General features: G+C 37.9%; 2 protein-coding genes across 4 annotated transcripts; both read left to right on the top strand.

Moving 5' to 3' along the window:
- Positions 1-536: 536 nt before the first annotated feature.
- LOC122137971 (relaxin-3 receptor 1) lies at positions 537-5,762 on the top strand. Its single transcript, XM_042727739.1, has one exon. The coding sequence runs from the start codon at positions 883-885 to the stop codon at positions 1,900-1,902; it is 1,020 nt and encodes a 339-aa protein (XP_042583673.1). The 5' UTR covers positions 537-882; the 3' UTR covers positions 1,903-5,762.
- Positions 5,763-6,683: 921 nt separating this feature from the next.
- LOC109093775 (uveal autoantigen with coiled-coil domains and ankyrin repeats protein-like) lies at positions 6,684-46,290 on the top strand. Of its 3 annotated transcripts, XM_042727736.1 has the most exons (20): positions 6,684-6,723; positions 6,856-6,910; positions 26,620-26,750; positions 32,029-32,117; positions 32,636-32,700; positions 34,568-34,625; positions 35,051-35,121; positions 35,264-35,370; positions 35,810-35,991; positions 37,076-37,113; positions 38,064-38,102; positions 38,386-38,493; positions 38,717-38,749; positions 38,927-39,019; positions 39,140-39,170; positions 39,359-39,408; positions 40,773-43,451; positions 43,548-43,700; positions 44,182-44,247; positions 44,541-46,290. In XM_042727736.1, exons 2-20 carry the CDS (start codon positions 6,863-6,865, stop codon positions 44,610-44,612), a joined length of 4,113 nt encoding a protein of 1,370 aa, XP_042583670.1. In that variant the 5' UTR covers positions 6,684-6,723; positions 6,856-6,862; the 3' UTR covers positions 44,613-46,290. The 3 variants fall into 3 exon arrangements, with proteins under 3 accessions (XP_042583670.1, XP_042583672.1, XP_042583671.1); XM_042727737.1 differs by lacking the exons at positions 6,684-6,723; positions 6,856-6,910 and adding an exon at positions 25,127-25,842; XM_042727738.1 differs by lacking the exons at positions 6,684-6,723; positions 38,064-38,102 and having other exon boundaries at positions 6,730-6,910.
- Positions 46,291-60,948: the final 14,658 nt, after the last annotated feature.

The following is a 60,948-nucleotide window of genomic DNA, read 5'->3' as shown; positions in this document are numbered from 1 at the left end:
TAAGTGCATAGATTTCTGTGATTCCTCCAACTGTCTCATGCAATAATGCTCCTGCGACAGCTGTCAGTATCAGGCTGTACTCATATACTGTAATGTGACAGACAGTCAACTTGAGCAACTTGACAAAAGCCTTGAGAAAAACTGCTGTATATTTAAATGTGAACAGCAGATGGCAGTGAAAACTTACAGAGAGGTGGCAAGATCTTACAAATAACTTTACCTAGGCTATGTATTGACAGCTATTTAGTCATGATTCTTTTTCTGAGGTTATTACCATTTAATGCCTGTTGATTTATAAGAATATGCTATAGGTAAAATCGACTGTAAATCAAGTTTAGTAACTTTGACATATCTAATTTTTTTCTGGATAAATCTTATATATAATATTTACATAAGATATGAATAGGCTATTAACTGGACAGCTATTGAACTGTGTACAAACTGTTAAGTGGCCTATTTCTTTACTTTGTTACATATATAAAATAAAAATATAATAATAATGTAGCCTATGTTATTTCATAATGGTATACTATGAACCCAAAAACTACAGCAAACGCGAGCGACACACCAAGGTTTTGTATAGGCCTATGTTTCATTGGCGTCGTCCTGTCAATCAAACGGGAAGACGAATCGCTGCTCTCGATGGGCGGGGACATTTAAAAAGCGCCCGACATAAATTCTAGCGCGCGCCGCTTTGCGCTCAATAGTTTCAGAAGCTTGATCGTGTCTGCAGGATGATGGTTATGAAGGATGAGTGATGTTTTGCCAGTTATCAGTTAAAATGCCTAAAATTTAGTAATAAATCTGATTAAACAATAGGTTTACTAACTATAGAGGAGTACATATGAATCTGTAAGTGTATATGCTACATTATTTGTCGTTATGGGCAACGCTGAAGTAGTGAAATCGCTGGATATAATGGGAGACAGTAATCAGAGTGGTGTAATCAACAGATCAATCAGTGATCGCGAGCGCTTTAAAAGCCTGGAAGACATCGATGTGACCGCCGACGGGAGTCCGGTGTTGAGATGCTTGATCTCCATCACCTACTCGGTGGTTTGCGTCGTAGGTCTGATCGGGAACCTGTTGGTGTTCTTCTTCATTCGCGTGAGACAAGAGAGACGCACATCCAAAATAAACTTTTTCATCCTCAATTTGGCCGTCACGGATTTTCAGTTTGTGTTGACTTTGCCTTTCTGGGCCGTGGACACGGCGCTGGACTTCAGCTGGCCATTTGGAGACGCCATGTGTAAGATCATCCTGTCGGTGACCGTGATGAACATGTACGCGAGCGTCTTCTTCCTGACCGCGATGAGCATCACACGGTACTGGTCAGTGGCTTCGGCTCTGAAGGACCGCAGCAGAAAGACCAGCTGCTCCATCAGGTGGGTCAGCGTCGTCCTGTGGTCCCTGGCCACCGTGGCCACCGCGCCAACATCCATCTTCTCCACAGTCACCAACGTGGCCGGCGAAAAACTTTGCTTATTGCGGTTCCCCGACGGACAGTATTGGTTGGCAGTCTATCATCTCCAGAAAATACTGATCGCTTTTATTTTGCCCATGGCAATAGTGTCCATCAGTTACCTGCTGCTGCTGAGGCTCATCCGTCAGCGGAGCATGAAGAACAACTCAAAACGAAGAACGCAAGTCACAAAGTCCGTCACCATCGTGGTCTTGTCGTTCTTCCTCTGCTGGATGCCCAATCATGCCATAACGTTTTGGGGCGTGCTGGTGAAATTCAACGCTGTGTACTGGGATAAGTCGTACTATATCGTTCATACCTATGTGTTTCCGGTGACCGTGTGCCTGGCGCACGCGAACAGCTGTTTAAACCCACTTATTTACTGTCTTATGCGTAAAGAGTTCAGGAAAAAACTGAAGGACCTGTTTCTCCGAGTTTGATGTGCGTGCATGCCGCGCCACTCAGTCCTGGGGAACAAACGGTATTCCTTGTTGAAGGGGTTATTTTAACCAGAATGTAACTGTCAGTCATTATTTACTCAACCTCATGTTTGTCTGAGTCTGTATGACTTTATTCCTGCAGTGGAGCTCAAAGGGGATGTCAGTTCACAGGTTTGGGACAGCATGAGGGTGAGTAGCCAAAATAAGAAAACAAGTGGTATTTTTGGATGAACTGCCAGTACCTACAACAGTATAAGCATGATGTATTGCGTAAATGTCTTTGTCTTTGTTGTTCTTGTAAAACATTATTTTAAAATAGCCCAACTTTAGATATAAAATGTTACCTTTATTTTGCATTTAAAAAAACAACAAAAAACTCTGCATTCAGTGCACTTTAACAATTCCTCTTCCACGAAATGTTTAAAATAATAATACAGTATTGTGCACTTTATATCTCAATTCTAGGGGTATCCGTGTGTTGTTTCTGAGTGTTAAATTAAAATCTATTTAAATTAAAATCTGACTTTAATAAAGGCAGAATATATAAGAGACCATGCATGTTTCTGAGGATTATGTCTGAGCAAATATAAGGCTTTAGGTCAAATTTCACATTGTTTAAAACCCTCTCAAATCTTTGTGAATTTCATCCTCCGATATTAAATTCCAGTGCCATCATTTTGCTATTGCCGTTGGGTAACTAGGGAACATATTAAAACCACACGGAGCCTGTTAGATTTAAACCTTAAGGCTAAACTGTGTTTTCAGGAAAAGGGTATTTTGCATAAAAGTGAGGCCAGGGCAACTTAGAATATTTGTTGTTGGCAAAAACCTTTGTTTGATATTGTAGGATATTACCTTTGATGTTTTTGCTGTTTTCTAAATTATTTTGTATAGTTATTAGCTGAAAAGCATATAATAAGATGTTCAATGGCAAACTCCATTTTGACAACTTACCACACATGCTACTTGTCAATGAACAGTGAATTTGTTAAATGAACATTATTTATTTATTTATCTGTGCAATAAGACTTAGATTCAATAGCCTTTTGCAGGTAAGATTTTAAAGTCCTATACAAACATTTGACAATACAAAATAAACCTACCTTAAGTAATATTAATTGTAGAAAATAATTGTGTCACTAGCCCTACAATATATTATAAGCCATTTACAATTATATAAAAAAAGAAAAAACCCTTTATCAGCTACATCAGTTAATTTGATGTTTTTACACCTTAAAACTTAATAAGGATGGATAGCCACACCACCTGGTTGAGCAAAAGCCAAAGTAAAAGTTTCAGTCCAATTTGCTGATTCTCCTTTTCTCTCGCACTCTCTGATTGATAACACGCTCTCTGAATTTCCCTCTCTCAGTTCTTCCCTGTCAGTCCTGTCTCATTCTCAAATTCAATTAGCATTACTGACAGACACTCCCACAAGCTCCCAGCCAAGACACTACCATCCACCCTGATCAGAGCTTTGTGAATCAAAGCATTCAGGAATATATCAAGCAAAGCTAGCTAGGCAGAAATATGTTTCATTTAGTCGGGCAAGGCCATATCAGTCTCTTTGCACACATCCAAACGTTTTCTTCTATCCAGTAGAAATGACAGCTCTGCGGCATGCAGTTCATTACCCAGAAAGGGTCAATCAGGTTCATAACTGATGAGAATGCTTAACGTCTTGTTAAATTGCGGTTGCTTTAAATCACTTACAGAGTAAGCTAATGATGGTCATTTGCAGGCAATTTGGAAGATTTGAAAAGACAGTACATCTGCTGCTGTTTACCGTCACGCTCACACAGGAGCCTTTTAATGGACACCCGGCAGAGAAGTAATGCTCTTGATGATGTTCTGTTGGTTATGAAATGTCACACTCCCGTGTTTAGTCAGTAGAGGTCAGTGGACTGTGAGGAACAGTCTGGGCAGGAGTCAATCTTTTTTGGATGCAAATATTTTCCCACCAAAGACCAAACCAAAAGTATCCTTTAAAAACAAAGCAGTAGGCACAATTATGGCTCCTATAACTCTGCTGCTCTCATTTTATGTGTGCACTTAAATGTCATTTGAATACTATTTGTTTGTCTACATACCTAGAAATAGAATCAAAACAAAGAAGAAGTCTGCATGTGTCCTGTTAATGTATAAAAGCAGCCCATTTGTTTTGACCAGTACCATTATTGCTGCTGCTACTATAACAAACTTTCCATGTACTTTGCCATTTTCATGAGATGTGGTCACGTATGTGGAGGTATGAAGTTGGCTGCCTTCCCTTGATGTTAAACGAGTGCTGTGTAAATGCAAATTCACCGTTTTGCCCATGGATGTTTGTCAATATTACAAAACTCACTTTGGTGTCCTGCTGAGTGTGCTAATATAATCAGATCCCCGACTGCTAACAGGATTTCCTGTGGAGACATGGTTTCCTATTACTGAGTGGGTTAGGAGTTATATTATACTAGTCACTTCCTAATGCACAACATCAAATCAATGTATTCCCATTATGATCTAGATAAGAATTTCATCGCATTGGAATTTAATTGGTCCTTTTTGACTACCCACAGTGTTTCAGTATAATGCTCTCCACCCCTGTATGTATTCAGTAACAATATAATCCAAAAAGTAGAAGTGAATGTACTGCATTGCATGTGTTATAATTAACTTGCTTTTATTTTTGAAGTTATTTATTTCTGTTGTAATTTTTTTTTTTATTATCAGTCTAAAATTGTTTGACCTTTTCAAATGAAAAGTGGAATCTATTTAATCATGTCTGTTTTATGTTTATCTTTATGATGAGACTTTGAAGTCGGACAATGACTCAAAATTAAATTCTCACAAATTTTATAGAATTGTTTGGACAGGCTTTCAAAATCCAGCCATACTTTCTGTGTAAATACAACAACAACATACATTGTGGTCTATGGAAATAACATCCATTAAGAATTTATTTTAAACAATTAAGAGACTAATTAAGCTTGGCCTACGTTTGCATAGGCAAATGAAAGTTGTGTTTGATGTTTTCGAATGAACACACAATGGATAAGGACATCATAAACCTCTTTCAGGGTATTTTATCAGTGTCTGTGTATTCTCTGAATTTAACCCATGACCTTGGTGATACTAGTACCAGGTTCAGCCAGTTGAGCTACAGTAACTACGACCAGAATTCATATATCATGCTTGTTTATAAGACTGTCTCAGACAAGAAAATCCTTTAGTGCTTTACTCAACCTTGTGAACTTGCCCTCTTGGTCTCATCACTGTCCTCTCTCCACTGAGAGATCTCTGGTATTGATCTTACTTCTGATGTCAACACATCAAGTAGAGGAACTGTAGCACACTGAGAAAAAAAAAAAAAAAAACGGTGTAGGATTTACTTTAAAAATATTTTCACTCGGAAATTGCTAGTGCATTTCACAAATAGTTACAAAGAATCAGCAGGTAACTGTGGAATAAACATCAAATTTGCAAGTAGATAAGATTGAAAAAATGTTCTTGTATGTACAACAAAAAAAATTCTAAAACCATTTCCCCCCCTTTCTCGACTACAGCTGCAAAATGACATTACACTACATCTAAACATCTCCCCTTCTGTTCCTGCATATGCAATCTTAAAAAGCCTGCATGACATCTTAAACTTGACAAGAGTGAATTATTCTTCCTTCCAGCTAAAAAAACTACACCGCCAAATTTCTCACTACCAGTTGAAGGTCGCACAGATGTTGCCTACAGGAGTGTGGAAACATTAGTGTCATCCTTCACGACAAGCCCTGATTTGTGAAAATGAATGCCCTGTTGGTTTATGGTTTAAAAGGAAGCAAAAATAATATTTTTTCTTGACCACTACTCTGATCAAATCTTTGTCCTGACTCAAGTGATTGAAAGGTGATTTGCACGTAAAGTACACAAATGAAACATTGAGTGCTATCAACATTAATTCTCTGTCATTATTTTATATTATTGTTTTCATCTGATTTTGTCCTGTTAATATTGATGTGACAGTACTTTGCCCAGGAACTCAAATTTCCTGCTGAATAACCGTACGAGGTTGACCTGAGGGCTTACACAAGGACAATCAGGCCTCTTCCTCTAAATCTTTCACTTTCTCTTCCTGGACAAAATCTATGGTAAACCAAAAATAGATCTAACAATGACAGAGTTTCACCAGTTTCATCAACGGGATTTTCTCGTTTCTTTTGTTCTTTTCAAGGCCAGAAGGGGGCAACACGTCTCTTATGGAATAAATATAACCAAAGATAGACATGGATTCAGATACATTCAAAAATAAAAGGTATCCTATGCAAACCATTTTTTTGGTATTGTAAACTGTAGCGCCGGGTATAATTTAGGGCTATTGTTTAACACCAGCGATTAATGCAAACTCGCATTTCAAACAAGACTCGCATTTCAATGCAATATCATTAGCATCATACATATTGGCGCTGTTATCAGAATAATGAAATTCACTGTAATATATAGGCTACCTTTTTCGTACGCAGCCTAACAGTTTTCTTTCTTGAACTGTATGGCTCCACCCAAAGCAATTCAGGTGTTGTTATCAAATAAATATTTTTCACAATAACTCTCACTTGAGACAAAGTCCAGCCTTTTTCCAGGTAAGGATGACGTCAGGCGCACAACAGCATCTCCTGTTGTTCCCTGCTACAATATTTCAAACGCTGCTAGGACCACGAGGAAGTCCCGCCCCCTCTAACGTCTGATTGGCTCGAGCGTAATTTATTCTACTATCCCTCTCTACCATTGGACCACGGCGTTGTCGGTAAGGAAACGGGTCCAGATAAGCTTGCTGGTGTTTCGTGTCAGGTGAAACTCGCAGTGTGTTGTCAGACGTTAAAAGTTGTTTTTGCGCAGTCAAACTAAACCGTACAACGTAACTGTTGTTGTAATTTATTCAAAAACTAACCAACAAGCTACTGTTTATTTATACAACCACAGAGAAAACATGAAGAGTTTGAAGTATCGACTGAAAAAGCATGAAGTAACCATCACAGTAAGTTACGAGTTTAAAACAGATGTGCTTGTTTTGTTTTTTGAAAACTCCTAAATCGATATTGCGCAAGTCTTGTTTCTTGACATAGTCGATAAGCTTCATTTACTTTTCGGTGTGTTATTTAATCTACTTCTCGTAGTTGTTTTGTTCTCAAGAGAGTTTACTCAGATCATCCAGCATTAAGGCAAATCTTTTGACACTTCATCATGTGTCACATCCTCTAACAGGCCGGGATATGGGCACTGGTCTTCGTGCTGCATGAATTAACATGAATTTGCCGAACTTTGAGAAACTTTAAACTTGCCTCTCATTGCAGTTGTAAAATATTTTGTTGACTGTATAAAAACGAGACCTGGGATCACTTTCTATTAGGATATCATATTGAGCTTCTGAAAATGAGTTAATAGTTTTCTTTTCCCCAAGTAGAACATGGAATCCAAAAACACAAACAGCCTTAATTCAGAAGCAGCTGATCCTTGAGATCTTCACCCTCCCCTCTTTTTAATTTCCATGTCAAAGAGTCTGGCACCCAGAGCAGTGTGGGAGGCTGCATGGGGGTTAGTTACTGAAGAGCTTTTTCAAGGGTTTTGTTTTGGCTTTAAAATGAAGGGATCTCAGTGTGTAGTGAAGATGATTCAGAGGAACTGAGGTCATGTTCGCTCAGCATTTGATCATCATATGTGCTCTCTTACTTTGTGAGATAAGTTTTGACTTGATGCCTTTGACACATGGGAAAAAAGCATTTCCACATGCTTTCAGAGCTGAACTATTGTCACTGGTTGCCCTCTGACTTAACAAAACACAAAGGACCATGGGAGAACACCCTCTGTTTTTGTGACATGTCTGTAGATTCTTTCAGTGGCTGGAAGAGTTCTCTCAGTTTAAGCAATCATGCATTCTTAACACAAATACACACACACACACACACACACACACACACACACACGTTTAGTCTTAATCAGGATTAAGTGTTATACTGTGTATCAGAACCATATAAAACCAGCTTTTTGGAACTGCATTAAGATTTCCATAAATCCGAACTGGACAGTAGGTATCTATGGTCTTAATGTAAGCACCTTATTCAGAATATCCCCTGTAATGATCATTAATTTATATCTGATATCTTATGTTCAAACAAAGGCAATTTTAGTTTGTATTAGATATAGAAGAGTGTGAAACTTCTTTAGTTACTTTTTGACATTTCTGGTATGGGATTTGTATTGCAATAATTTTACAATTCATCTCAATATACTAAATAACTAAAAAATGACAAGAGCGAGGATCTCAAGTATTTCTAGAAGAGAATAATGAAACAAAGATGTGCAATAATGCACTAATAATACTTTCGATTTTTGGATTATGTTCATGTATACAGCAATATTCTAATAGGTGTGGAGCTTGTGACCTAAACATCAATAAAAATGGACATTAATCAGAATGATGGATATGATGTGTATTATCATTATTATTATTATTATTATTATTATTATTATTATTATTATTATTATTCAGAAATTTAGAGATTCTGTTTTTTTTTTTTTTTTTATTAAGTAACTTTCACAGTTTTTTTCAAGTTAAACCAAACATATTTTTGTTGTAGTGAAGAATTTTCTGTAGTGAAGAATCTGATGACATTGTGACTTTAATAGTACAGCCTTACTACTGATTCATTCAAATCTTGCCCAGTTATTAAGTAAATTCAGTTTTTATGACTGAATTCCAATGATTCTGTCTGCATTTGCTGCATCACTGCAATTATAGGGCCCTAAAAGCAGAATGACATCCTCAGTCGCCATTTGCCTTTATTGTACAGAAAAACATTACAAAATATTCATCCAAAATCCATTTATGTTGCCAGAAATAAATAGTCAAACGGGTTTGGAGCAGCATGATGGTGAGTAAATGATGACAGAGATTTTAATTTGGGGTGAACTGATGATGTTTAGTCACTGCAGTGCACTGGAATGTTTATGTTCTAGTTCTACTCAACAGTCTTCAAAAGTATCATGGTGTGCAAGCAGTGGTGCTTCTGGCTCTTTGGAGCCCTTGAGGCATGCCTGAATAAACCTACCTTAATTGAGTTTTTTAGTTGAGTGAAACTTCCACATCTAAAGTGTGATCTCACTGATGTTTAATTTTACTAACTTGAATCTAATTGTACAGCATCTACTTCCTCTCACCATCTCTCAAAAAGAGTTTTCTGTAATACCTTCTTTGTTGGTTGTATCATAAAGTGACTGTCATAGATTGTCTTCAGGATTGGCTGTTGTTTGGTGTTGAAGAAAAGATATCATGGTAAGATTACTTTGCTGAATCACTGAAGCGGTTTGCATTACAAATAACCATTTTAAGGGCTTCTTTGTTCTCTAGCTCTAAAGGGTGCACTGGCACCAGAAAGCAAACCAGGCCAACTGTGCAGTACTTAAAGGGATAATTCACACAAAAATGAAAATTGTCATTTACTGAACCTCACATAGGTTTCATATCTCTGACTATACTTCTTCTTAATCCGAAAGAAGATATTTTTTAGTAATCTCTGCCATTCCATGCAGTGGAAGTCGATAAGCTTCAATAAGCCTTTTGGTTCCCACTGTTCTTCAAAACATATATTTTGTGTTCCACATAAGGAAAAATAGTCTTCTGGGTTAATAATCATTAATTTTATCCAGCCCTACTGCTTGTCTTTGGTTTAAATAATCGGGTTTAGTTTGGTATTTCCATGTTATGTTATTCAGTCCCACATTCTGTCAAGAATAACCAAAGTTTTATTTTAACCATCTGTAAAATGTTTTGAAAAGAATTCATCATCCATTCCTCCAGCAATATTGTGCAGCATTTATTTATTTATTAATTTCCTGAATTGATTGGTGAAAGTACAGGTGTATCAGTGTTTGTGCCTGCTGTGTCTGTCTGAAAGCTTTGCTGTGTCCGTGTCTCCAGTGCCCACTGAGCCTCTCTAAAAACTTTGCTGTGTTAAGCTCAGGCCCCCAGTGTAGTGGGAAACTGACAGTGAGGATTGAAGGTTATCCTAGGATGAATAAATGGCTGGGGATTACAGGCAATGGGAATTTGTTGTAGTTGAAAGCCCACAGGCTTATATGCACAGCTCAAAATTCAGGAACCCGGAACCCTGTCATCAGTACACGGCAGAGCTGACGTTACTGCAATAAAATGAGTTTCCACCGAACACACTGACTAACATGCAGTTGCAGAGTCCGGTTCTCTGTTTATTCCTCAAAGTGAATTAATTTGAGCTTTGATGTCAAAGTATTGAGTATATTGACAGAGAGGGTAAATTAATTCCAAAAAGCAAGGTTTTAGTTTATTCAAGTGGAAAAGAAAGTGACCTGATGAGCAGGTTCGTTCTCAAGTACGTGATTTGCACATGGTATCAGATTATGAGTCTCTTTTATATAAGAAATGTGTATGAAAGAAATGTTAAGTCTGACGGTCAACACATTTTAAATTATTTAAGTGTTTTCCTTTTGCACAGATTCAAGGCGAAAATCTGTGCTGATGTGAACATGTACAATTGGTGTCTCATCTGATCTGATTTCATTAATTCAGAAAGGCACTCGTGGAGAGAGAGGATGTCTTGGACCAATTGTGTCTTCAAGAGTTTTTGATAACACGAATGCCATTGTTTTGTACCTGAAACGATTAAGCTGATCCACTGCGGAGAATTTGGGAGACTGATTAATGAACGTGCACTTTAATGCAGCTTAGATTTAAGCATTTGTTTTAGTATTTCTGGGCCGGAAAATTAGGCTCTCCACTGGTCGCTAAAACCTTCTGGTCTTGAACCAGGAACTGCCATTGCCAGAGGTCTGGGGATGGAAGAGGCCAGGATAATCTTTTCACCAAGTTTTCAAAACAACAATATTTCAGGACTGACTTGAAAAAAAAATCAACCCCAAAAATCTGATTGCTCCATTGTTGTGAACAAAGCTGTCTGCACAGGAACCATGATGCTGTGCACGTTCAGTTAATGGACATCCCGTTTCTGTGGCATTGCACAGTAACTTCACCTACTTCATTTATTCCCTGTCCATTTAACTTTTATTCTATCTCTATAAACATTATGGTATGTTAGTTTATTTCTGTGAGGTTTATTTGTTATGTCTTCTGATTATCAATCTGCTTGTGATTGAATCAAAATCAAATTACTTGGAACAAATAAATCAAAGAATACAATGCTGTGGCCAGGTTATGTTATATTATTAAACCCCCTTACACACTTTTGTCAGTTTCAAAAATTTGACAACTTTGTTGGTGAATGGTAAAACTTTTGCAAATTTTTAAGTGAATTTTGAGAAACCTTATTTCAGCAAGCTTGTACTTCTCATTTGCTCATTTGAAAATGGAAGAAGCCATTTGAGGCAAATGTTTAATGCCATTTGATCACTGATCTTAAAGTGCAGGGCTTATCAGCAAGTTTTTAGTTGTATGCAGGATTTATGTGGCTCTTCCTCATTCCTCATTCTGTTTTTGCTGAAGTCATCCAGAGGATGGTTGGTAAAAGAGAGAGAGGAATGTGCTGATATGTGTACCAGATGTTACCTAGTTGTATGATTGGTGTGAACAGCATAACGTCTGGTACGTTTTCTTATCACCCCCTATTTTAATAAATGTTCACTCCTCCCTTCCACTCTATTGGAAACTGTATCTGCTTATCTGTCCCATTCTCACTCTCTTAGGAAGGGTCTGAAAGGACATGAGGCATTTCTTGCCTCACCCTTTCTGAGGTCACCTTACACAACCAAAACAGCCACTTTTCTGCCAGAGGATAGGAGACTTGTTTCAGTTTGTATGCTTTTGAAACTTGCAAGGAGAGGGGAAATCTTAGATGTTGTGTCATTAATAAAGTGTATAAATAACAGGGTCATTAAGTAACAGTTTTGTCCGGAATTTGTATGTTATGTGTTTAAACCCATAAGTATAACACCTTTAGGTGACAAAAATTATATTTGTTTTGTTTCTATTCTAATTCTGTGTTTTTGTCACCCAGAACTGTTGCTTTCTAAGAGCTTTAAAAGTAGTTTTGCTTGCTAAGCAGTAAAGCAGCTGTTTTTCTGTTGAGCCATTTTCCCATGCATGCCTACACTTGTCTTATACAGTAAGTGTGTTCAAAACATGTACAAACACACGCTTCCATGACTATGATGTATGATTTGGAGCCCTTAGTAAGGCAGGGACCCTCCTTTGTCTTTCTTCCTCGCCCTAGAGTGTTCTCAGATAGCAGTAGGCTATATTCACTTGTAGACATGATACTATAGAGAATACTTTGTACCTTTTTTATTTTTTGTATTTACTAAACACTCATCCCATTGTCCATACTTCTCCTGTTTTCTACCTGGCTCTTTTCCCAGAAATGCCATAGAAACCTTGAGTGTCTGTATCACATGACATCATTTTGAGACATTTAAGGTATTCCTGGTATTTGGCCTTTCACATATTCAATTTCACTTGGGTCCTAACGTTCATAAATGCTCCCAAATTCTCATTAAGGCCTAACCTCACGAACAAGAAAACATAATTAGTGTTATGCCATTTAAGATCTATATTTGTGTTAGTGTTTACTATGTTCATTTGCAAGCTTTGAATCACTGTAAGAATCATGTTTTAATGTATTTATAATTAATAGAACTGGAAAAAACAAACAACAGAAAATAGAAGCATGTCATTGACATGTATAGTGATTGCCATATACTTAATGTTTCAACATAAAGCAACCATTGTAGCTGTTCAAAAATGTGATAATACTTTGTTTTTTATAATCGGCAACAGAAAACACTTTAGTGCCAGCTCAGGAGCTGGAGAGATGGATAATGAATGACATGTGTTGCTGCATATTGATCGTGTGGAATGCACTTGGCAAACAAGAGGCTGCAGTCCTACATGAAGAGACACTATTCATTGTGTTGATGAATACCTAAGAGAGATTACTCTCAGATTACTCATTAATTATGGGCTATTTGACCAGGTATCCAAATTGCATTGGGACCCCAAAACCTTTGGACTGGGTCTGTTAATTACAGTTGTCAATTGTTGACTTGATTTTTAACAAAGTCCTTGTGATAAGGCTATTTTGTTATGTTGAGAAAAGTGTTCATAGAATTTGTAAGTAGTGCATCTATCATTGATTGTATTTATAATCTGATTATCTAAGTTTTTAGAACACTATTTCAAAATTTAAACCAAGTGTATTTGAGGTCCGTTATGGAACATTTGAGGTTGATCTGTTTTATGAGTAGAGGTGTACTGTTTTTGGAGAGAGACATACTTTGAAACTGGGACTCCAAACAATGTCTGACAGCTCGTGATTTTGTGTGGCTCTGGTACTGCTGACCTCAGCGCGTGCACACACACCACACACACACACACACACACACACACACACACACACACACACACACACACACACACAATCTCTCAGTGCTGAACCACAGCAACAATAACTTTGACTGCAGTTGTGTTGGGTCACAGTGATCAGCGGTAAAGAAACCTGACGAAAGGTGTTTTTCAGAGTCAGACAGCTCCACTAAATCATTTACTATCTTACTTAATAGCAGCATAGAAGCAGATTTTACTTGTCGTCACAGTGGATGTTTATTTTAACAAATCAGCAATAGTTTGTCAATGCAAGGCGTTTGGACTGCCTCCTAGAGGAGAGATGTGTCACTGGTACTGCTCTCACATCGACCTGTTTCTGTTTATATGGAAAAATGTACTCTGTTTCTTGCCCACTTTTCTTACCACAAGGTTAATTGTCTACTAATCCCACCCCATGAGGAAATGAATTCATGGCCCATTGTTTTGTCAGCATAACTCTTTCAGGTTTGACTTGAGTTTCTACTCAGCTCCATCGTAAAATATCTGCTGTTAAACCAGCTGTCCTCCCCTTCTGCTATTTTTACCACATTGATAAATGTTAACTTGAAACGTTTTTATGATAAATGTGTTTTTACTTAGAGATAGTTAAATTCTGCTCACCCTCATGTTTTTCCATACCTGATATAAAAACAGATATTCTGAAGAATGGGCTTATTTTGTCATATACTGTACAAGCAAAGTCAGTGTTGTTTTAGACCCTACTGATGACAACTTTTTTTTTTTTTTTCAAAATATCTTTTTATGCTCCACAGAAAAAAAACTCATACAGGTTTGGAATGACTTGAGGGTGAGTAAATCATAACAGCATTTTCACACAGATATATTATGGTTTTTTTTTTTTTTAGAAATGCCTTGCAGTGCCTTAAGGAGGTCAACCATCCAAGATAGAGCTACTAATACAAAGAATGCCTTTTTCCCTTCCAAGTAGGGAAGAATTTAGTAGGCATTACGTGTGTGTGTGTTTGTGTTTGTGTGTGTGGTATGTAGGAAGAGGAGGGGGAGTAAGAAGGAGTTTCTAAAGGGTGTAGTGAGACAAGTCTTAACCTGCCAGTCTCAGCATTGGTTGCTGAGTGGGATGGTTGCTAGGCTTTAGCTTGCAGAGTCACAGCAGTGTGATGTCCTTTCTTAGTCTCTTTCACATTAACATACACACTGATCTTTGCTATCTGTGCTTCTGTTCTTCTGATCAACTCTTCTCATTCTCATCAGAGTGTTTTGTGTACTTCTGAGTTGTGTTGGCTTTATGTTGTTTCAGGTGTTTCCCTCAGGGAAATGAAATTTTGGGCCAGATTAATGTATTCTTCTCTTGTTTTTCTAGTGGGATTTTGCTGAGACCTAGATGAGTTAACTGAGGTCAGGCAAATAGTGTTTTAATTAAAAAAATACATGGACCTTTGAATTTCGGGAATGCTGTGAGCAAGTTTTGCATTCAGTATTTTTAAAGACCCCATAATCTGTTGTTGCAAGTTTGTAAGGGTGGGACGTATTGAAGAGATCATCGTAGGACTGACAATAGCTAGAGTTACATCATAGACATGAATATTGCTTTGATGCTTGCTAGTCAGTGGGTGGGAAGTTTTGGACGGCTTCATAGTTAGTAGACATAAAATAAAAGCCACAATTCAGTTTTGATTTCATTCTTTAATCATGAGTTATCTAAGCAAGTTGTAAGTATTGTAAAAGGTTTTAGTAAGTGCATGTTATTTGTACATGGGTTTATGGATAAATGAAAGGATTGCAGGAACAGTCGTCCATCTCAGTGGTTTAGTCAGTCCATTAGGGGGCTCCAGTGTTATTGTAGGGGAAAGAACTGAAATGTCTTCGAGAAAGTGCTGTCACGCTCCCTATTTTCCACCACAGACCAGAATCCACAGAAATGGGAGCAGGCGAGGTCACTATAATGTAATGCCAAAAATCCAAAGCATTCCCCACCATGACTGTTTTTATTAAAGAGAGCATTTCCTTTTCACTTTTTTTTTGCTTTTGAGATATTCCACTCCTCTCTTTCTCTCATGATATACACATTTAATCAAATGGGTTAAAGAGTTTTGATAGTCTCTTTTATCCATGTTTTCATAATTGTTTAGGAATTTTTCAGTATCAACAAGTACACAAACAAATCGGTAGAAATATCAGACAAAATTTTAGACAGGCTCTCTCCAAAGTTCTTTTAAATAAACCTAAGTTGCAGAGGCTGTTTATTTTGGCCCCTTGACATGGGAAGGGACCCTATTTCATTTTGTTTGAAATAACAATTGAAAGAGGGGTGACTGTGTGAGAGAGTTATAGTGGGAGTTATTTAGTCTGGAATTCTTCCTCATTCATCAGAGCTGTGATAAGACTCTGCTCTGGTGGAATAAGATGCCTCTGCTTTGATAGAGATGTTGGACGGACTGGCGCCGGCCAACAGAGGATGAACTCTGAAGAAGTCATGACTCCCCTTTCTAGAATCCACTAAGATATGCTGTGCCACCCACAGTCTCTATCTGTCCCTTCTGACTGAATGATGAATAAGGCATCTGATCTGATTGCATTCAGTCTGGTTTAAAGTTTATCTTGTGCATTTCACTCATTCTGAGCGCAATGACCAACAGTATTTGTGTCATAAACTATCTTTTTTTTTTTTTTTTATTCAGCAAGGACACAATTCAAAGCACTTGTCAAAAGTGAGCGTAAAGATGTTTATAATGAAAATATTTCAAATAAATGCTTTCTATTCATTATTAAGCAGCACAACTTTTTTAACTTTGAAAATAATAATAAATGTTTCCTGACTTCCGAATCGATGTATTAGAATGATTTCTGAAGAATCAAGTGACACTGAATAATGGCGTAATGATGACTCCTAAAAATTCAACTTCAGCCATCACCAGGGATAATTATTATTATTTTTTTTTAAATATATTCAAATAGGAAACGGTTATTTAAAATGGTAATAATATTTCACAATATTATGTGTTGCTGTATTTTTAATCAAATAAATGCAGCCTTTTTGAGCATGAAAGACTTCTTTCAAAAACATTAAACAAAATCTTATCTCCATATCCACTTTTATTTTGTTACGTTACAATATGTACTGTAGCAATGATTAGTAGTGAGCTTGCTTTTAATTAATGAAATCATCTTTCCCTCCGATGTATTTGCCTTGAACTCTTGCCAAGTGCTTGCACGTTTCCCAAACACAGGCATGCATGCTAATGAGATGTTAATTTTTCATTCCTCTCTTGTCTGTTGATATTCTCTGAGTGTTTGCGGAATAGTGAGCATTCTGCTCTCAAACACGACTCGCTTTTCATTTTAATTGAGAAGCTTTTTGACAAATGGTCAAGGACTTGAATATTTATAAGAGAATTACATAACACAAAAGTATTAAGTTGCTTAATGTTGTCAATGATATTGTCCCATGTTGGTTTTGAGATGTGCTAAGAATTATGCAGTGGGGGTCTGAAGAAGGATGAAATATGAGGATGACACTGTATAGGTCAGCAGAAATCTGATCTTGGGCTTTACCCAGCTGTCGGAAGTAGAGGAAAATAGCAGGGAAGTGTTCTGACCACTGGGTCAAAGGTCAGATCAGATGGTTTTGATCAGACAGCTGGACGAGACCCAACGGGGTGTCTGTGTTCCTGTCTGACCCTATCTTGTTTTTGCAAAATCTGTATTCATCTCAGTTTCTCCCACAAAGAGAACAACGATAAAGAGATTTTGTGCACTGTAATATTACAATCAATGCTTAATAAACACCTCTTTCTTTAGTCACCTTTGATCTCTAGTAGGGTCTTTTTATATCCAAATTATAGTATTTTACCAATAAAAATACCAGTGAGAATTTATAATCCTTCATTTTTGATTCCACTACAGTAATATTAAACTTAAATGCAAATAACATTCAACTGAATTGACTCCTTTGATTAATCTAAATTAAAACGATGGCATGCACCCCTCAGGCGATTCTCAACTAATCAGCATCGCTCCAAGTTCTTCCAAGTGATTATTTAAGCAAAAAGTTGGTAATTAAAATTAAGTACAGTCACTTTGTCTGGTCAGAATTATTGTTGAATTATTATTTATTAACTAAGTGCTGTGAAACGATTAATGATTAATCGCATCCAAGTTTTTGTTTATATGATATATGTTTGTGTGTGTGTGTGTGTGTAAAATTATATACAGGTGCTGGTCATATAATTAGAATATCATCAAAAAGTTGATTTCACTAATTCCATTCAAAAAGTGAAACTTGTATATTATATTCATTCATTACACACAGACTGGTATATTTCAAATGTTCATTTCTTTTAATTTTGATGATTATTAACTGACAACTAAGGAAAATCCCAAATTCAGTATCTCAGAAAATTAGAATATTGTGAAAAGGTTCAATATTGAAGACACCTGGTGCCACACTCTATTCAGCTAATTAACTCAAAACACCTGCAAAGGCCTTTAAATGGTCTCTCAGTCTAGTTCTGTAGGCTACACAATCATGGGGAAGACTGCTGATTTGACAGTTGTCCAAAAGATGACCATTAACACCCAAGAATGCAGAAGAGCTGAAGGCCACTATCAGAGCAACCTGGGCTCTCATAACACCTGAGCAGTGCCACAGACTGATCGACTCCATGCCACGCCGCATTGCTGCAGTAATTCAGGCAAAAGGAGCCCCAACTAAGTATTGAGTGCTGTACATGCTCATACTTTTCATGTCCATACTTTTCAGTTGGCCAAGATTTCTAAAAATCCTTTCTTTGTTTTGGTCTTAAGTAATATTCTAATTTTCTGAGATACTGAATTTGGGATTTTCCTTAGTTGTCAGTTATAATCATCAAAATTAAAAGAAATAAACATTTGAAATATATCAGTCTTTGTGTGTAATGAATGAGTATAATATACAAGTTTCACTTTTTGAATGGAATTAGTGAAATAAATCAACACTTTGATGATATTCTGATTATATGATCAGCACCTGTATGTATGTATGTATGTATGTATGTATGTAATGTGTGTAATGTATGTTATGTATGTATGTATCATTTTACACACACTTTTAGGTATTCTTGTAAGTATTAATTCTCTTAATTAGTTTATTATTTTGTTCTTCTCGTTTGCATTTAGTTAAGACGTAACAGTGATTACATTAATACCTTCCCAAGACATTTAATCCAGGAAGTGAATATGACAAGTCTTGTGATATTACTTTGTTACCGTAATACTATTGATATCTATACTCACTAGTCTAGCATTCTTTCTCCTACTATAATAACACCATAGGAGATAACTGACGTTAACTGGTGGGGTCAGAGCCAACTACCTTATAGTTACAACTGAAGATTAGATAATGTGTGAGAAATGGATACGCCCTACGTCTGTTAACTCCATTTCGTTGTTGCTAATATGGCAGCATTACACCTTTTCAGTCATAATATTTGGCATGTCAGTGTGGGCCGAGAGACCGCCATTAGCCAATAGCTATCTTCGTTTAGCTATAGTGTACGTTTAAACACAACATCTTCCAATAGTTCCTCTCTGCTTTTCTTTAGCATACCGACACACTTCGCTGAGATCATCAAGATGCCTTTTGGGAGGGTAGCGGCCCTAATTAAAGCATCCATTTAGCCCAGCGCTCGACAACAGACACTGGACTTTAGCATAGCAGTAGACCTTCAAATAGTCTCTGGTTAACTTCAGTGTGCACAGTAATGACAGGTTAGACCCTTAACCCTCATAATACAACTCAAACACCACTGGAGACTTACAAAATGGTTGACAAAACAAGTGATTTACATATAATCTGCATGTGTTAAGGAATAAGAGCAGTTTAAAGGGATAGTTCACCCAAAAATCAAAATTATGTCATTAATGACTCACCCTCATGTCGTTCCAAACCCGTGAGACCTCCGTTCATCTTCGGAACACAGTATAAGATATTTTAGATTTAGTCCGAGAGCTTTCTGTCCCTCCATTGAGAATGTATGTACGGTATACTGTCCACGTCCAGAAAGGTAATAAAAACATCTTCAAAGTAGTCCATGTGACATCAGAGGGTCCGTTAGAATTTTTTTGAAGCATCGAAAATATATTTTGGTCCAAAAATATCAAAAACTACGACTTTATTCAGCATTGACTTCTCTCCCCGGTCTGTTATGAGCGCGCCGTTCACAGCACATCCGGTTCGCGAACGAATCACTCGATGTAACCGGATCTTCTTGAACCAGTTCACCAAATCGAACTGAATCGTTTGAAACTGTTCGCGTCAACAATAAGCATTAATCCACAAATGACTTGAGCTGTTAACTTTTTTAACATGGCTGACACTCCCTCTGAGTTCAAAATAAACCAATATCCCGGAGTAATTCATTTACTCAAACAGTACACTGACTGAACCGAGCCAGATAACGAACGAAACATTGACTCGTTCTCGAGTCAAAAACCGTTTCTGTCGGACGCGTGCGATTCGAGAACCGAGCAGCTGATGATACTGCGCATGCGTGAAGCAGACTGACACACAGCGCGTCTGAACTGAACTGGTTCTTTTGGTGATTGATTCTGAACTGATTCTGTGCTAATGTTATGAGCGCGGGTAAACCGAAGGCTTGAATCAAGGGCAATCATCGCCAATGAAGTCATTACGTCGAGCGCAAAAGAACTGGTGAACCGTTTTTTCGGCAACCGGTTTATTGAATCAAACTGTCCAAATCGAAAGAAACCGGTTCGCGGAGAAGAACAGAACTTCCCATCACTACCGGTGATCCGAAAACCGATGCAACCGGTTCTTGACTCGAGAACGAGTCAATGTTTCGTTCGTTATCTGGCTCGGTTCAGTCAGTGTACTGTTTGAGTAAATGAATTACTCCGGGATATTGGTTTATTTGAACTCAGAGGGAGTGTCAGCCATGTTAAAAAAGTTAACAGCTTAAGTCATTTGTGGATTAATGCTTATTGTTGACCCGAACCGTTTCAAACGATTCAGTTCTATTTGGTGAACTGGTTCAAGAAGATCCGGTTACATCGAGTGATTCGTTCGCGAACCGGATGTGCTGTGAACGGCGCGCTCATAACAGACCCGGGAGAGAAGTCAATGCTGAATAAAGTCGTAGTTTTTGATATTTTTGGACCAAAATGTATTTTCGATGCTTCAAAAAATTCTAACGGACCCTCTGATGTCACATGGACTACTTTGAAGATGTTTTTATTACCTTTCTGGACGTGGACAGTATACCGTACATACATTCTCAATGGAGGGACAGAAAGCTCTCGGACTAAATCTAAAATATCTTATACTGTGTTCCGAAGATGAACGGAGGTCTCACGGGTTTGGAACGACATGAGGGTGAGTCATTAATGACATAATTTTGATTTTTGGGTGAACTATCCCTTTAAGTTTTTTTTTTTTGCATGAAAAGGATGAGTTTCTGAAGTGAATTTGGGATAGTCTTATATTAGTATTGTTTATATAGGGCCCTATGATTTCTGTGATGCAGAAAACGCGGACAGAATCGCGGAATCCAGTCATAAAAACAGAATTCACAGTTTAACGCGTAATGTCACGGAATTTGTCAAATTTTGAATTAATTAATCAAAAGTAGGTCATTACACTTAAATCAAATCATGATATGGACTAGTATCTGTAAATATTAAGCCGCAAAAGTCGATTTAAATATGAAACCTGTATGTTCTGCGTGTCTGTTAATGAATGGCGCAGATGGGCGGTTTCATATTTTACTACACACACTGAAGCGCACATGACTCTCGCGGTGATTTCAGTGTCTGCCATCTCACCAAATGAGGACGTAAACACACAAACAACATCTCCAGAACTGCTGTGAGAGTTTTTCATGAGCATTTTACATTTGATTTGACTAAAACAAGCATCATATCACATACACAGAACTGGAAAGGTATTTACGGCAACCAGTCAAAATAAAAGTCCGGTTTGATTAGAAGACATGCCTATTAATATTTTTCAGTAAAATGTACATAGCCTGCTACTTTTTTTTTTTAAGGAATAATCACACAACATTTCTTCCATGTTTTAATTTTAATAGTAAATCCCCTTTGTTAGCCAAAAAATAAAGTTTGCTTAATTTTCAGTAATTAAAAGATAAATGAAATTAATGTTTTATGCCTTCATTTGATAACCAGAAAAATGTAAATACACAACACAGAAGGCTACTTTAAGAAGGAAAATGAGTAAATTAAGTTGTTTTATGCATTCAAATAATTAGACATGCTAAAACACAGAATTTGAGAACAATAAAAAATATGGTGAGAAAAAATAAAACATTTCATAGGACCCTAAAAACATAATTTTTGTTAAACTATTCTTAAATTGATGTGAAAATGTATAAGTTTCATGATTTTAATTAATTAGACATGTTTTTTGATTAATAAACTTTAAATTTAACTATTAAAAATGAGTCAAGAAAAATTTAAATGGAAAAAAACAGAATCCAGAATAATTAAAACGGAAAGAATGGAATTTGGAAAAAAATGAAATGGAATTTAGGAAAAAATAAAATGGATTTCAATAAAATGGATTTCATATATATATATATATATATATATATATATATATATATATATATATATATATATATATATATATATATATATATATATATATATGAGTATTGATTTGCTGAATTTGCTTTTTTATATATTCAAATTTCATTTTATTTAAAAAGTTTTAGTCTTTTTTTTGCTTTTGTAATTTTTTTTATGTTTAGCTTTTTATTGAAGTTTAGTTCTAGTAATTTTAGTAGCCTACTTCAGGTTTAACTTATTATATTTCAGTTTTTTATATTCAGCATTTGATTTCAGCTTTATTTAAATTAGCAGATCTTTAAGTTAACAGTAACAGTGATGAAGGAAATTGTATCTGAAGAAAGGTCAAACCAGTTTGCCATGCTCAGCACTAAAAAAACATGACCCGAGATGATTTTCTTTATACATACTACTTATATTGGTTGCCTTTTTTTTTTTTTTTTTTTTAACAAAAAGAGGATATTACAGCAGTATTATCTGCTTCAGGCTTGTGATATCCAGCTGTGAGATGTTTTTGATGTTGAATTAGTGATGGGGTATGCTGAACTCCAAGAATCCCGTTCTTTCCCTCTCTTCCCACCTACAGCAATCTCATCCTTTACAGTCACTTGAGAGGGTTACGTCTGCCTCCAGAACTTTCTAAATCCAGCGAGACTGCTCTCTGCTCCACTTTGGGGGGGCCGATTGTGGTTAGTGCAGCACTAAATCAGACCTGTTGATGTGTGGATGGCATGTCACTGGTCTGAAGGGATGAGACTTTTTCTGTGTGAGAAGAGTGGAAATATGACCAAAACAGATGTATGTGATGGCCTGGTTTTTAGCTGCAGGTGTCCTTACAGGGAGTAACGAAGATGAATCTGTTGAGTGAGCTGTTGTGCAGATTTCAGCTTATGCCATTAATAATTCGTAGCTGTCAACATATGGCCCTGGGCTAGTGCAGGTTAGCAGTTGAAGCACTGACTCGGTTATTCATTTTATGTAATGAGACACATGCTTGATTGCTCTTTGTCACACTCAGAATAACTGCCTGGTATTGCTCTATTTCTTATACTCTCTGTGTGTTACCTTCGTATATCTGGACACATGTATCTATAGCTGTCTTCTATGTGTCTTGATTTATGGCCATGTACATTTGCTGTTGCCAGGCAAGACTGTGGGTGTGTGTGTGATTTTGGGATGGGGGATAGGGTTTCATTTTTACAAGGTGCTGATATGAATTATAACACACAGAGTCACCCAGACTGCCCGGCAGCCAAGATTCAACCTAGATAGATTGTCCAACCACTTCATACCTTGTTGGTCTTATTAACCTGTTTGTGTTGAAAACACAAGTAGAGTGTGTGTTTTTGTGTGGATTTCATGGGTACGTTAAAATCTGCACTAGAAGAACGACACACCCTATTACTCAACTTTATAAACAAACCAACCTGTTTGCACCTGTCCCTTGTATGCAAATGCATTTCGTTTCGTTCGTCATGAACACACACACACACTCATGATTTGTCAACTGTACCCATAGGTTAAGACTCCTTTCGTTCAGTTTTTAATCAATTAATATACTGATGATGATTTTGATATTTTTTTTTGGAAAATAAAAGTGCACTGATCTTTGCAGATGTAATGAATACTAAAGTACTATAATAATACTAAGTGCTTGATGTTTCCTTAAAATATATTATTCTAATAATAAGAATTCTCTTTTACTCGCCCTCATGTGGCTCCAAACCTGTATGACTTTCATAAAATATTCAGGGAAATGAAGGAAAAAAGGTATTTTTTTGTTTATATAATGAAAAGAAACATTTTTCAAAATATTGTCTTTTGGTTTCCACAGAGATAAAGTCATACAGGTTTAGAATGACATGAGCGTGAGTGAATAATGACAGAATTGGGGTAAACTTTCCTTTAATCACTTTCAAAGTTGTTGACTTTAAACCTGTCGAGCAGAAGGCATTATTATTATTATTTAAAGAGAATTTCGACATTACAGTACTTTCACTTTCATTAAGGCACACCTCTAACTGTTACAACAAGTTCACAATTCTGTTGAGTTACTGGAATAGTCAGAGCCATTTCTTTTGAAAGGGTTGTCCACATACTTACAACCATCTGTTTGTCTGTGTGTATAGTAGTGTTAACACACCAGTCAAAATATTGGCCACACCTATTCATTCTTTATTACTTTTTTATTTTTTATTTTTATTTTACAACAATAGCTAGTTCATTGAAACTATGAAATGACACAAATTGCTGTATAAGAATTACGAAGTGAGAGTTAAACTTTACTGAACTCTTAAAGTTTAGGTCTTTGCATAGATTACAGCTCTGCAAACTGAATTTTCATGTGCTGCATCCTGGCATGACTTTAAAAACAGTATTGAAGAGGTTCTCATGCAGTATGTGTTTGGCCACCTTTTGGCTCTTCCGTCACTTTTGGGTAAAACTCCTCCTCAGTTTTGCTAAGGAATCTCTTTGTCTGCAAAACTAATTTCAAGGTTTGAACTGTAAATCTTTATTAATACAGCATCAGTCATGTTTGCACAAACAAACAGACACACATTATATATAGTATATTTTCTTCGGTCTCGCTCTTTAATATGGCACTGAATTGCAGGTGTGAGGTATTTATCCTATTCACCCAGTGTCCTCTGCAGAAGACAAAACAAAACAGAAATAGTTCCCACTCCCACATACTCAATATTGTGCTTATTTAAGGTACTAGACCCTGTATACATCCATTTCAGTGTCATTAGTTTCTATGGGACCAAGCAGGTTTTGAGAGTCGATACCTTTCCCAGTGTCCCCATATGACATGCTATACATGTGGGTATTCTCACATGTATTCTTCTATATCGCTGGGAGTAGAGGGGCGTATTAAGGGGTAACTGAACTCCCCCACTGGCGCTGGTGTGAAAATCTAATGCGTCCCTGCAGCCTTTTGATCCACTTTCAAGTCTCTCATCTACCAAATTAAAAGCTGACGTCTTGCTTTTAGAAATAGATCGTTTGCGTAGTGTTTGTCTTGCAGATACAGAGACGGCATGGGGCGATTGTAAACAGGGTTTCAGGCTCCATATGCCAGGCAGCTGATTGTAAAAAGCCGACACCTAATCCTGCTACCGTGTGCTTCATCTGTCAGCTCAGACCCCCCCACCATGTGAGTGAAGCTGGAAGCGTCTCCTCAGACCGCCAGATGATGACCTGGTCTGGACCAGAGACTTTAATCTCCTAGAGATTAATGGTTGTAGCTTTATGTGCGGCCGTGGCTGCGGAGGGGGATACAGTATTTTCCTGCAGTGCTGAGGTTCCTCTCTTTTGGCTGGCCTTGTTGCTCACGGGTGTCACCGTAACGGTTACTCATGGACTAGATATGCTAGGATGGTTTATTATTAGCAGTTCTACCCCAATCAGCCATTGGAGGAAGGTCTGAGGGGCAAAAATAAAGAGGTAACCACCCTGAGCCTGTCTGCGTGCTGTTTACAGGGATATTTTAGACCTGGAAGAGTCCACATTTACGCCAGAGGTTGAACGTCCTTGCCATTTGGCATAGAGGAGCAAAGCAGATACAGACAGAAGGAGAAGAGAAGAGAACGAAAGCAGGATAGAGGTTGTACGGATAGGGGGACGGTCTGACAGAGAGGAGAAGAGACAGAGACTCAGCCCCGGAGGAGGAGCTGCTGTCCCGGGGCTGGTCCCTGTGCTACAGCGGCTCACTCTCTGTGTGTTTGCGCCGTTCCTCGTGCCGTGATGAAGTCTTGTGGAGAGGCTGTGGGCTTGAGAGAAGTTCGAGGACTCTGCCGAGGTTTCTGGTCCCCCAGCGAGGCGCAGGCTGTCTGCTGGAGAGGGGGATTCATCTGAAGACCACAAGCACACAAACACTCACTGGCTGAGTGTTCATTTTTTAAGACAGAACTTTTTCTTATTTTTGTACTTCTCCAGACCACAGCAAAAGGACCACCAAGATGAGTCGATGGCTCAAATGCACCTCCATGTACTTTGTATGTATCAAGCGATTCTCCAGTGTTAGTTTTCCCTTAAATGTTGCTATACTTTCAGTTCTTTCTTCTTATGTATGCAAAAGCTGGAAGGAGAGACGCTGATATTGAATTGAGTGTATGTGTGTGTTTTAAACTGCTCAAGTGTGGGAGAATGACTTATAGCTTTCTCCATAAATTCAAAGTATTCAGGAATCCTGCAGGATTCTCCTGGAGAGTGAACTGTTGTCTGAGATCTTTGGAGCTAAGACATCTTTCGAAAAGCTTGTGCGAACTTGTAGGACCATGGCAGGCTTAAAGCATCTTTTGTTAATGCAAAAGCTTTTATTTTTTTAGTAATGTGTATTAAGACTACTCTAAAGTATTTATTTCCTCAGGTGTTACTTTGGTTCCAAAGTTATTTAGTGTCCTGGGTAAACAAGCTTCATTATTTTATTTTAATTACATTTTTATTGACATTCGACGTAAACATGAACATTTCCATTTCCATTAAACTTTTTTTTTTTTCAATTTATGTAAGAAAAGCCATCATCCTTTTTATTTTGTGAAGACTTCAAGCCTTTTGTTTCCTGTTGTGTTTTTGAATATTAGATATATGGTGCGTTGTTAACATTCCTTCATTCAGCTGATTATACTTGTGATCACCACCCTGATCATTAGGGGATTTATAAACAAAAGGTGTCACCTCAGCAGCTTTATTGAACATGACACTGCTGTCTTTGTGTACATGCTGATGTTATGAGTGTTCTGATGTGTCTCTCTGTCTCTCTCTATCTTTAAAACACAGACTGGAATAAGTATGATGACAGGCTGATGAAGGCAGTGGAGAGGAGGGAGGTGGACAAGGTCGCAGCAGTGCTTGGCAAGAAGGGCATCATCCCCACCAAACTTGACGTAGAGGGCCGCTCTGCGTAAGTATCCCTGTCACAAAGGATGGGTCACCATGGTTGAATAGTCATCCATCAACTGATTATTGGCCATTAGTAAGGTCAACTGGTTTATCAAAATTTTTAAATCTAGATTTAAGAAAGCGTGTGAAGTTAAACAGTCCTATATTTCAAAGCTTGTTTCCAGAATCCTGCGTTCTCATCCAGTTCTTTTCATGCGGTCTAACTGTTTTACTTAAGAACATGTCCTTAAGGAACATGGCCTCTCTTGATGGGATTAACCCGAAACCAGTCTAATAATACAGGGCATCCTTAAGACCAATGAATCGACTAGGCAGTAGGGCTGAACGATATGGACAAAATTTCATATCTCGATTTTAATGCCAGATATCTCGATATCGATACAATACGCCCCCCTCCCCCCTCCCCCTTTCCCCACCCCTCTCGGGGTCAGGCAGCTGGGGGGGTTTTTGTTCGTTGTTGTTGTTTTCCGTTGTTTTATTTATATATATATATATATATATATATATATATATATATATATATATATATATATAAATACAGAATCTGAATTAAAATGTGTTTTAAGCCTACATTTCAAAATTTTGTGTCTGAAAATGTATTGTTTTTAAGCCTTTCGCACATACGATCACACAGGTGTAATCAGTCTAGGCTGGTCCCTGGAGCGTACGATCAAGTGCATCACATGATCAACTGCTAAATTCAAATGTTGAATTTAGCCAGAGACAGGCGCGCTCAGAACTGTCATATATCACAACTTTTCAGTGTTTTCAACCACATACTGTTTATTTTAGGTTTCAAACATATAAATTCACATAAGCACTAAAAAAAAACAATACATTTAGAGTTTGTAAAATACACACTGATGTCTATGGAAGAGGTAATAATAATCCTTTCCATTATAATTCGACACGTTTTATTCATATCAGATACACATTGTGTAAGTAACTTAACTTCAATGTTTACTCTATTCTATTCCCAGTTCACCAGCCACTTACTTTTAAGTATTTCGGGAGAAGTGGATGAATTCACGTGTTGTAAACATAGAGGTTGTAAATCCAACAGATCCGATTCTCTGAACTGCATCTGCGGCACAAACTAACATGGCGGCGCCCATTGCGCATACAGCTCAACTAACGCGATCGTTATAAAGGTGTTTAAACAACAATATACTTCCACTTGCATGTATTTGACAATCGGAATATCAGATATTTCATGCCATAGCTAACACATTTGTGAATATTCTAAATGACAAAAGCAAATCATCATTCATTCAGCGCTGTTGCTGCTGCGGTGTGTCACGTGACAAGCAATGACGCGTCACCATGGAAATGCCGCCCCCCCCCTCACAATATAGTTCCCACGTCCCTGGTAGTGTGTGCGCGCTGGCTTTAGCGGTGCATTCAAGGGCGCTCGTAAAACTGATGTTTGTTGTGACTGCCAGAGTTGTATGCAGGGCGAGCGCGGAGAGGGGAAATCTATATTGTCTATATCGTTGCTTTTTTCGATAGTAATATCTTGAAAGTTCATATCTAGATATAGATACGATAACGATATATCGTTCAGCCCTACTAGGCAGTGTACCAATTAGTCCGTTTTGAATATTTTTTGTTTTTAAAGTATTTGGCTTAGATATTTTGTATTCGTGTGGTTATTATTAATTTTTTAATTTATTGATTTGTCTTTACATCTGCATATTTAGGCACAACAGTATTATAACAGTAATATTTTTCATTATAAGAAAAAAATATTTATTGACTTAAATGTCTTGGGATCCCTGCTATATCATGATATTAAACTCTGCTTTCAATATAGTACACAGCTTTATCATGCATCAGACTGGTTATCACTTAATTAGCCCTTTTTAAATTTGTCCTGTTTGATTATTTATTTATGCATGTATTTATGCTTTTGTTCATACTTTGCTATTTATATTCTCACTGATTGGCCCTATGTTTTTGTCCAATCTGGGCTGAAGCATTTTTCTGCCTGACCAAGAATTTGAGTAAAAATTGGAAAACATGTTGTGGTTAGAGATGCTTGACCCAGCACAGACCAGAAGAGTCCAGAACAGCCTGGGCCTCCTGGGCCGGAAGTAGGTCTTCAGTGAATAAATCTATGCTTTGTGTACCCTGACTAAATTTAGTATCTAGAAGTTTTTTCTTTCCTAAACTGTCATGTTAACTGCTTACTTAATCTTCTTCTGAAAGTTCTAAGCTTTAGATGATGGCTTTTTATTTTGAGATAAATGCAGGAAAAGTATTTGGGGTCAGAGGTGAATCGTTGAACCCCGTTATTCAATATCACAGTGAGTGATGTTCCACATTATTACATGGCTGCACAGTAGACTCCAACACTGGTGGATCAACTGTGTCTTTTCCTGTTTTAGAAAGCCTAGTTGGCCTCCCATCAATCCCTGATGTTTTTACTGCCTTGACAGGGTCTATGTAGGGCATAGACAGACACATTTCAGCTTGATTTAACCACAGCTTTGTTTCATTCCCTCATTTAAAGCCATAAGGGTCCCCTTTGGGTATTTTGGTCATAGTGTGAGATTCTTCTTGCCCTGTTGGGTGGAAAGGTTCTTGACTTGTAATAAGGTGCTAGAATTTCTCAGGACTAAATCAAGAGCATTGGTCGCCGTCGCAGTCGCCAGGTCGGTGTTATAGTGCAACAGAGCTCAATTAATAAACACCAGCCTGTTATATGAAACATGCTTGCGGACGTTGGTGCGCCATAATGGCTGCCAAATGACCTGGACATAGGGATATGCAGACTTTTTGTGCATAGTCGAGTGGAATACACAGGTCAAATGTTGGATTTGTGGAAATCCTCTGTTCATATATAGCAGGACCCCACATGCAGACTGCATTTCCAGCCTGTTATTTCCCTTACCGGTCAGAATAGCGCACAGGGAGGGCAGACCACAGGGCTTGTAGGGTGTAATCCAGTAGTTCTGGTGGGGAAATTGGTAACTTGCATTAGGACAGCATTTTTGCCGTGTGGGCAGATGGAAATGAGCAGATTTCTATGTGTTTTTCTATCTTTAAATAAGAGTTTGGAATGAAATACACCTGCTTGATGGAGCTTGCTAATAGATGGTTAGCTCCCAGGAAACATTGACCAAGCCTTCCTGCTGTGGCAGAAACCTTTTGTTTCTTTATCACACCCAGTTTTAAAAATAGATGTATACACACAGTTTGTAATTAACACTTTGCAAATCGCCAATGAGAGTAAAATTGGTTTTGGTTGGTAAATAAGTTGGCCAAGAACTTTGTTAGAAACGTAATTTATAGTTTGAGTCAAATTGCAAGATTGAAAATCTGACCCTCATGATGTCAGTGAAGTGTCTATATATTAGTAGCTCACACATTTTCTAAATAACTTCTACCTCAATTTACCAGTTACACTATAACCTGTCCAGTTTTTCAAAGATTAAGAGGAAAGAGTTATATTATACTTGACCCTGGCAGGGCTCAAAACGGTATGTTTTTCAATAATTGAAATAGTTGAATATTCAATTTAAACTTCAAAATTACAAAGTGAAAATAAAAATAAATCTGCGTAAAACAATATACAGTGAATGACAATATTAACAGTATTAATGACACTTAAACTTAAAATGTAAAAGTAAATGGCAGTTCAAAATATGAATAAATACTATAATACCTATATAAATAATAATGAAATAAAAGGTCCCTAGAAGTAAACCAGTTCTTTATATGATGTATTTTGGGAGTATCACACTACTGTTTAAAAACTCTATTATTATTATTATAATTATTTTGAATATGCTTGACTAGTAAGAAATATCTATGACTAGTAAATTTTCTCAGTTTGTTCACCATTAAAAGATGGTTCATTTTAGAGCCTGAACACACACAGACAGAAAATTCTTTAGAAGTTCAAAAGATTCTTTTTGGGCTACTTAAAGGCCTCTTGCAGCAGCAAAATATTAAGTAAGAATGAGCCTTGCGTTCAGCAAAGTATTGAAATTCCTAATGCATTCCACACTTATCAGAATAGAAATGATAATTTCTTATCAGAAATTTACTAATCATACTGCATTTCGTTGCCTTGTACCTTACATGTGCAGTGACAATAAAGTTGAATCTAATCTAATCTTATCAGATACTCAGATGCACTGAAATGGCTTTTGCTGAACTGCAGAGACTCTGGTGACAGACTAGTACAGCATGCAAAACTCTTGTTTTGCATTCAAACTGGCCCCCCATCCCACCTCTCTAGCACCTCTAAAAATACATAATGTATCTTGAAGCCGCAGATATGCGAGTCAGCCAAAGAGTTGGAGCCAAGCTAGAATGACATGTCTGGGTCTTCATGACCATCTGAGCCCTTCAGTCTCCTCTAATGAGGGTCACTTACCATTATAACAATCACCTTCTTTCCATATACCTAATAAAATGTTATTACGTTTAGTCATTTTTAGTTATGAAATCATATTTGGAGGAACCTGTGAAGCAATGAGCTGTGTCTCCCTTTTGACTTCCCTGGAAATTGTATTAACTTAAATTTAGATTAAATTTGAAAACATCATATACTGTAGCAGTGGAACAATGTTGTTTTGATGACTTACAAAATGACTATAATGCATCTAATGTTGTATGAATTTTCATAAAAATAAAGTTTCAGAAAGTGATACACACTAGGTATTGTGATGAACCGCCACATCGCTGAAACGGTACTGATAAGACATATTCTCTGTCCTTAATTTTAACAATAACAAATTACCACCCATTCATCACTCTATGGGTGGTTGTTTGGGCCAGTGTGTGGAAATTGTGTCCACAATTTCACCTGTCAATCTTCAGGTCAAAGGCCTGTCTACATGTTTGGATTCTCACCATCAACACTGTCTAAAATAACACTTTCCAAACACAGGTGAAAATCTGCACGGCTCTCTTTACAACATGTCTCCGAGACATTCTCGCCTCTTTAAACTGAGCTCAAAGTGCTGATTTTTATCAGTTCTGTGTCTTGCATATGAAGTAAGAAGTGAATGTGAATTCATTAAATATGGACATTATCTTGGCCAGCATTTTGATAATGGAAGTATGTTTATACGAGGTATGTATGAATAAAAAGTATGGTTATGTAATGTAAAGTGAGTTTTGCGTGCAGATGCATTTGAGAGAGAGAGTTGAGTTTCTCTTGTTGGTAGTCCTTTCCTTCTCTAGAATACTGATGATGGTGGTAATGCCCTTGCCACAAGTTTAACCCTTTCTCCCATTTCTGTTCCATTCTCTCTCTTTCTCTTCAGCTTCCATCTTGCTGCCACCAGAGGACATCTCGACTGCCTGAACCTCATTCTTAATCACGGTGTGGATGTCACGGCCACGGATGCCACAGGTGAGGATTTTGCTCTAGATGGGAGAGTTTGAATACCAGAGAACACATATATAAAGATAAAATGTATCCCTTAAATGTACTTTTATGGGCAGTAAAACTCTCTGTCCGGTTTCCTAAAGGAATAATGTACAAAATGGTCTTTACTTACTCTCTGTCAATTTCCAAACCAGTAATTTCCAAATTGAGGAACAGACATGTCTCAGAATTAATTAAGAATATTTCGGGCGAACTAATCATGGTTGAACATCTCTTTAAATGTTAATGATATAGCCACACATTTTTCACCAGAGAGTGAGGTTACTCTGGAAAACCTTTATAGACGTAAGCCATAAAAATGTCACTGTCAAATGATATGTATAGAAGAACTGTTTGATGTAAAATGGGAATGAATGTGGAACATTCTTGTTAGACTCCTGCTGTTGACATCAGTCTCTACAAGCAGGCTGGTTAAGATTGGTTCATCTAAAACACTTTTGCTATCTAATGGCTCCTATTGATTTGCTGTTTTGTTCCTGTAGGAAAAAATGCCTTACACCTGGCAGCCAGAAATGCCCATTCACTATGTGTGCAGAAACTACTCCAGGTAAAGCTGCTTTACGCAATCAATACAGTTTTAAGGAATGGCTAGAAACTCAATGTATTTTTGTACTCTTTTTCTTTTAAAGCCAGTCAATTTCTGCTCCATTGTATCCTCTTTGATGTGAAAGAAAGGTATTGAATCATATTTTTGAAGAGTAGATATGAGGTTTTTTAAGTCTGAGGACTGTGATGATGAGATGAACTTCAGAAAGGATTATTTACGGCCTCCATTGTAGGGCTGTGCCGATTCAATCTTGTGTCGACGTGTCCAGGTTTTCTCCTTATATTGTGTCGATGCTTCACTATTTTTCTAATTATGTTTATATGATTTATGACTTGATCATATCATTCCCTGAAGTTCAATTAGGAACTTTCTGAACAGCATTTTTTAGCACAGTCAAAGCTGTATCATTGAGATTTGGTGCTTAAGAAAAATTACTAACCATAGCTGAAGGTAGTTATGCTGCTTAATATTTTTGCAAAAACTCTAATGCTTTTTTTGTAGGATTTTTTTAATAGAAAGTTCAAAGTAAGCATTTATTTGAAATAGTAAATACATTCACAATGCACATCCTTTCTGAAAAAAAAAAATACTGTGTAAATTAATTAGGCCTATTGAAGAGTATGTTTTCAGATTTGTGTACAATATCATAGTCGATACCCAGCCCTGCTTCATTGTCATCTGTATGTTCAAGGAAGGGCTGCAAAATAGTTTTTTAGTTCGTTTACAAACCTTTGCTGCTATTGGTGAGCTTTCTTCAGCCCACAGGCTCATAAGCAAAGTGTAGCAAATAAAGCAATGACCTGAACTCAGCTGCATAAAGCTGAACCTGACATCCTGATTATGAGAAAATTATGCTGTTTGAAGGCAAATTGAGCAGATCTTGTTTACAGATACGCCACTTAATTTCAATCAATTAATCAACAAACACATTTTGCAAGAGGGTAAAACTCTGTCTCTGTGCTGTAGTGAGTGATGGTGCTAGAGATAATTAAGATGGGAAATGATTCTTGCTTGTTGATGACTCCAACAACAGCGTCTTTGTCACAATGACTTGTTTGTGTTAATTACTTTACTTTGTACCTCAGGGAGCAGAATTAGAAAAATCTGACTCGACTAATTGTGTAAAAATTAGTTTTAGTTTTTGTTTGATGCTTGCCTTTGAAATCACTGACAGCTAATATGAAGCGTAATCCACCATAAGTGTCACGACTGTGTGCTGTTATTCAGACAACATTGACTCACTGGATGAAAGTATTTTCCCGGGTGTCTGCAGTGTTGACAGGCTGCCCGTACTGTAACCTGCAGTCTAAATTTCTATGCCATCATCATGTGCAATCTGAGACTGGCTCCTAGAGCCCGTCAGATAGAGTTACCCAGGACACAGTTAGCCAGCAAGACCATGTGACCTTGCTACTGGTTTTGGAGGCTGTTGCTAGAGCATAAAAGGTTTTTATAGTGACTGAAGTCAGAGGAGTTGTTTTGTTAGAGGTAGCAAAAAAGAGATGGAGAAAGTATTGGGCTTGAGAAAGTAGGACAGACAGTGGAATATGGAGAGAGTAGGAGAGATTTTAGAAATGAGGGCACAGGGGGTGGTGGGACTGAAGACCACTGAGGCCAGTATCTTAGCAACACTCCTTTGCTCGACCTGGTTTCACTTCTCAGGTTCAGAATCATTTCAAAGCGTTGAACTAGAGTCTCACACACCCATGTCATTCTGGGCCGCTCTTGGTGTTTGTGTTCATCTGTTGAGGAGCAGGCAGTCATCTTGGATGAGTTTAGACTCATCCTCTGAACTTTTAAAGCTTATTGTCCATGAAGTGTTTGTGAATGGAGTGACTGTGGGTGTGACGAGTGTTTTGTGTTTCAGCACAATTGCCCAGTGGGAAACGTGGACCTGCAGGGAAGAACAGCCTTGCATGATGCTGGTAAGCAAAAAGCATTGTACATTTTAAGGTTTTGTTGGAATTGAACTGCAGTCCTCTCTTTTCCACCTAACGTGGCAGTTTCCTGCTCCCTCCATTTTTTTGCTCTTTCACTACTTCTTTTAACTTCCTTCTACAACAAGTGGTGAAGCAGAGATGGAAAGGGTAGTGGATGAACATTGAATGTGATTCTTTGAGGCGGCAGCAGTCATGATCAATAAGATGTAGTTCACAGGCTTATTTTCCTTCCCTCAGAAGGCTTTCATGTAAGATTTAGAGCTCCTGCTCTTACTCTGTGCCCAGTGGAGGTTTTAGATTTATTTATTCTTTTTTTTTTATGTTTGAGTGTGATATCAGATGAGTCTACTGAATCTAATTCGCATGCTTGGGGAAATGTTCTGGAATATTATTATTGTTTGTCTTTTCAGTCATGGCCGGCTGCTCCTCCAGTGTGAAGCTGCTCTGTGACAGTGGGGCATCAGTTAATGTCTGCGATTTTGTGAGTTAATATGTGGCTTGTGGGATATTTAATATCCTGATAACTTCTTTATAGATTAGGTTTTTTAGATTAGGTTTTTTTTGTTTAATGACTTTTCTATCTGAATTGATGCAAATGTGCGCTTTTATATGTGTGTTTATAGGATGGTCGCACTCCATTGGTGCTTGCCACTCAAATGTGTCATCCACACATCTGTCAGCTGCTGTTAGAACGAGGAAGTGACATCACAGTCAGAGACAAACAGAACAAGTAAATATCATATTCATATTTCTCAGTAATCGGTTTTTATTGCCTCTTTTCCTGCCCTGCCGTGTTTTTATTCATCTCTTTAGATTTTATCCACCTTATTTCTTATTGTAAGCACAAGCGCCAACATTTATTCCTTTGGATATCAGATGCTTTCAGTTATTTTAGCTGCTTGATAATGCAAATTGGCATTATTGTTAGCAATGATTTGTAGCGTGAGCACTTTTATTCTTCTAGTTACTGATCTAAAGCGGCTAATGAATCTGAAATCTCACAATTTCATGGAAAATAGCTAACTTTCATGTTGAAATATAAGGTAAATAGATGGATATAACAAATGTATCAGTGTTATTCTTGTCCTAATAATTCACAGGAGCAATTTTAAATGTAATATTTTGATGTCATATTGAAAATGTGTTTGTGTATTTGTTTGTTCACTCAGAACGGCATTGATTCTGGGCTGCGAGTATGCATGTAAGGATGCTGTGGACGTTTTGTTGAAACATGGTGCTGACGTCACTGCTGTGGATGGTTTCAGCCATGACAGTTATCACTATGCACGGCTCAGCAAAAACCAGGAGCTTGTCTCTCTGGTCAAGAGTTATCTGGACATTGCCACAAAAGGTTTGGTTGCATCCTGTTTTTATGATCTCTCTCTCATATGTCTACAGTTTTAGAGCAATAGAGCAGTGCTTAGATTGCAAGGAATTAAAATGTACCTTAAACTGCATTGGGACAACACTGTGTAAAATTATTGACATGACATAAACTGAATTGGCAAATTTTGTAAATGCAAGAGCAACAACATGTGATTCACTGGTCCAAAGAACAAATACTGGACCAAATATTGTATTAATATTAGCCATATTACAAAGTGACTGTTAAATGTGTCCAGAGATTGAGTTTGATTGTACACACAGTTTAATGGTTGGTTGCATTTTATTATTTGCGTCAGTTGTCACATCAGAACAGATGAAAGTCTGCAATCTAATATACTGGACGTTCAGTAATGTAAATGAGAAAGAAAGTACAAGAGGTCAGTTTAGGAGAGGAATCTCACATTTTAAATTGAAAATTAAAAGGGAGGGAAAAATCAAGCAGGTTGTAATGTAGTCCTGCAGTTTCACAGTCCAAGCTTTTTGTAGATGTGTCCAGAACAAGCACTCCAAACAGCCATAGTGACAACAAACAAGCAGAGCGAAAAGAAGTGATTTGCCAAGCAATTTCTGGCACAGACACTATTTTCATAGGAACGAGATATTCCTTTATCACCTCATTACTCCCATTGTTCCATTTCATTATCCTTTGCATTTAAGTGAAGTTTATTATTATTATTTTTCATTTAATATTGGAACTTTTCACAAAGAGGCTGATGAAAATGTCTGCCATTCTTGGTGTAAATCCGTTGAATGCAACTTTTTGTCAGATTTTTTTATCCTTTTTTCCCCCCTGCAGTTCACATTACTTTGTTGCATCACTTTTGGTGTGAATAGGCCTTTATCAGGTGGTAAGGTTATAGAGATCAAAGCCCCAAGAGCTTATGCACACGCTTCCTAAGAAGAGTGTAGAACAGTCTTTTCAGCTTCATACTTCAGAGTAAAAAAGAAGCGCTTATTCATACTATAACTCCTGAGGGAAAAAAACATCTCAATCCTCCTTCTGTCATTTCATGAATTGCTAATTAATCATTACTCATTTGTATTCACAGCAAAAGAGGCTGCCAAGATGGAACAAAAAAAGAGACAGGTATACACATTTTCACCTTCACTTCATTCTAAACAACTCCCTGCAGATGAGATTTTAAGAAACATACAGATTATAATCAATCACAAAAGGTTAAAACCTTTCCTCCCTAACTTTTGTTAGTGTCTGAGTTTTATAACTTACTCCAAAACATACCAATATATTTTCTTTAAACATACTGGACAGAAAAGGGCTGCATTTATTCTCATTGAAGCTGTCTAGAGCAGTGAGTCTGGAATCATACAAATGGAATTTATGATTGATGTGCAGAGAACGCAATTTAGTTTTTCTCATTCCAGCACTTTTGCGTCTGTCATATTAAAAGGAAAATTAATTATTTTAATCTGATATAATTCCTTATCTCAAACCATGTTTAGTGTTTTGATGCACTGATCTGACTGTACCTGCAGTAGAGACTGCAATGCTGTAGAAACTGTTACGCACTACTGCCACCCAGTGTTCAATCAATGTAGTACACAATATAAATATTTTTTTTTTCTCTAAAAGAACCATATCCAGCGCTTTTTATAATTTACGCTCTTTTTATCCTCCTGAAGTTCACTTATCTTAGTAAGTCATAATTTTCTCATTTAAAAAATGCTTTGAATGCAATAAATGTGTTTTTAAGGTCAGACTGTAATAATCAGTGACCATGGTGGAAATAAACTGCAGCCACTCATTTCTAACATGTGGATTTATCAGAAGTATATGTAGAGCAGCAGTTTCTTCTCCACAGCTAGGAACAGCACAGTTTTGCATCTGAAAACAATATTCTCTAGTTTATATTAACAATATTAGCCTGAAATTATATTAACACCATTTTATTGTTGTAAGTTAGTTTTTTCGGACTCAAAACTTTGGCCTTAAAATTAAATTAAAAGGTCATCATGATTATTTTTGTATGATTTATCATTTTTACATTTTATTTTCTGTGTCTGTTGCAATCTGTGGAGATGGTCTCTGAAACCTCTAACCATGATAAGATCATACAGGTGAGGGCCAGTCAAATCTATGACAGTATGACATTGCCAGTAAAATGTTCTTGTTCTTTATTAATAGTTTGTTCATCATTGTTCGTTAATATTAGACCTGGACTTGTTTTATTGTTCCATTTACATGTTCCTTACACATTCTGTAGATGAATTGTTTATTAATTATAAGGGTTATAAGACATTTATCATAGACATGTTTTTGCATCGCAGACTGTACATTAATACAAATGAGTGAGCAATTGATGAGTCTGTTTGTAAATGTGTGTATGTTTGTGTTTTCTAGGACTTGGAGAAAAAGAATGAGAGCCAACAGGAGACACTAAAGCAGTTCCACCAGGAAAAGAGAACGCTGCTCGATAAAGTTAACACGCTTCAGCAGCAACTCAGTCAGGTATTTCTTCAGGCATTTTGTGATTGGCCAATTTATTTGCAAGTTTGCGCCTTATAAGGGTGTTTTCAGCACTCCAGAAAATTGAAGCCAAAATACTTATATGTGGCAATTTTATCAGAATTTTTCTGAGCAGGCAGTTGTGCATTTCTATTGCATTATATTCTATAGATATCTTGTGTAAAATGTTCTCTCTCTCTTTCTATGCTATCCGTTTTTTTTAAAGGAAAAGTCAACAGTGGAGGACATTCACAAGGAGGTAATTTGTGTGTTGTCCTGATGGTTTCCTTCTGTGTCCCAGTGACATTGTCTATTTTCATTTTCATCTCTTCATCCCATTTCTGTCATAGTATTGATGAAAGTATTGATTTTTTTTTTATTAAGGTTGGGTGTTAGTTGCTATTGAATATTCATGTGTATCGGTTTTGTACACCAGAAAGAACAGCTGAAGCGTTTACTTTCTGCCAAAGAGAAGGAGGAAGGAGCCAGGGCCATGGAGACTGTGAGAGTCCAGCAGCGGAGTCATTTGGTTAGTAAAAATATTTGCAACATGCTCATCAAGGACTGCTGCTCGTTAACTCCAGATCCAGCAGTTCATGATCAAAGTTTGATGAAATGATGAATAAATCTGCATGTTTTTATTTTACAGGGAGATTACCCTGGCCAGTCTGTGATCAAAGGTGATTTTGTCTTTTAAAATTTGGATCTTTAGACTGATTAAGTATGACTCTTCTGATATTAGAGACCTCCGTATAAACAGTGTACTGATTTTGAAATAACGTTGAGTGTAGGGATGTCAGAAAATATTCTTTTCTGTAAGTAAAGGTGTGTTTGTGTGTTTTCATTTTGGGATCATTTTTCTCTGCAGGAAAAGACAATGTACTAGTGCGACAGTCACACAGCCTGGATTCTGCTCAGGTGAATTTAAATTCCTTTAAAATCTTCTTAAAAGTAATGCCAAGGATTTCAGCTGAGGACAAAAAGCTAATTATATTTCCTGTTGATGTAAACCAACTTCAACACATGCCAGTTTTCTGCTACTAACAGATTTTAATCCACAAAATTTTGCCTTATATACAAGTTTAAGTTTATCGTTAAAGTATAGCATGCTCTCTGTTACCACAGAAGATTTTCTTTATTTTTACAAACAAGGTCATATACAGTAATGTAGCTTATACTGTAATAAAGTCCCCTTAACATTTAAATACTAACATGAGACTACTATGATTTAAAATTGGTGTCGATGGGTAATAAAACATCCAAAAGGTCTAAATGTTTATATATTAAAAATTGTCATAAGTATATATTTATTTTTTGTATATTAAGAGGGTAACACTTTATTTTATGCCTCTAATATGTGTAAGATGGGCATTATCTGTAACATGCAACTCATGTTAACATTAAGAACTTTAACAGTAAATAGTTTATTATTATTATTACTCTGTATGTACTTGTGTAAATGCACCGAAGCCATTCAGTTCAGTGTATATATAGATATCCTATGTTCCTTATGCAGTTCAACAATAGCATCAGACTTCAAGTGCAAACCTAAATGTAAAATCAAGAATTGATTCTAAAGGTTTGCTGAGCATGCACAAGCTTTACATAAGGTCATTTCACCCAAGGCTTGTCATTTTAGTATTTTTTTTTTTCTTCTGATGTTCAGTAATGCAGTGAGCAGATTGGCTGTGTCAGCTGAGTTAAGCTTAGGAGAGGCAGTGGCAGTCAGATAAGTTGCTCTTTCTCATTTCATTTCAGAACCTCCATAGCTTGCAGTGTCAGAAGGGTTTATGATTTATTAGTGCTATTCTTTGAAGGGACGTACTATGCCTGGGATCAGCTTTTGGGCAGATGTGGTGGATGCAATTTTGTTGTCACATTAGCAGCAGAGACATCTTTACTCTCACCTATGTTAGAGGTCAGCGCACACTTTAAAAAGATGAAAAAATGCACCTACTAAAGTAGGATCAGATGTCTGACTTGGGATGTGGCCTAGATAAAGTTTTCTTTGAAAGTTTTATGCCCTAGTGTGACCCCATATGAGAAAAAGTATGGGAACCATTCCATATACCCATCTCTTTTAAGGCTGGCTGTTGATTTTTTTTTTTTTTACTATTCATTTCTTGTTCTAATAGTCTAGAGGAAAAGGAAAGCTGTGAAAAAAATATTTCCAGGCTTTTCCACTGCGGTGTAGTATCCACTTAAAACACACAGACACTAGGATCATTTGTTAAAATGTTTTGTGTGATTAATAATGAATGGCTACTTGTGTTTGAATTTAGATCTTGCAGCCTACAGGACCATCTCGATCAGTGGCTCGACCTTTGGAGCTGTCTCGGCCAGTGGTTGGTGATCCTGAAACACTCTTTCAAGAGCTTGAATGTGTCCGCAGACAGCAAGAGGCTGCACAAGAGGAGGTGGGCAGCCTCCAAAAGGCTCTAGCATGCAAGTCTCAGGAGTGTGAGGAGCTGACTAGGAAGTGTGAGACCACCAAACGCGAATCAGATCAGCAGATTCACGAGTTGGAGGAAGCCATGGGAGATGTGCAGAAGCGAATGATAGACTCTGAGGCAAAGGTGAAACAGCTTCAGGCTCATGTGGTGGCGGTAAAGGAGCATCTCAGTAACCAAGTTGTTGATGACCTCAAAGCACAGCTGAATGAGGTGAAGGCAAAGTATGAGGGTGCTTCTGCTGAAGTTGGACGGGTCAGGAACCATTTAAAGCAGAGTGAGAAAGCTTTGGAGGAATACAAGAAAAGTGAAGGGCTTCTGGCTGTGGAGGTTGAGAGGCTCACTGCAGAGCTGAGTGCAATGCATGAGGACCATAAGAACATGGAGGAGACGCTCTTAAACTTGGAGGGTCAAGTGAAGACTGCAGATGCCAGGTTGACCTTGATGGTTCCTGGAGAGAAGTTTGACAACATGAAAAACCTCCTTACCAATGCTGTAGATGAGAAGGAGCTACAGCTGGCTGAGTTAAGGGAAGATTATGACCGTGTGCTGGAGGAAGTGGCAGAGCTCCACCGTGCAATGGATGACCGACAAACGGTCCCCCTGCAAGAGCACGAGCGAGTACGGGCTGCTCTTGAGGAGCAAAGCTCAACCCTGAAGAAGAAACTTGCAGATGTCACTGCAAAGTGTCAGTCATTAATATGTGAAGTGGAGGAAGGTGATGATGAGAGAGAACTGCTCAGAGAAGAGCTGCAGGAGCTCAGCAACAATATGAAGACCAAGTTCGTGACCTTGGAAAACCATGAGGAGGTGAAGAGGTCTATGGGACTCGCTGTGGAGGAATTGAGGGTTAGGTTAGCAGAGGAGACTGAGAAGAGAAAACAGACTGAAGAGCAGCTACAAAGGCTGCAGGAAGAGAAGACTACTCTTTGTGAGAACATTGCCAATCTGAGGAGCATGTACATCCCTTGTGAACGTTATGAGAGCGAGATGGCTGCACTCACAGAAATCAACACAGAACTGGAAAGAGATCTTAATAGCCTTCAAGATCAATACCAGGAGAAAGTCAGTGAACTTGAGATTTTGGCAGCTGAAAAATCATTACTGAAGCAGAGCTTTGACATTGAGTTTGTCACAAAGAATGAGCATGAGAGAGTGCAGACAGAGTTAAATGAGGCTTTGGAGAAAGCAAAGATTGAAATTGCAAAGTTGAGGGATGATTATAGAGTTGGGGATGAGGAGTTACAGAAGGCGAAAGAAGGAAATGCTATGTTGAAGGAGGAGTTTGAGAATGTGCAGGCCAAGTTAGAAAATGAGTATATAAGCCGTGTGGAACATGAGATCTTGAAAACCACAATGAGCAAAGCTTTATCAGAAGCAGAGGGAAGAGCTCAAGATGCATACTCCAAGTACCAGTGTGCTCAAGAGAGCGCATCAAAGCTCCATGAGGAAGTTGAAGCACAGAAGAAAGAGTTGGATACTATTCAAGAGGCATTGCAGTTGAAGTTTGTTCCGTTGACTGCTATGGAGGAAAAAGAGATGCATTTCAACACCGTTTTGAAGGACTTGGCAGAAAAACTTGCCGAAATGCAGGAGATGTACAGTGACGAAAAGACCAAAGGGGAATGCCAAAGGCAGGAGAACGAAAAATTGAAAGATGAGATGGCATCTCTGCAGCAGAAACTTCAGACGGGGATTGTGTCCAGTGAGAAGTACAAAGAAGTGGAAGATCGCTGCAAGGGCCAGGTGGAGGAGCTGAGTCTGAAGTTGGTGGAGCTGGAGCAGCAATATAAAGAGGTTACGATCCAGCGGGCCGAACTAGAAGAGAAAAATGCATTGTGCAACTCTGAGATCCAGAGTCTCCAAAAGAAACTGAACTGTGAGTATGTCCATCTGGAGCAGTTTGAGGCCATGCAGAGCTCTCTGAGTGGCAGCCTGCAGGAGGTGCAAAAGGAGTGCAAGTGCCTACGTGAAGCTCATAGACTGGAAGTCCAGCGTGTTCATGAACTAGAGAAACAGCTTCAGAGTCAGAGCTGTGATGAGGCCCAGTATAGCCAGGTTAGAGAGGCTCTGGAACATGAGGTCAATGAGCTTCGCTTGGCACTGCGGGAGGAGGAAGAAACCAGTGCGCAAAGGGCTGAGGACGTAGCTACTCTGCAGACTGAGCTTCTTAGAGCCACACACGCTCTGGATGACCTCCGCAGCCATGAAGAGCAGGTGACCAAGCTCAGAGCTGAAAAGCAGAAGTTGGAGGAGGAGGTGCGTGAGCTTGGCGATCGGCTTTCAGGACTGGATGAGCAGTATAAGGACCTATACAGGGAAACGACTCGGGCTAGGGAGGGTGAAAAGAGGGCGAGAACAGAAACCGAGGCCTTGCAGGTAAAGAGTGCCTCTATTGAGAAGGAGATTGGAGATCTGAAGGAGAGATACGAGGAATCGATGGGCACCATTGTAGAACTGCAGAAGAGGATTCAGGCATCCACAGAGCAGACTGAGCTTAAAGACAAAAGGGTAAGACTGTTATATACTAATTTGTTACGTGGAAGAGCTTTTTCGATAAGTGCCTGATATTTTGTCTGGTTATAAGCGAGGTGTTTTTCATTTCAGATCACAGAACTGTTGGCAGATGTTGAAAGGCTGAAACAGGCTCTGAATGGCTTATCCCAGCTGGCTTATGCTGGCAACACGCCCAACAAGAGACAGACTCAACACATTGACGCACTCCAAGCCCAGGTCAAGAGCCTCCAGCAACAGCTGGCTGTGAGTAGCTCTGTGCACATACACATACCGGCGGATTTGTTTGTAATTGCCCACAAATATGACATGCCGTCACCTTGGACAAAATAATACACTCACTTACTGACTGACTTGCATTCATGGCACATCCTAGAGCCTTCTGCCCTATAATTTAAAGAAACTGGGGCTGATAGAATGGCTTCCAAGATTTGGTGTTACTCTGAATTAAATGGTCTGTTTTACTTAAGCAATATAGTATATGTGTAATTTAAATCCATTTTAAATTTCAAAAGTAATTCAAAATATTTTGGTCATGTTTTTGAAAGAAGAAATTTGTGAAATATTATTACAATTTAAATAACCGTTTTAATACATTGAAAATGTAATTTATTGTAATGTCAAAGCTGAATTTTCAAACTCATGGAACATCTGACCTTGCAAGACCTTATTATCTGAAACTTGTAAAACACGGTGCAATATGTCTTGCCTTTCTTTATCTAAACAGGATGCTGAGAGGCAACACAGAGAAGTGGTTTCAATTTATCGAACTCATCTTCTCAGTGCGGCACAGGTAATTGTGTATGAATGTGAGTTAAGTGTGAAGGGTTTTTTCTTCTTCTTTTCTGCAGTAGCAGTTCCTTCAGTTTTGCTCCTATGTCAGGGTCATTTATTGAAACCTCTTAGGTATGCTATAGCGTGTGGTTTTCTTTGTTCCATAGATGACATGCAGAGATCAACAGTGCTGTTTTATTGAGACACTGTGATGGTATATGGGTCATAGCCTGTAGTTGCATAGAAGTTTCTGGAAGCATTTCTAAACATGGATATATCCTCACTAAATACCGGTCACTTCTTTTCTTTCAGGGTCACATGGATGAAGATGTCCAAGCTGCCTTATTGCAGATCATTCGAATGAGACAAGGTTTTGTGTGTTGAGCTCAGCACACTGAGACTACACTGACTCCAATTCATCATTCGCACAGTAACCTCACGTTCAGCTCAGTGCGGTTTGATACTGCTCTGGAATACTTCGGTCAGAAAGTCACATATTGCAACATTTGACGTCCTGATTAGGCTGAGTGTTGTAAGCACTAACATTGTGTATCTATAACATAGATTTGCTTTGTGACACTACTAGATATAGCAGTAAGGATAGTTATACTTATCCAAAATCATAAATCATAAACATGAGAGGCAATGGATAATGATTTATTCACAAATGAGCATACTGGCTTAACTAGGTGCGCTATTGCTACAAGCTATAGAGGTGAAGGAAAGTGTGGATTGCTTTAAAGATGTAAACTGCACATTCAGTGATTAAGTCTCATGTACGTCCTTATTTCATGTTGAAATAACCTAACTACAGTTTAAAGAAGAACATTCCCTCGCTCCACTCTTATAGCCTTGATCTGAGCTACATGTACAGTGTATTAATGAGGGACTAGAGATTTTAACCTTCTGTTCTTAGTCCAGCATTATTGTATCCTCAGCAGTGGTTACAGTAATATTCTGGTTAGAGGAAGTAGATCTTTCAACACTAAGGAAACTAGCTTCCAGGCTTTAGTGGAGTGGTGTGCACAGAGGCACATCCTGGGCAGACAATAGTAATATAACATGTAAGTTAATGCACATACAGTATACAGTAAGAGCATAAATGCACAGTAAAAGTCATTTGCACAGATGTTTTGGAGGCTCCCAGAATTGTTATGATCCAAAGTCATCATAAAAGATCAGAGCACACCACTGCAGCTTCTTCGTACACTTATCTTTTGCAGATTTGCCCATGTCCATACACTGGATCGTTTGTTCCAAATACGTGTGATGTATTTGAGTCAGTGGGTGTCTGTTGGGTTGGGTGACTTAGGGTGGAGTTGTTGTTTTACTGAAGTGTTTATGTTAAATTGCTTTGCTTCTGCAGTGACAGCATCAGACTGTGTCTCACCAGCGAAGCATTTAACACTGAGGCCTTTCATAACACTCTATCCCTCATGGTCCTGTGTCCTGGCTGATATCGCCATCTAGTGGTGTGACTTGGCTGGCCAAGTTTGATGTGTGGTTTTGTGTAGGAGAATGTGATGCATTTAGGAATTCTCCCTTTTGATGCTTCCCAAATCTGATATATCACCTTTTACATGGCTTTGTAATGCTTTTGATTAATGAACAACACCATGTTTGTGGTAACTATTACAGAATTCAGCAGGACTGGAATGGAAAGGCACAATAATCTGTTCAATATACATGACTGTATACTGACAGACATTTATATTTTGTGGATCTGTTTTTTTCCCCCTTCTTCATCTAAACTGTCAAATTATCATTTAAGGTCTCCAATCAGATATTCTAAAATTGAGCACCCAACCATGGCTGTCCAGTATTGATTTTATTTATTTTTAAAATACCACCGGCGTCGTGCCATTTGGTTTGATTGGTATCAACTGATGCTATTGGTTTTCTCTTTTGGGGATGACTAATTGTAATGGTTTCATTATTTATAAGTATTACATTCTAACTGTGCTCTTATGATTATCAGTTAGTCTGTGTTTTTCCTTCATGGACATTTTCTTTCCTTTTGTTTTGAGTCTAACATCAATAAAAGTGCCTCTTTTAGACTAAACTGGCTCTGTGCAAATGAATAAGATTAATCCCAGCAGTCTCAGAGTGTCATGAAGTGAACCTTGCCTTTGCTGGACCATTCCAGCCCCTCTCACTCTCCTTGAAGTGAACGCACATGTTGTTACTTTAAATCCAATTGAGGGCTCTTTTTTCCCTCCTCATGTGGTTTGCATTGATTTGTACCTTAGACTTTAACTTACCTTTAAAACAAAATGAGATTTACAAATACAAAAAAAAGATATAAATATTTTTCTCCCCATAAAGGTCATAGTTATTACTATCTTAAGGTGAGTAAAAAATGTAACACTGCAGAACAGAATCAATGTTGTTTGCCTTTCTTAGTTTGTGCAATATGCTTTGATCAGTCACTTTTCATCTGTATCAACCACTTTATTTCTAAAGCTCTAAACGTGTCCCACACCTGATTCATTTCAAATTTTTTGTGTATGTGATTGCTGAAACGACAGCTCTCAGTTTGCCTCTGATTGCTCTCTCCCCCGTTCTCTTGCAGTCTCTTGTTTTTATGAGTCTGTTATTTGTGGCCTGCCCTGCATAAGCTGTTCTCAGCAATTATGGCAAATACAATTCAATCTGTTTGGAGCTTTCCCTTTAATCTCATTTCCAGGACCATAAGCAGAACCAGACATCCTCCCACCACTCCCCTCTCTTTCCCTTTCTCTCTACCATTAATCATGTCCGTAAGGATCACAGTGGAACCCTGTCGTTTAGCTGGCTCCCTGGTAGGTGGGCAGACTTGAAGCGGGGGGATCAACCCTGTTTGTATTGCTTTAATGTGGTTAGTTACTCAGTCGGTAGTCTTTGTGTCGTGATTCACGCTCACTTTGACTACAGAGCCCTCCACGTGTCAGGCGAATAATTTGCTCCCTTTTTATCTGTGCTGCACATCTATTTTTTGTCTGTTTTTGATTTTGTGTGCATTTGAAGTTTTCTTACCTTCCCTTTTAATAGTTTAATAACAAATGCAGATGTGCACCACATCCCGTTCTCATCAGTTTCACCCTCTTATCATCGGGTCTCCCATACATCGTTCTGGCCGCGTTAATAGCTTTTAAAAGAATGTCATGGAAACCCCCATCTTTTCTCATTAGCCACCCTGGATCGGTCACCTCTGCTCACCCCTTTAATGTTTTTGCAGAGGTCCCTGCACTTTGTTGCCTCAATAAAGTTCATTTATAGGATAACAGGGCTCTGGAGGACACATGGGGCTGATTTGGACTAGATGGATTCAACATGTCTCCTGCCCAGCTCCTCTCTGATCCTTGCCATGTAATCCATACCTCCCTGACCTCATCATCCATCATATAACACCTGGGATGAGGAAAAAAATGGTTGAAAAAATATATAAAAATGGATTTATTGGCTGGCCGCAGGAGAGTCCCGCTACCACCGTCCACAGATGGGTTTTTATGCACGAGGGAAGACACAATAGGGTTGAGTTCTGTACTTTTGGTGTTTTACCTCCATTAAAGTGTTTGAGTTAAAAATAAACATCCTTGTTTGAGTGGGTCAGCAGTAGGCGGCGGAGGGTTGATTAGATCACACAGGTACAAAAATTTGATACTGTTGAGCACATTTCAAAGAGACTCCTAAACCACAAGGTCATTTTGCAGGAGGGGGGTGTTGTACTCCAAAGTTGAAATTTTAAACTGCACATTTAAATGGTTACATCTGAGCTCATTGTTGTTCTTTTTCCCTCATTAGCTCTTGGTTAACCACTAATGCCTTGTGTATCAACTCATTTTTACTTTCTCCCCCTTTTTCCGGTCAGGCTCAACAAGAAACATGTGGTTGTCCTCTCTTCCAAGCTCAAGCTCTTAATAATCCCCAGGCTTCGATGGAAAATCGACTGCATTTCACATGTCTGCTAAGAGCTGACACATGGGGCTGTGTCCGTGGTTTAACAGAATAAGCCTGCGGAATTGATGGTTGGCTGCTTGGAAATAGTGCTGCAACTAATGTACTTTCTTGATTTCATAAAGGGTTTGGTTTTGACTGCTTTTCTTGCTCTGCGGTGTGGGCTTGTGGTTCTTTCTTGTTAAGAGGTAAATTGAGGGGAAAGGTGAGGAGAGCATAATGTTTTCCTTTTTTGGCCATCTTTGTTATGCCTTCATTTTTTAAATTTTTTTAAGGAACTCAACTGGTCGATGGTCCGAAGTCACTGGAGAAAATACTGGTTTACTTGATTCAGGTGGACTTAGAAGAATTTAGAAACTAGTTTGTAAGTCTTTATTTCAGGGATGCACTGACAATAAAAAGCTGATAATTATTTAGATGTTATGGCTGATAACCAATAAATGGCAGAGAATAAAAATGAAAATATACTATTTAATTGTATAAAATCGTAAGACACAAACACAACTAAATTCAGTGAATCAGCATTATAATATAGAAGATGAGAGTGGATATTCATTTTGAGATTGGTTGAGGATGACATTTTACAGTGTTTTTAAATTATTAGTATTATTAGCAAATGTAAGAAAAAAATGGACAACAGTTCACAGTGGAGCAGTACATTTCACAAAGGAAAACCTTTGTACCTTATTTGCTTGTGAAGGATGCATATTTGTATAGAAATATGAAAATAGTGTAAATGAGGATGCACAATTAAATATGTAATATCTAAGGTGCTATTTTTTAACTGTAAAACATTTATTATTATTATCAAGGTTGTAAACATTTTTGATTAACAGAAAGATCAAAAGAACAGAATTCATTTAAAATAGAAATCTTTATAATATATAATATGTATATATATATGTATGTATGTATTTATATATGTGTGTGTGTGTGTATGTATATATATATATATATATATATATATATATATATATATATATATATATATATATATATATATATATACATACATATATATACATGTATATGTATATACATGTGTATATATATGTATATATGTGTGTGTATATATATATATATATATATATATATATATACATATATATGTATATGTGTATATATGTATATTTATATATATACATATATGTGTATATGTATGTGTCCTAACTGAATACAAATATTAATCTCACTGACCCCAAACTATTGAATGGTATATTTCATGCATGCACAAAATAGATCTCTCATATCGTGTGATAACCAACACACAGTCTCGATATATTGTTCAGTATACTATATATATATATATATGCTTATGGTTACCATAGGCTGTCAATTGCTGCTCCACTGTAATATATCATTTTTATTGCACAATCATGTCATTGAACTAATGAACCATTCTTGCTGGTCTTCAAGTGATTTGCTTCAGCTTGTCTTTTTTTTGCACCCAGCTTTCAGTGTTTACTTCCTTGGTTTCATACCTCCAGTGGGAGGCCAGCAGCAGGGTGAAGGTGCGGCTCTGGAGGTGTTTGAAATGTTTAATGTTCCTGAAGAGTTTCCTTCTAGCAGAACATAAGGTATTAGTTTATTCATTACTCATTAGGCTCACAGTCAAAGTGCTTTAGGCAAATTCAGGGTTGTGACTGTCGATCATTAGCGTTGAAAATGTGCATTTGTTAGACAAAGCCGCAGTCACACAATCCAATTAAGACATGAAAGCCCCCGTCTCCTAGGAAGGAATTCACAATACATAAACAGGTTGTAAAGTGGAAATTACATCTGCATTTCTTTCTTTCCTTGAAATTCAGCCACTTTTACCAAATTTACCTTGAAATGTCAAACTTAAAAAACACTCTACCTGCTTTTATATACCAGAAGTTGAACAGAAATTCATTACTTAAAGTGTCTCTAATCAAGGACAGGGTCTTTTGATGTTGCAATGAGCTTGCTGTCCTGGATGTTAATTAAATTGCTTTTTCCCTCTTCTTGTAAGGCAAGGTATTGGATTAATGGCTTTAAATGTCCTCTAATTCTCTCTAATCTTCCTCCTTTCATCTGCAGCTTTTGCAGGTTTGTGTTGCTGTGATTTGCTTGCATCATCTGCCTTTGATTGCTCCTTAATGATCACAGTTTGCCCTGGATACAAATCCCCCGAATAACTGTTTCCGGATGCTTGCAGGTGTTAGATGGTAAGATCCGTTGGGGAACAGTGGCTGCTGGATCCAGCCTTTCATGCCTCTGGCTTTCAGAGAGCCAGTTTCTACCTTTCACAAACAAAAGGAAATATTTATGATCCATCTACACAACAAACGTCTGAATCCTGAGTGTCACGGCCCACAGAGAAAGTCAACGGTCCGGCAAATCATGTAAGGCACATTGAATGAGTGCACTGCACAGGAATGGTCCGATCAGATGTGCTGATGAACGATTAAGATAATGACGATCATCACAAATTCTGAAAAAATTTGTAAAATGTGTACCTTTAGTCATGTTGTAACAGCTTGTCACTGTAAAAGGGACACCGTTATACCTGATCTACCCTACAGCTGCATATTATTACCTTTAAGTAGTAAAATGTTCCCTCAAGATACTATTATTTTACACCGTACAAAGATGTCCATAGGTACAATCTGAATGTGATGTTTTCAGGATGATGTTTTTGTAAGACCTACAAAAACGAATTGCTATTTATGTAAAGAAATTGTATATATTCTCTTACATGTATTGCTCTTATTGGCCTAGTTTTGTTCCAGTAATTTGGTTGGAAGAAATTTTTTTTTTTTTTTTTTTTTTCAAAATTTTAGACTTAAGATATTGTGCCTAACAGACTCCATCATGTTAAGTGGTTATAACAGTGCAGGCCCCATTGTGCCCACTCTCCAATTCTGTCATTTGCCCTTAATTACTATGCCAGCAGAGTCCATTAAATATTCTCCAACTAATGCCTCATTAGCTTCCGCAGGCTAAATGGTCAAGAGATGCACATTTTATTGGTAGTAAGCGCTGTCCTCTCTGAATCACTGCCTGAGGTCGTAACAATGAATCTGGGTTTATAATGGTTTCCCAGTTTTCATATCTGATTTTTAAGACTCTCCCTTGAGAAGTTATTGCTTTTATAGTGAGTGAGACTGAAGTGTGGTGTAGTTCCACTCCCATCCTCCAGAGGGCAGACCTACATTATGTTTTAAGACTTTGGCATTGATTCATGATAGAGCAGAATGATTACTGATGCTCTTAGAAGCCAGGACCAGACATGTATGCATTGTAAATATTGCTGTATCACATGTCAGTCTCTCTTTCTAACTCACCCCCTTTTTTTTTGGCTTCATCATACTAATGAATTTCTGTTAAATACTTATAAAATGTATTTATTTCTCTCTTTTTTGTTTTTTTGGATTTACCAATGTTCCTCTTGATCCAGCTATTGTGTCCCTGCCCAATGAAGCAAGTTCATCCGGAGACTGTAAAACTGTTGGCTTTTAAGGAGTACCCTGGAAAGATTCCGATATAAATCTCTTCTCCTTGCAGATGTACATCTTGAGCTCATGCTTCCTCTGCAATGAATATGTTGGCCCTGTATCTGTTTACACAGGTGAAATGGTCTATCATCAAATATTTGTGTGATTTACTACTTGATTTTCATTGGCTGAGGTGTTGGCAGGTGATCTACTGAATTTGCTGGTGTGTCATGGCTACTCATTCCCATTCTAGATGGGCAATAGAATGCCAGCTCGCATCATAATGCCCCTGTGAATATTTACCCAGGCTCACCTGCTGCCACATCTGCTGAAATGATTGTAAAGAGTCCGTAGAGATGTGAGGTGGGGAACCAGGCATCTGAGCATACAGTGCCGCTGCTTTTTTTCTTTCCTGAACCTAGCCAGAAAAGGGATTATAAAGACAGTGGGTGTAAATGGTAACTCTTATGATCAAATGACAACAACAATGCTTAAATTACCAGAAATTGGCTGTTGACTGCCTTTAGACTTGTGTGCCTATCCCAAACTATTCACTTTGCCTGCAGAGATTCCCAATCAACCAAATTGCACTAAAACTAGATGCCACATGCAGAGAAGTGTGTTTGTGTACAAAAGAGTAATTGAGCTGTTTTATAAGCAGTTAGATGTCAAAACCCAGTATGTGTGAACAGAAAGAGAGCAATGCAGATGCATTTGAGTGAATGTGAAAGTGCGTTTGTATATAAGAACTCCCTGCTTATAAGTCTCTGTCATTTGCATAAGCGTTTTATTCTCATTTTCATCCAAGTCATATTAGGAGAATTCATGATTAAATTCTTTCTGCTCCACCAATCGCATCACAAACGGCAGATAAATGCAAGCGTTTCAGATGCTGTGGAGAGACCAGAGAGACTCTGCTTCTGAATTCGTGGCTTTTGATGTGCACTTTCTGTGGTTTTGGATGCAGTTCTGACAGGTATTGTCCCTGAGGCGAAGGATTACCTGAGGCCTCCTCACAAAACAGACCAAAACAAGTTATCAGAGGACTTGTAAGCCCCTTCGTGGAGAGTTCGACATAAATTATTCTAGCCTTGCAGATGTTCTGAGATCAAAATCTGCATGAATTTATGCAATTGGCAGTGAGTCTCACTTCTTATTAGTTTTCATGATGCATGCTGGAGCAGCCGCGATGCTGGGGCTTTCACAGGGGTCATAAATCTGGGTCTGTCATCATCTCAACCACTTTGGTAGAGATTATTTCACTCCGCTAATAAAGCAACTCCCGCTCGACATTACAAATGCCTGCAGGTTAACAACCTTGGCAGCCGTGCGATCTCGGAGCTAGCTCGCACTTCAGAGGCTTTGCGAGCTGGGAAAGAAATAGAAGCCCAGATATAATGTAGACCCTAATGGATCCCAGGTGGTTGTTGGATCCCGACCCCACCTGATATTTTCCTTCTCAGAAGGAAAGAACCTGGGTCAACCTGCCTCAAGTGTTTGGAGTTTCATTGTTCATTTAGTCTCGCTTTGATGTTGCTGCATAGCAAAGCTTACATTTCTGCTTTGTGCAGGAATGGTCCAATTTCCTATTTTTGGTAAAATGTCATAGCTAACATTCTTCAACATGATGGAATAGTTCAATAGCTGCATTTTATATTATTCTCTCCTAGGGGTGCACAGTTGATAATTTGCGTTTCCATTGGAAATGGTCTCAGCATGTTTGCAATGGTGCCATTAGTGGAGTTCATAGAATTAACTTGAAGAACTTCATAGAATTAACTTAATGGAGCCAATCAGTTAAACCAATGTGCTTTTGTGTAACAGGTGCTAACCTCATTGTATGTTCCCTTTCTTCTACATATTAGATTATAAATTAATTGTGGAGTGTGCTTTGTTTCTTTTGTAAGGTAGGTTGTCCATTCTGGCTATAGTTTTTCTATTAATCTAAAAAGATAATAGTGTCTGCATGCTGCTACTTGATTCATCATTTTGAGAACGTAAGAAAAAGTCAAGTGCATTGCATTTGGGGATTCAGTATTCATTGCATTATTAGCCTTGGTTGTCGTCTCTACCCCTCCTTGATGCTAGGTATACGCTCAGAAAAAAACGGAACAAAGCTATCACTGTGGTGGTACCATACAAAAGCTACAGTAAATGGTATGTCTTTGTACCTTATTTACCCAAAAATGCTACCCTAAAAGTGCATATTAATATTTTAAAAGTAAATATTAGTACCTAAAGTGTACATATAAGTACCTTTTGAAAGGGTACCCAGTGACCATATTTCTTTCCTAATTTTGTTTCAGTTTTGACACATGAAGGCTTTTATCATTTAACCTATAAATCATTACTAATGTAATTATATGAAAATGTTATGTTACGCTTTGATGAGGATCAAGACAATATTCCCTTCTATCTTTACTTTTTGCCCTGTTTACAGAGCCATTAGCAGCTTCCATCGGATGCTGTTTTCATAGTCAACTGAGCCCTGCATAGCAGATTTGATATGTATGTCTTTTCCAATTGTATCCAATAAACAGTCATTGAGGTCATATTTTTATTAAATTTTTTTTTTGGACAATATGATGAGAAAGAGGTTTCATTCATTTCATAATACACTTAAAATTTTGTCAGTGTCACTGTCTCTTCTTTTTAAAGGAGTTTAATGCTGATATAGTGTAGGATCATCGGTACAGAGTCGCTGTATTGCATATCGTATAAAATTTTTTGAGAACATTTGTTGTTGACTGAAGCAGTGTCCTGTAGTAAACTAAGATGCTTATGCAAACACTCCAACATCTTGTCAGCCTCAGGGGATGACAATGATTATTCAAATGTGAGTTTAAGCACTGGCTTACATGTATGATCCTGTTGCCAGTCTTTTTCTAACAGAAGGAAAATTCTGTAGAAAACTTCCATCTCTTGTCATTCTTGGCTCTCTTTGCACCATTTGTATATTTTCTGACTGTGGCTACACTATTGAACTACATTTATTTTATTCTGTTCTCTGTCCTCAGATCAACCCATCAGGTAGGTGTGAAGATGGGCAGGCCCATCCACATGATACTTAATGCTACACTTCAGACTACATGGATGGAGATCAGTGCTCTTTGGACCAGCATGTAGAATTATCCAACCAAAAAGAGTTTTGTGTAGTTTTAGGTATGAATATTTATGACTGTGAGTAGTGGAGTATCATTTAAAGGTAAGTGAGAGTCCAGTTTAACATCCAACTGGAATTGAAAGAAGCCCCTGTGCATGTGGATTATGTAGAGAAAGAGAAAATGGTTGCTTTGTTGTTGTGTAAAAAGGTACGTGCAAATATGTTTCTGAAATAAAGGTTTGTTCAGTAATAAAGGATCAAATTCAAGGCCATTAAGTATGATTAGTATGATTTACCATAAATATATCATGTAATCATAGCTCTGTGGGTATCGTGATGATATAATCTGTAAAAGTGGGTCTTCCAGATTACAGTAAATATTTTGAGACATTTACAATAGTTTTTACAAAAAGTTGGATAACATCAGTGATGACAGTTCCTCAAGCCCCAAGGAATGTTTCAACTAGTTTGTAATGCATGTTTGGAGACAATTTAGCTCAGACATTTGGTTTTAAAGTATGTGTTCAATAACAAAACAGGATCCAGTATCAGATTGTTCCGGTCAAGAGTGAGTGTTTGGCTTATATGTCAGGGTTGGCATAAGTACAAAGAATATTGCTTTAATTGACTCAAGCCTCTCTTTCAACACTCAGTATAAGGATGTTTTAAAAGTGTGTTGTTTATTAGAAATACCATCTTACTATTTAAAAAATTATGGCTGTGATGCAGAAGGCTTCCATTTTGCCTTGTTGGAAAGAGACAGAAGACAATTGCCTATTAAATGGGCAAAAGGTCAAAAGCTGATTGTTGTAACTAAATTCCAGTTTATTACAAGTCACTTGGCACTCACTGGAAATAGTTGGCCTGTTAAACTTCACGACTCCTTGCCCAGTCTCTACACAAGTTTGTGTAAGCATAGAAAATGTATTATCAGAACCATATGTTGTGTACATATCATTGATCCTTTGACTTAATTGTTAACATTTGCATTTTATTCCATCTGCTTTATAAAGATTCGTTGTAAAAAGAAGCTTCACACATATACAAAGATTTGTCTCATTCACTTACCAGGTGTATGCGCTTATATCTGGGTGCAAATACTATGAAATTATTAGCGAATAAGGCCCCAAGTGTTTGCTCTTTGTATTCAGCTGTCTCATTTTCATGTGACTCGACCTACAACTCTCTGAGATCCATGTCTGAGTGTGTTGTTCACAATGGCCAAAGCCTCAAACTCTGCCCCACCCTGAACTCTAGGCAGACCACAGACATTTGTTTTCTAAGGCCTTTCCTGCTTCTCTGTGTCAGCTGGTAGCACGCTGTTCTCTTCCTCTTTCTGTCATCTTCCCTCCTTCTACCAATTCCTCTTTTCCTTTTACCATTACACTCTCACCCTTGACTTCATCTCTGCTCTAAAAGCCCCAAGTTCCTATGGCTCGTGGTCAGACCCGAGAGTGCTGACCACAGTAACCACCCTCAAAGCAAAAACACCATTTCCTCTTTACCAAACCACACCAACCTTTACTAGTCTTGTGATGCAGCATTTAACGTAACACTTGCCATCCAAGCCAGAGATTCTTTGCGGACAGAACCTCATACCCTATTGGCCATTAACGTCCCTGAAAATCAATGTTGTTGTATTAATTTTCAGAAGTGCGTTTGGTCTGGTTGTACTCACTGGTTTGGGTCAGTCAGCCTGACTGTGCTATGTGGTTTGTAAGAAGCAGCAGTAGGTCTGCGTGCATGCGGAAATGGAGGATGTGTTTAAAGATGCCCCCACGGTGCACTGCGGCTGGTTGGATAACAGATTTAATGTAATGGTTTGTGTAGGAGGCCTCTGGGCGGTCAGCCTAGGCAGGGGAGACAATTAGACTGGCCCCACATCTCAACATGATTTCCTGAGGGTAAGTGCGGTGCGTGAGTGTTTGTGTATATAAATAGTTCATATATATATGCATATGAGAGATATATATTTGGGTATAAGAGGTGGAATAATGGACAAATGTGTGGAATATGTCATTGTTGGAAAAACCTTGAGTGTTCATGGGAAGGATCTTTCCCCTCTAGCCACAATCCCCTCAATGCAATATCCTGCAAAAGGGGGGAAAACTGAGAAAGAGAAAAAAACCCAGGAAGGATCAAGTCCTTCATTTCCCATTCTTGCAACATATTGCTTTTACATTCCCCTCTTGTGTTTCCATAGCTTTGAGAAGAGATGAACAAAGGGCTGTTGCTTAAAACCATACAGAGACAAACATGTTGCTGTAAGATGAGCATCGGCACAGAAAGGCCTGGTTTATTGTTTTAAATGGGACACAGACATATAATAAAATCAAAACCAATGGCACTGCATTTGATGTCACAGGATGGATTTTCTAAGAAACTATTTCACTGTGATGGATCTCAGCCTTCAAATTCTATGAGAGTGCAAATTCACTGAATTAAGGTGAATGTTGTGTAGCATATTGTGATTTTAGAAATATAGAATAGAGGACTAACCTCTCTTCTTTTTAAATAATTTTAGCTATACTCCTAAACAGACTCCTTTGTGGATGTCAGTCATCTTCACTGGATATTCGTTTCCTTCCTGTCTCTCAAGAGTTTTTGTTTCTGCAGTGATCAGTCCAGATTGACGTCTCATTGAGTTTTTTTTTATTCACTTTAAATGCAAAGTCACAATCAAAAACACCTGTATTGCATCTCACTAACAGACAGGACACATTTCACATTTCCTTTTAATATTACCATACAGGATATTTGTGAAATTAAATGCTTTTGGCCTGGATCAATTGCTTTTAATGTTCTTGCTTAAACTGAATCCATTAGATTCACTAGTGGTGCACAGAAATTTCTGAAACCAAAAATATTTTAAAGAAAAAACACAACAAAAAAGAATATTAAATTTCGCCAAATTAGTTTTGGAGAACTGAAATCATTGACTGAAATAAGCACGTTAACTTTCCTTTAAGTTGGTGAACGATCTCAGCTTCAGCGCAGATAGTCAGGAACTACTTGATCTCTGCTTCATTACAGTTTTCACCAATTTTTTCATCGCGAACATTGATCTCCCTTCAAAACACGCTAAAGAGTCGCTCGATAATGTGCGTCATCACTACGACACGGCATTGGTTCTGGCTTTTGTTCACACAAGTGCTCGTTCCTGGACTGAACCCGGCAATATTACTAGGTCCCCAACCTGGGATCGATGCCGGAATCAATCCCAGGATGTGTTTGTGTTCACACAGAAGGTGATCCGGCAATGTTCCGGCAATTTTCCGGGTTGAACGTCAGGTCAAGTCAAGTCTGCATGTTCTGTGTGTCAAAGGAATGATGCGGTTTTGTTTACTACACTACAACTTACACACACGTGACGCTCACAGTGCTTTCAGTGCCTGCCATCTCACTATATAGAGGACAGTCCATGTGAACTTTATCACCAGAACTGACTTCACAAGATTTTCACAGTTTTATGTCAGAAAAATTACAGTCAATTACACACTGAAGCTGAAAGATCTTCAAAATAAAAGTTCAGTTAAACGTGAAGAAATTATGACAGAAATACATTACTGTTGTATGCTGTTATTGTATATTGGTCTGTTATACAGCATCTTATTTATACTATAAAATTTGTTGTCATTAGACACCATTTTTGCTGATAATTTTGTATGAAATCAGAAAACAGAATTTAGTGAAAAATAAAATCGATGTTATGGGGCCCTAAAAAGGTATGGATTTTAGTAGTGAACAACTTATGTTTTCACATTCATCCTTAAGGTCTAACAAACTTGTGGAAATCATTCAGTGTAACTGATTATCATGATAAATTTTGATACAGAGTGGTGTGGAAAAAAATATTGTGAGAATATTTTTGGCTCTCGCCCAGCTGTATGATACCCATCTCATAAGCTGCAAAGAAATAATTGTGCATTCACAAGGCCACTCATTGCTGTTAGATTTGACACTTCTCTTTTTGCTCATCATATGAAATAATCAAGATGATAAAACCATGATACTACAGAGCCTGACCCACACTTCCTGTCCTGTTCCCCCAAAGCCGACCCATCTCAGCTGGAACGGGGGTCACCCTGCTAGCATATCTCCCCTCTCCCCCATCCTCCAGAAAGCTCATTATCTTGTTAACACTACATTTATCTGACAAGACAAAAGGGAGTGAGTGACCCAGCCTCCATTAAAGATTAATAGAAAGGCATAAAAAGGGAAGGGAGTGACAGAGAAAGACTGGGCCTTAACCAGGCTTTTCTTTTTAAAGAGTGAGATGGCTGTGACAGGATTATTAATCAGAACGGAGGGAAGATAAGACCTCCTTTGCAGCTCCCTCACTTAGAGTCTTTAGTTAGTGCTCCTGCAAAGCATGAACAGGTCAGAAAGGGTAAAACTAATTGGCTCTACCGGGTTTTGAATAACAATGAGCAAGGGCCCAATTATAAAATCACTCTGATTTTGACATCGGGGAAGGGGGAGACAGTGCAAGACTAGATTTTTCTATAATGTGTGAGGAAAATGGAATATTAAATTGGAGACGGGGAGAGCGAGTAATACTTTGGGAGGAGAATGGGAGCAGGGGACGGAGGGATAGAGAGAGAAAGAGCATTTGAGCACGCCTGCCGTCTCTCTGTCTCTCCTGTCCCCTTAAAGCAGGGCTATTAATGAAATTTATAAATCATTGGTGATATAAATTTTAATCGAGGGCTGGTGGAAAACAGTAGAGGTCTCTGAAGATAGCTTCAGCTCATTTGAAATTCCATTTGCATTAAAGATTCACATAACACTGAAAGATTTGAGGGAAATCTTTTCTTTTTTATCTTCCCTTCATTCATTAGTAATGATTCCTTTTTCCTTTTCCTCTACGACATGAGGGTTTTCAAAATCAGCGTCTCTTCATAACAAATGCCTTCCGCATTTCCCACTCTCTGTGTCCTGTGTGTGTATCATCATCCTAAGCTCCGCGTGAAGCGTGATGAAGTCAGCTGAAAGGGCAACCATTTGTTTTTACTGAAAATTAATATTCAAATTTGTTCGAATGCTCTTTTGTAATTAACACCCACTAATGATATCTTTCTAATTATGATCACTTAAGAAAATTGGTTCGCGCTGTTTCTTTATCTGTCACGAGCTCGCTCTTGTTTGAGGTTTCTAATTAGCTAATTAATAGTGGCATTTTGATTGGAATATTGTTTGTTTTGCAGAGGTATGAGCCTGTTCTATTTGTCTGCTTGAAGGCTGAGACATCTTGTTGCATAATTCATGGCATGCTCCGCCAACAGACAGCATTGCCATTTAAATTATGAACACATTAGTGAAATGCTAACCCTCCTTGACTGCCTGCGGCAACTGAGAGATAGCAAGAGAGAAATAAATGAATTTCCCACTGCTCATTACTTTACCTGTGATAACAGGGGGATGGGAGGTGAAAGAAGCGTGTTGAAGGTTTTAATGTGTAACATTAGATATGTAGAGATTTGTGGTTGTTGTATATAGAGCCTACCTTTAATGCCATATTCTTTTATGAGAGATGTCATGGGCAGGAAAGATCTTCTTTGGGCTGGTTCACAAAGAAACAAAATTACAGACCCCAGACTTTGGAACTGTATGTATATGCTACTCAAAAGTCAGTAAGATTTTTGTATTTCTTTTTTTAAGAGAGAAAGTAAGAAAAATAAATTATTTTGCTCAGCAAGGATACATTCGGTTGTTCAACATGTATAATGTTACAGAAAATCTATTTCAAATAAATTTAACTTACTATTGATCAAAGAATATTGAATTAGAAGGGGGGAGGGGGCTCTATTTATCTTTTTAAAGTTTATGCATGTCTAGCAGGCATTTTGAATTGTATTTATGTGTTTTCAGTCTATTTTGCTTTTCTCTGGTCTCACCCATTCTTGCTTATTCCTCATTTCATTTCATTCAGCAAATCTTTTTCTTTCTGTGATTAGGAAATGTGTTTGGTTTGTGCTGCTTCTTGATTTCCAGCTTTTATAGTTTTTGTGTTGATATGTGAATGCATGTGGTCTACAGGCCTGCTAAACACTGCAGTCATTTATCTTTATACTCTACAAAATGCCTCTACAAAAAACTTTGATCCTTACTTGCTGAAACGGCACAGCATGGACCCCTTGAATTAGCTCTGGGTTTATAAACAGATGGCTGTAGTTGCTCCATTAAAACTTGTGATGGTAATGTGATTGTTTGAAGAAGGTTG

The sequence above is a fragment of the Cyprinus carpio genome, chromosome B7 (genome assembly GCF_018340385.1).
Source record: "Cyprinus carpio isolate SPL01 chromosome B7, ASM1834038v1, whole genome shotgun sequence".
In the NCBI taxonomy this organism is placed as follows: domain Eukaryota; kingdom Metazoa; phylum Chordata; class Actinopteri; order Cypriniformes; family Cyprinidae; genus Cyprinus; species Cyprinus carpio.
This window is presented reverse-complemented; position numbering and strand designations above follow the sequence as displayed.

Excerpts from the sequence above, each read along its gene's own strand:
- LOC122137971 (XM_042727739.1), top strand. The coding sequence starts at position 883 with ATGGGCAACGCTGAAGTAGTGAAATCGCTGGATATAATGGGAGACAGT.
- LOC109093775 (XM_042727736.1), top strand. The coding sequence starts at position 6,863 with ATGAAGAGTTTGAAGTATCGACTGAAAAAGCATGAAGTAACCATCACA. Across the intron at positions 39,020-39,139 it reads TCCAGCAGCGGAGTCATTTG|GGAGATTACCCTGGCCAGTC; the intron begins GTTAGTAAAAAT and ends TTTATTTTACAG. Across the intron at positions 43,701-44,181 it reads GCCTCCAGCAACAGCTGGCT|GATGCTGAGAGGCAACACAG; the intron begins GTGAGTAGCTCT and ends TTATCTAAACAG.